Below are 72,089 nucleotides of genomic sequence, written 5' to 3' on the forward strand. Positions count from 1 at the left end.
CTAGGATTCTTGAACTGAGTTGTAGTAGGATTAAAGTGATATTTGAGGGTCCTGGCAGGATGATGCTTTTGAATTTAAGTGATAATAGATGCGATGAGGAGGAAAATTGGGAGCCTATTAAAATAATGCAGGCAGGAGCCAATGAGATCCTGAACTCAAGTTTCTCATATGAGTGACTGATAAATGAAAATGCTGTGATAGATCCCTTGATGCCAGGAGAGAAATAAGAAAGTCCAGACAATTGTATATGGTGGTAGAAGATATGAAGACTTAAGTTGATAACATGATAACATGATAGATTGGGGGTGACAGTGAGTCTGATAAGCAGTTGAAGTCACATTTATTGTGATATATGTGTTTCTTAAATTCTAGTCTATGGGAGCCATACAAACCTGTTTATTTCTCATTTAGGTCTTCCTTATACTGTTTTGGCCTTTTAGTGATTGTTAATGAAAATTAATTTTAGAAGGATCCACTTTATTCAGGGAATGTTTACTCAGTGAAGAGGTTACAAAGAAATAAGACTAGAAGGTATTTATTTGTAATGAATGATGTTGTTATTATGATTTTGGTACTGGGAATTAAACCCAGGGGTGATTAACCACTGAGCGTCATCCCCAGCCATTTTTAAGTTTTATTTTGAGACAGGGTCTTTTTAAGTTGCTTAGAGCCTCACTAAATGCTGAGTCTGACTTTGAACTTGGGATCCTCCTGCCATAACGCCCCATGCCCCCAGTCATTGGGATTACAGGGGAGAGCCACCATATCCAACTATAATTGTTATTAAAATGGTGAGGGTAAATGGTTAGATTGTACATAACCACAATTATTATAAAATTTGGAAAATACCTTGTACAATTATATTGGTCTATTTAGCTGAAGCCAAATTCTTGCATAATATTTTAAAATATCACTTAGACAAAATATTATATTTTTGAATATTTTTAGAGCTCTTCTTTTGTAAACGTTTAAATCACTTTTGAAGTTTTATTAAGACTGTCAGGATAAATTTAGTTCTGTTCTGTTTAAATAAAGGAAGAATTTTTTTCTACATATTTTAGGCCAATTTTCCCAATTTCTTCATCTGTATGGGTGGGTGGGTGCTAATAGCTAAAGTAATTTTTCAGATTTCACATGAGTTTGTGGCAAAAACACATGTGAATTCAGGGAGTGTCCAGGAAGCTATTGAACACATCTGTGTATTGGATCTTTTACTTTGTAAACAAGCTAAAAAGATTTCTCTCTTTTTTTTGTCAAAGACTATCTTTATGTTTTCAAGATTTTATTTGTTTTTTTTTAACTTGTATAAAATATTTATTATTTTAACTAAATTATTATTCTAATTTGGTACACATGATGGCACAATAGAATTTATTTCATATTACATTTATAGAGCACTATTTTTCAAGTCATTGATTGTACACAAAATATTTCACACTGTTCATGTCTATGTACATGTACTTAGGGTAATGATTTCTAACTCATTTCACCATCATTCCTACCCCCGTGCCCCCTCCCTGTTTTCAAGATTTTAATTCACTTCATTGTTTATTTCTTTTTAGTAATTTTCCATACTTCAAAGTAATATAGACTCATTTGGAAAACTTAGAAAAGCAAAAAGAAAAGAACAAAAATTGCACGTAAATGAACAATCCAGAAATAAACACTATTACTGATATTTTGGTGTATGACCTAGGAACCTGTATCAATCCCCACATATACATACATACATAGACATATATGCAAGCCCCCTCCACAATCATCAGCTTTTTAAAAAAGAGATCATAATGTAATTAATACATTTTTTGACTTCTATATCATTAAATATTCAACGTTAAAGTGCTTTAAAATTAGCATACTATAGTGATCCATGCATACCAAAGTATATATCAGTGCAGTGCAAAATAGCAGAGTAATGGAACCAGTCTAGGTGCCCATCAGCAGATGAAAGGATAAAGAAAATGTAATATATATAATGGAATTCTACTCAGCCATAAAGAGGAATGAAATCATGGCATTTGTGAAGTAAACGAGACTCAGAAAATCAAGGGCAAAGGTTTTCTCTCATATGCTGAAGCTAGAGCAAAATAAGGGGGAAAAGGCAGGGGCCCCATGCAAATAGAAGGGAGACCAATGTAGTAGAAGAGGAGGATTGAAGGGAAGGAGGAGGGGCTGTAAAAGGGAGGATGCACAATAAATTGACCAAATTTATGATTTGGACATATATGATTGTACCATGATCAATTCCATCTTTATGTGCACCTATAAAGCACCAATTTAAAAAAAAAAAAAAACAATAAATACATAGAAGGAAGATCAGCAGAGCAGAGGAAGGGAATAGAGCCAGGGAAGAGGGGAGGGAAAGAGAAATTATCTGTGACTGAAATGGAGCAAATTGCATTCCAGTCATGTATGATTGTATCAGAACTAACTCCACTATTATGTATAATTATAATGTGCTAATAAAAATGAAAATGTTTTAAATAGATGCATATCATTCTATTTTATTAATTTTCATAATTTATTGTACCAACCTTTTTGTAGCAGTCGGGTTCTTGTTATTTTGAGATGCTGGGTATTGGACCTCTACCTCTAGGCCATATCCCCAGCTCTTTTTTTCCTTTGTAATTAATAGTTTTATAAATAAACCATCATAAGCATCCATATAGCCCAATTCGGTGCATGATTATTTAGGATTAACACTTAGAAATGGAAATATCTAGTAATGCATGCATGTTTTTAAAACATTTGACATATACTGCCAGTTCACACTTTTGCATTAAATTGAGTTTTGATGATGAAAAAAAAACTAATAAATATCAAATATCAAAAGTAACCAATATTAGAAAATGCTGTTTGACCATATGACAGATAATTGTTTACACCCTGGCTCCAGCAATGGCCCTTCTGGGTATATATACAAAGGCAATTAAATCAGTATGCTGAAGAGAAGTCTGCACTCCCACATTCATTGCAACATTATTCACAATAGCCAAGACACTGAAACATCCTGTCTGTAACAGATGAATGGATTTTTAAAATGTGGTATATCCAATGGAATAATATCCAGTCTTTAAAAAGAAATAAATCCTGTCATTTGTGACAAGGTGGATGAACCTGGAGGATATTATGCTAAATGAGGTAAGCCAGGCATAGACAGTGCACATGTGTAACATGAAAAAGGCCAACTCATGGAAGCACAGAATAGAATGTTGGTCTCCAGAGCATAGGGGTGGAAGGTATGGTGAATTTCTAATTTCTGTTAGAATGAATAAGTCCCAGAGATATATTGTATATCATAATCATTAGAGTTAATGTACATTTAGAAACTGCTGAGAGTGGATGATAAATGTTCTGAGAACAAAAAACAAGTGAATTGGTGAAATTATTAACTTAATTGAACCATTTCACAATGTACACATATATCAAAACATCGTTATACACCATGTAATAACACATTATGAAATAAATATATAATTGAGTCCATAATTTTTGGTCAACTATATATTAATATAAATAAAGACATAAGAAGAACTCTTTATATCCTCACTGGAAATGGAATCATCAATTCACTTTATTATAATAGCTGTGATCTACTAGTAGCTAACACTTATTTTAGCACTTTCCTAATATATATATATATATATATATATATATATATATATATATATATATATTTTTTTTTTCAATTAAATTATATGTACATAATCATGTGTATGTATAAAAATACAAATTGCTCATTCATTAAACACCTTCTGAATATCTAGTAGGCATCAGACATTGGGAAGGGTGTTAGGAATCTCTAGTAATGATGACATCTATACCGGGAATTAAACAGCAGACATTTCTCTGGAGCCTTCTATGAGGTAGGCATGGAACAGGGATCCTCCACCTAATTTAGTTCCCATTTTATAACTGAAGAACAAAGAATTAGAGAAAATATCTAATGCAAATGATCAGCTCTACTTGAAAAGCGGTTAACTAACTTATTGTCTGTGAGGCTCAAAAACGTGTCCAGCTATGTCACACTGTCCTCATAGAGAAGACAGACGTACTTTCCCCAAAGACCAAAGGTCACAAAGGACAGTAGATGTGCGAGAGTGAGGAGACACCATGGTACATTCTGTCCTCCAGTATTGCTCTGACCCTTCACAGATCTCTAACAGAGAAGGGTCAGACCAATACTACAAGGTCCATGGATTTTCTCGTGCATATTTTCTCTGTCTCCAATGCTTCCTTTTTAAGTCCCTTCCTTCTGGGACTGTGAAGTTGACTCAGTCAGGCTGCTCTGGCCTGCAGGTCACAGGTGCAGAGGCCGCAGGACTCACTGGATGCATGTGGCGTTAGGCTGCCCAGGAGCCGGTGTAGGGCAGAAGAGCACAAACCTGCTCAGCACACCTCCTAGCTGGCCTGCCACCAAGCTAGAGTGGACTCCCTCACAGTGGGATACTAACAGAATGACCAGGGGTCAGAGAGGGCAGAGTGTTTGTTTAGCCAGCAGCACCCCAATGGAATCAGCCACTTGTCTCTGCTGATCTCATCTTTTCATCTCTTCCGAGGCCTGATCAGTTTAGTTTTCTTTAAGTTGTGTTTATGTTAGTCATAACAGTGGCTGTTGGTGACCAAAGAACTCAATTAACAGAGGGTATCTACATGCTGGAGCAACCGAGTGCTCCACAGGAGTCACTTTCTTTAATTGTCAGCAAAAGCAGATGTGGTAGAAAGGAAATTATGGACTCTACATGAGAAAGCTGGGGCACGGAGATGTCAGGTCAACTTCTCCATGCCACACAGCTAGGCAGTGATAGAGCTGTGACTCAAACTGGGGTCTGTCAGACCTCTGAGTTCATATCCGGAGCCTTCCTGCAGTCACCACCTCAGTGAAATGTCAGGTGCACACAGTGCTATGGGGCCATGGAGATGGATGTAGTCAACCCAGCTTTGGGTCAAGAGGGACCTTGCCCAGCTGAAATCCATCAGATGCATCCACAGAGAGGGGACAGGTGGGCCAAGCACACTATGTGACCAAGTTAGGAAGGACATTGCAAGCAGAGGGCCTGTCCACGAGACCTGGTCTCTTGCTGGTCTTCAAGAGACCAGGAAGAGGGATGTCCCAGCACTAGTTGATTTGTGGCTCATTCCCCTTGGAATTAGGTTCTGCATTCACCTGGCTTCTGATGTTTCACCCTGACTCTTAGGGTACAGGCAAGCAATCCCTATCTTATCCCCCACCTTTCGGTGACCCGTTCTTGTGCCTGCTTCTTCCTGGGCATCTGATTGCCTGCTGTCTGAATCCACCAGCCACCTCTGCCTCAGGGGTCAATGGAACCAGTGCATGTTTAGGGGGTGTTCATGGAAAGCTCACAGGGTCCTTGGGGAGATGGGCTCCAGGCACCCCTATCAGATGGACCATGAACCAACCATGCAGTGCCCAGGGCTCCTTCATGGAAGCCAATGGACCATCCCAGACTCACAGAATAAAGGCTTGTTTGAACCCTTTTTGAAAACACCCTGTTTGCTTTCTACACATGCACTGGCGGGGATTTCTCCAGGATTTTGTTCAGTTGATGCCCTGGGTTAAATTTTCAGCTTTGGAATGAACTCAGAGGTGTTGAACTGGCGTAAGTTTTGGAGTTGAACTTCAAACAGCTTCACAAAGGATGCTTTCTGGGGAAGAGCAGCTGCTCCCAGAGGCTTTGCTGCCAACTTTCCGGCTCCTCCCATGAGCATCTTCTCTCTTTCCTGATGTCTTACCTGACCACCGTTGAGTGGGACATGATGGTTACAGCATGCAGGCTATCAGCCAGAGGACTGGACATGGGGGTCAGAGAGCAAGCACTGGAGTTATTTTGGCGGGCTTTCCTTGAATAGGCACTTGGATTTAGGTGGCCAAAACGTTAATCTTGGTTCCTACTGGAGGTCAAAGTCACTACTATGGAGCTGGGAAGAGTCATGTGGATCCCAGGTGTGGTGCTGGGGTCAGCTGATCTGCTCTCTGTGTTCATCTTACTCTGGTCCATGCCCCAGAGCGGTGTGTCCATTGTGCGGAACCTGATGGCAAGGTGCAAGGCGGCTGGGCCCGGCTTCTTGGGCAGATCATGGTCCAGAACTCGTGGTCCAACTGCAGTCAGTTCTGCTGACCAGTGTCATCTATGAAAGTTATTCCAAAGTACTCCTTTTGTTTCAGGTTGAAGTGTGAAGCCACAAGGTCCGGCAGCTCTCTTGACAGAACTTTGGGCTGGACCAGCAGCTCCAGCCTTCTGTCATCCAGGAGGTGCACCTGTAGTGTCTGTCCTCTGTCATCTGGTACACATCCGCAGCCTGCACAAGTCCACAGGACCTGGTGGCAAGCCAGCAGCCGCTCCGTAGACCATCTCGACATTGCGGACACTGTCAGGTTCCACACGAAGGGGCTGCTGGTGAACAGCAGGTCCTCCACGCAGCACATGAACAACGAGGCCATCCTCTTGGCTCCGGCCAGGGTCCCCACCGCCGTCCCAACGCCACCTCCGCGGGCAGCAGTGTCAAGCCTGTTGCCTGCCTGGTCTACAGTGTGTGTTCCGGCCGGTTCCCGGCGGCATGCCCTGGGATTGGGCACCGGCCAGCCAAGGCGGCGGCTGGCACTGGTGGCCTTCCTGCGCACTGCCCGCCTGCAGTGCCCAGTAGGCTGCGCTAAGCTCCACCAACTCCTAATATATTTTTAAGTCTTTACGTTAATCCTCAAAATAATCCTATGAGGAAGTACTAATATTTTCTCATTACTATTGCTATTATTACCATTGTTGTTATTATTACTCTCATTTTATACCTGAAGAAATAGAAACACAAAGAATTGTTGAAAATTCAGCTAGTAAGTGCAGAGCCAGGAGGAAGGCAGGCTCCAGGGTCCATTTTTAATCACTAGACTTTAATGCTGCTTACGTTTGGGTTGTAGGCTTTCTCAGCTTTATGTTTTAGAAAACCAATACAAAAATCTATGTAGTATGATTTTTCCTGAATGTTAGTTATAGGAAATTGGTTCCAATATGTGATACCACTAAATGGGTTAGTAGACCTGGGCCATTTACATTTTCCTCAAGATAGTCATATATAAAAGATACAAAACATAATACTCATGCATATACTCTATTTTTCAAGCTGTGGCTTTCTACTTCTAAGTCTGCAATATTCAGTCTCATTACTAGGTATTCATGCCTTGTAAAACTTTTGCTAATGTCATTTTATGCCACTAAGTTAATATTCACCATTATATCATTAAACCATGCACACAAGGCAGGAGAATCTGAAATTCAAAAGAAGTTCGGGCAACTTGGAGAGGACTCAAAATTTTAAAAAGGACTAGAATGTGGCTCAGTGGTAATATACACTGAATTCAGTTCCTCAGTTCAAGAGAATGTGGGAGAGATGAAGGTCTTCAAATGCTGAGAATTGAAAAAAAAAAAAAATATATATATATATATATATATATATATATATATATATATATAGAGAGAGAGAGAGAGAGAGAGAGAGAGAGACATATATATTTGCTTATATAGTATATAAAATTAAACATACATGTATAGTCTAGCTCATATATATACTATATATGCATATATATGCATGTATATTTTACATTCCTAATTTTACCCAATTCTTACAAAACCCCTTTTTTACTTCTGTTAGAAGTAAAAAATCATTGCTACTCTTCTTGGATTAGCCGATATGTCATAACACATTTTTAAAATTTTTAATATTAAGGAAATTATCAGAATAAGGGTTTAGAAAAAGAAAAAAATATTCATAAAAGACCATTCATCCTATTACATGAGAAATAATTGAAGTGCTGCATAGTTTAGGAACTGTGTCATAGAAAATAAGTAGATCGGGGGCTGGGATTATGGCTCAGTGGTAGAGCTCTCACCTCCCACATGTAAGGCCCTAGGTTCGATCTTCAGCACCACATATAAATAAAATAAAATAATGTTTTTAAAAAAAGAAAAATAAAAGAAGTAGATCTGACTTTAGTGTCACAAGAGCACAAAATGAGGACCAATAGGTGGGAGCTCCAGGGGAGTAGATTTATAATCAACCTAAAGAGCATGTCCCAATGCTTTGTACTGACTGGACATCAAATGGGTTTCTTTGAGAGGATGGTGGAGTCCTAAGCACTGACTGAATAACTGTTTTGGGAAATGTTGAAGAGAGAATCTTTGGAAGTTTTTTTTAAAATACTTTTTTAGTTGTAATTGGACACAATATTTTTGTATGTATTTATTTTTATGTGGTGCCAAGGATTGAACCCAGTGCCTGACAAATGTGAGTCGAGTGTTCTATCACTGAGCTACCACCCCATCCCAGAATCTTTGCAAGTTTGCTAAGTATTCTGTTCCCCTCTCTCTGTAGTAGATTAAATACCTGTGCAACTCAGAAGTGATCATATGACTTTCTCTGACCAATGAGATGTGAGCAAAAGTGATATCTGCCATTTCCTGGCAGAAGGTTTAAGAGAAATGATGCAGTTTGCTGTGTCTCTTTTCCTTTACTACAAACAGCTGTCCATGTGTGGTCAACCTGGACACTAAATGAATATGGTATGGTTCAGAACCTCAGGTGACCTCCACTAGACATTAACATGAACAGAAACAAACCCTTGGATGTTTTTTGAACCATCAGAATTTGGTGGTTGCATATTAACTGAAGCATAATGGATCCTATCCTGACTGATACAGACTCTTCTTGATTTAGGTGACCCCTAAAACCAATCCTATACATGAAGTTTTCAGGATGTGATATCATCTGCAGTGTTTTTTAGTTGTTTACTGCCTGTATTTCTTCCTTATAGTTGAGTTGTAATTGTGAAAGGTTATAGAGTCAAGAAAAAAAATCATGAATTGTTGGGTTGTAACTCAGTAGTAGAATCCTTTTCTCGTAAGCATGAAGGCCTGGGTTTTATCCCCAGTACACCCCCCCACACATACACACCATACAAGAATCATGAATTGTCAAAGTTACCCTTGAAAATAATGAGAAACACCCACAAAACCAAAACAATAAATGCAGTAGTATATGCATATCTCTGTCAGTATTATACATAAATTTACAATGAAGTTGTTGGATTATTTTTTAAGGATAATGTTGCAGGACAATACATATCTTTAAATTCTAGAATAATACCTGTGTAGCAAGATGTTCATGTTTTAATATTTACCAGGAAACTAAGGACAAAGTAACTGAAGAAACTGAAATTTGTGTCTCCCATTTCATGCTGACTGGGGGCTTTTGCTCTCTGAGTGGAGTGGTGGTGGAGACCCTGTGATCTTTTTCCCCGCTATTACTCTAAGTGTTATGTTCCCTAAGTTACATATGCCATGCCATGGTGCAATTGTACAGTACTTCTTTTCTTCCTTATAGTTTGAGTATTAAGGGCTGGGGTTGTGGCTCAGCGGTAGAGCTCTCGCCTAGCACATGTGAGGCCCTGGGTTCAATCCTCAGGACCACATAAAATAAATAAAGATACTGTGTCCATCTACAACTAAAAAATAAATATTTCAAAAAAATAGTTTGAGTATTAAAAAGTGAGCTTAGGTCCTGAACCAAAATTTCAGGTGACCACAGATTAGAGGAGACCAACAAATTTGGACTATATGTTCTTGTGTCATAACACATTTATTTTTAAAAAGTAACAAGAAGCTTAAACTAAATAGAAGTTTATTTCTCTCTTATATAAAGTCCAAACTAGAATGGTAGTTCTGTCTTGTCAAGTTGTCAGGGGCCTGGTCTCTTTTTATCTTGTTTTCAGGGTATTGTGCTCATCCACAGGGATTAACTTGGCTCACCCTACATCCGAATTCTAGCCCCAACATTTGGGAAAAATAATTCCAGTCAGAATCGGACAGTGGGCAGTTGGATATTGAGAGGGTCTCCAGGGGGGTCTTCATTTGCCTAAGGAAAAACCAGACAGTTAGTTCTGAGAAGCAGTGTCAAGGAGGGAGAAGACAAACTGGCCAAAACCCAAAGTCACCCTGGTGATCTGAAAATGGTCCACACTTAGGATGCTGCCTTTTGCAGAATCTGGTCATTCACATCACCCCATGTCAGGGTGAGCCTTTCACCAAATCTCCTGTGAACAGATGAGTCCACATCTCTGTGTCCCCTCCTCACTGCCAAGCAGAAAGTCACAGGTCTGGCTACAGGAGGTGATAGGGAGTCATGTATGAAGTACAAATTTGGCAGGATGTAACAAAATGCACTTGGGTGAACCCTCTGAGAGGCTCACACCCTATATCCTCAGCAAGATTTCCACCCCTGCTCCTGACCCTTACACCCAGGATCACTACCTGGAGTTCAGAACAGCCTTCCCCAGGTGGGTATAGAGGCTCCAGCTGGGGAGCACAGAGCTTCCCTGTTGACAGGTGTCAGTGTGGGTGCTTCCCTCCTTCCCATAACTCTTCCCTACCCACTTTCCACCACCTTCACTGGACAGGACTCCCACGGAGAGAACATCAATCCAATCCCTACCTCCTGTCCCTCCCAACTGGATTCCCAGCATGGTGGCACTTCCCAGACTATGGACCCTCCTTTGGGAGTCTGCTAAAACACATGTTATGCAAACTAGCTTCAGGATCCAATAGGAACAAAAGGATGGGTTATTTACCTTCCAGTGTCTTATTAACCTTGAGAGTGTCAATGGCTGGTAGGTGCAAATTTCCTGTAACTGGTCTGCAGAGGGTGCTCACCCCCCCTTACTCACCTTAGCACCTGTTCCAGGTGGCCCTCGAGGAGGAAGACAGCATTGGCACAGAACTTCCTCAGGCAGTCCATCCTGAGGAACTGCAAGGTGAGCTGGGCAAGCAGCTGCTCCTGCTCCTCTTGGGAGGTGTAGGCAGGCACATAGACCTGGGAGATAAGCAGGTTCCTCATCTGGCCCAAGAAAGGAGCACAAGCAGCCAAGGTGGAGGGTGCCCAGGCGCAGTGCACTTCCACCTTCTGGACAGAGTCCAGCTGCAGCAGTCTCAGGACCTTCCTGGTGTGACGGGTGGGTTTCCCAAAGATCTTCAGCCTATTGCAACACAGGTGCAGCCTGTCCCTTCTCTGTGTGACCCACAGAAAAAAGTGGTCAGGAACTCATCCAGGGGTCTTTTTCTGAGGCTCAAGTCAATGAAAACCTTGAAGGGTGCCTTAGCTGCCATTGCTGGACCAAGTTTCAATGTTCGATTCTTTTTAATGTCCTCTGGTGAGCAGGCATCAACCATGGCTCCAGACCACATCCTCCAGAAGTTCTGGGGAACATCCCGCAAATCCAGCACCTGCAGTTTCCACCTCCTGCGGGGACAACAGCAGAGTCTCAGCCCTGAGGCACCTTCCTTCACCTCTCAGCTGCTGCCTCCTGCTCCACCTCTTCTTCTGTCTCACTTTTCTCCATCCACTTCCCTCCAATCCAGCCTGGTGCCCCCCTTGTACAGACTGAGGCAGGGGCAGGTACAGCCTTCTTCATGGGTCACCACAGCTGCCACAAGCACCTCCACATCTGGAAGACTTTCCAGATGGCCAAGGCCTCTCCACCCCTCCTTGCTGGCAGCACAGGAAGCCTGTGGTGCACAATTCAGCACCCACTCTCCCTGCCTATACCCATATCTTACCTGGCACCGAGGGTGCTCCCTTCCAGGCCACCTAGGTCCCCCTCACCTTGGGCAATACTGCTGGGCAAGCAGCATGTCCAGCCCATCCAGGGCCACTCAGATCATCTCAAGCTGTGGCTTCCTCATCAGGGCCCCCAAGGGCAGGTGGGTGAAGGGCCAGGCCTGTACCATTTTCTTCAGGACCTCAGTGTGTCCCCTGCTGAAGGCCTCCACAAATAGTGGTGAAAAGAGCTCTATGGGAAGGTCCTCCAGATCCAGGACAGTCCTGGAATTGTTGCTGAGCAGGCTGCGCCCTGCCAGATCCAGCAGCACGGTTGGGGACTGGATGCTCATCCTGGGGAGTCTGAATGAAGAACAATCCTGGAAAATGGTCCAGGAAAAAGTCACTATCCCATCCATTGCCAGCCTCTGGGAAGGTGGTACTGGGAAGTCTATAAGCACACCTCACCATTATGGGCTAAAATTTGGATTATTATTTTGTCCTTTTAAAAGGGTAATTGGAGTGTCATGTGACCTAAACAGTAGGCTCCTAGATTTAACAACTATATGGCTGGAAATGGACTTATTCTCATATGCGTGACATTAGTTTTAATTAAAAAAAATAATGAGCACTTATAAAGCATGTGCCCATATTATAAAACACTTGGAAATTACAAAAAAAGTCTCATGGATATCTGTTACACATGTGAGATTCTGCCATCTTAGAAGGATGTTGAAGAGAACTAACAGATCAGAACAGAGTCCGTGAACTGTTCCATGAGATCATTTGAAGTTTTTGGTTTAATTTGTTTAAACAAATTATAAAAGTACAAAACCACCTAGGCCATACAGTATACTCATTTAGGGGCCGATATTGGCAACTGAATTTAGCACACTCAACCACTGAGCCACTTCCCTAACCCTATTTTGTATTTGAGAAGGTGACAGGGTCTTACTGATTTGTGTAGCATTTCGTGTTCTGAGGCTGGCTTTGAACTCTAGTCCTCCTGCCTCCTCAACCTCTTGAGTTGGTGGGATTATAGGTGTGTACCACCACAAATGGCAAAAAGAGTATAATTTATAGGCACACAATATAAATATTTCCATCATCAGAAAATAGAATTGGAATCAATTAGAATAAAATAGGAATCCAATCTCCTTGGTGAAAAAGTGGCTGGGGCTCCAACTGGGCTTGATCCTCAGCAGCACATAAAAATTAATAAATGGTGACCTGGGGATATACCTATGTTATTAGAGTGCTTGCCTCACATGTACAAGGCCCTGGGTTCAATCACCATACCACCAAATAAATACATAGATAAATAAATAAATTATATTGTCCATATAAACCTTAAAAAACAAAAATTAAACAAATGAATAAAGTTGGGCTTGTGAGCCTACACCTATAATCCCAGGGGCTCTGGAGACTGATAAAGGAGGATCAAGGGATCAAAGCCAGCCTCAATAAGAGCAGGTGCTAAGCAACTCAGTGAGCCCTGTCTCTAAATAAAATACAAAACAGGGTTGGGGATGTGGCTCAGTGTTAGAGTGCTCCTGAGTTCAATATCGGGTACGGAAAGAAAAAAGAAAAGAAAAAGGAAAGAAAAGAAAGTTAAAAGTGGCATAAACCAAAATGGAAATCCTAATATTCAGCATAAAGACAAGACCATACTGAGAGGCAAAATCGAAGTCCTAAGTTGGTTTATGAGAAAAGACAGGAACAAAATTGTACCTGAATCCGTACAGGTGAGGAGGGAAGGCACTGGTCCTTAGGCCAGTAAGGGACTTAAGGGATCTGGCCAGGTGTGCAGGTGCTCTGAGCTTCAGCAGGCCACGGTGTGTCTCCTTAAGCTGCAAGACTCTTGTGCTTCTCTTCTGGCTCTGCAGAAGCTTTTATGGGCCTCTCTGGCCACGCCCCCACCCCCATCTGATTGATCAGCATCCAATCAGAAACCAGTATGTGATCAAATTCCCCAATCTCCACCCACTTAATCATGCTGGGTTTTTTTTTCCTTGGATTAGTTCATTGAGTCTGATGGTCATGCAAGAGCACAGAATCGGTGAGATGTGAGAGTCAGTGATGCCTTTGTCCATTCACTCCCCACCATGGACTCAATTTTGTCCATATGTGGCCCTCCTATTTCTACTGTGAGACATAAAAGTACATAATCCCTAATGTAAGAAAAACATTACTGGAAAATACCTTTCTACAGGGATCTTTGGCCATATCAAAATTATTTGAAAAAAATAATTTTCAAAAATATTTTGAAAATTCCAGAGAGAAAACAGCTTTTTGAAGACAGTAGCATCATCCACAATGATTACAAACTGGAAACAATGTTTCCAACAGTGACTCAAGTGTCAAGTTAACTTGCAGCAAATCTGAGCACACTAAAGGAGGTAGAGAAAACAGGAGGGTAGAATCAGTCTTCTAGACTTGGGGCAAGATTTCTTCTGTCTCTTTGTACTAGGGATAAAACACATTGGCACTCTACCACTGAGCCACATGCCCAGTCCTTTTTATTTTTTGCTTTTATTTGGAGACAGAGTCTGACTAAATTGTTTAGGTCCTCCCTCAGTTGCTGAGGCTGGCCTCAAACTTGCCATCCCCCTTCCTCAAGTCTCCTGAGTTGCTGTGATTACAGGCACGGGCCACCATGCCCCATCAGACTTGGAAAAGTCTGAAAGCCACTGAGGTGGAAGTGGTGGGCAACTTGGGATGTTGGAGAGAAAGACACAGCAGGTGTCCTTGACTTCAGGGAGGCCCCCAATTAGAGAGCCTTCCTTCAGAATCAGGGACCTCCCCAGGGCACATCTCCCAGAAAACCTTGGCCCCAGGCACTTTCCAAGGCCTTTAGCCAGGGAGAAGAACAGAAGCAAAGGAAACTTTCAAGAGTCTGAGTAAAATGAAATTCTAAAATTGAGGAAGGAGAGACAGAAAGAGATGGAATGCTTGGATGAGCCATATGAGGTGAGCACTTCCAGGGAACATGTAGAAGGAATGGTTTGATGGGTGGCTGTTAGACAATTGCATTTCTGTTTTTTCGGTCTGTCTTTGTTATAGTCAGCTTTATGGCACTGTGATTAAAAGACCCAATGACAACAACTACAGAGGAGGAAAATTTATTTGAGTGGCTTGGTTTCAGCAGCCTCAATCCAGAGACAGCACTTCCAAGATGAGACTGAACATCATGGCAGAAGTCTGTGGCAGAGGGATGAGGCTCACATTACCAAAAAGGAGAGAGAGAGAGAGAGAGAGAAAGAGAGAGAGAGAGAGAGAGAGAGAGAGAGAGAGAGATGGATGGGCACTTGCAGATACAAACTCTACACCCATATTCACACCTCAAAGATCAGCATCTTCCAGCCACAGCCTACCTGTCCCCATTATCCCCCAGTTCATCCCACCAGGGATTAATTCACTGGCTAGTTTAAGGATAAAAACCAATCATTTCTCCTCCAAAAACAGTGTCACATGTGAGCTCTTGGGAGACAGCATCTAAACCGTGATGGTCTTTTGGGGTATCTTGTTGGAAAATATCCCTGCTCACATCACATAATCATATGTTAGTTGGATACTTACAATTGGCTAAGGTTATATTTGGTTTCTGTTTCACGTAATAACTTACCACAAATGAAACACATTTAATTTCATGTGTGTGTGCAGCTATATAGGATTAAGGCTACATCCAACACTGTCTCTGGTTTTTATGCTCTACAATATATGAAATCTACTCTCTGATTTAATTTTAAGTTTCTCTGGAATTTGTGTGTCAACAGCTGAAAGGGTGACTTCGTGCCACAGCTCTGGCTTCTCTTATTATCCCTGACTTGGTGCACAAAACTGGTCAAAATTAAGTCACAACAGATAGTGGCTCTCCAAAGAACATGGGTAGTCAGACATAATAGGGCAGGAATGCAGGACACCTAAAAAAAGATAAGTCAGAGCCCCATCCAGGAGGCAAAGAGAGATAGGGTGTCGAAGGCAGCTTTGAATCAATTATCACTAGTTCCACAATAATGTGGGTGACCTTTGTTCATGGACAACAGGTGGCCACTGGTCAGGTGTCCTCCTAGTCATTAGGGGGTGCATGTTGGGGTGGACTTTATGAGCAGCTGAGGTTGGGGCTGACTGGTTTGTGACAATTCCTGCCATCAGGCAGGGCTGCCCAGGAACCTTCCCTTCGCAGCACCCTATTTCCCCTTCATCAGGATTTGACACAGTTACTGCCTGTTGATTTGAGCACCATTTATGTTTCCTCCTTGGGATGAAGGTCTTTTCTCTGGATGCATCACATAATGGTTAGGGTTTGATTCTATCTCAGTGCCAGGATGGACTTTTCCTGGTTGGTCCAGTTCCCCATTGGAGGGAATCAATACATGACTAGGAATCAATGTTGAAACTCATTGAGCCACATTTGAACAAATAGGTGGGTTTGGAGGGAGTGGCTCTCAGTGTCCCTCCACCAGGAAGTCACTGTGAAATTCAATTTTGCCTATTCGTTAGGCCTTGGGTATCTCATCTCCAAGCTTTGGCCTTTACTATTCTATGAAGAGTTAGACTTTTGCAGAAATATTATGAGTACAGGTGATCATTATTAAAAAATCTTTAGGCCTTGAATTTATGTATTTTTATTTTTTTATTTCTTGGCACTGGACATTGAACCCAGGAGAGCTTTACCACTGAGCTACATCATCAGCTTTTTTTTTTTTCATTTTTATTAATTAATTATTTACTTAATTAAATTATTCATGTATTCAGTTTGGGTACCAAGGTTTGGTACCACTGAGTTACATTCCCAGCTGATTTTTTTAAGATTTTTTTTTTTTTATTTTTGAGACAGGTTATAACTAAATTACTGAGACAGACCTTTAATTTGAGATCCTTCTGCCTTAGCCTGTTAAATAGATGGTGTTATTGGGAGTCCCTCCAGAAAGCACTCTAAGTCTGAATTTCAAATCAAAAGAGATCTTTACTTACCTGACTAGAGACTGTCACCCACCACAGAGTCTCAAGCTCTGTGAGAGGAGAGCAGCTTCCTGATCCATCCAAAGACATTATAAGCACAAAATCCACAAATCAGTGACTTGCTTATCCTCATGTAAGCTAGCCAATCATAGAAATTAAAGCATTAATAAGTGGGAACTCTGGGGTCTAGGCAAGATCAGAATTTTCCAGTCAGCAAGCCAGCACATTAGCTTAGCAGTTCAGTTGACCATGGTCCTGAGTTCAAGCAGGTGCTAGACAGTCACATCCTGAATTTGGGTGGGGGTCAGTGGGGTGAGAATCTACTTCAAAGTCATGTAGACCCACAATAGCATTCAAACCCAGAAAGTAACTCTCCACAACCACCACTGCATCCTGAGTAGGGTACAATTTGTGGGGTAAAAAGTATAGAGATGCATTTGTTTTTGAATAAGAAAACAGCTATCATTTCAGTTTCTCAGAAACAGCTCTTGTAAAAGTTTTTCATAAAAGGCAGCATAGGCCTGCCTATGACAGTTCTTGCTTTATAAATGTCTTATCTCACTTTTCAAATTTTATATCCACCATCTATATTTTTTTACTAATCTGGAACCTATAACTGACAGGCATATTGATTGTATTTATCACTTCACACCACAGCATATGACATTAAAAGTGTTCACCATCACACTCTGTTTTGAATTACAATTTTGAAAAGATAGAGCATTTGTCTAGCATGCATGAGGCCCTGAGTTTGATCCCTAGCAACAATAAAGAAATGAATAAATAAATACATAGATAGATAGATAGATGAGATACCTGTGTTCAAGTAAACTTGTTAGTGTTTTTTTTTTTCTTCTTTTTTTAAATTTTTTTAATTTTTTATTGTTGGTTGTTCAAAACATTACATAGTTCTTGATATATCATATTTCACACTTTGATTCAAGTGGGTTATGAACTCCCATTTTTACCCCATATACAGATTGCAGAATCACATCAGTTACACATCCATTGATTTACATATTGCCATACTAGTGTCTGTTGTGTTCTGCTGCCTTTCCTATCCTCTACTATCCCCCCTCCCCTCCCCTTCCCTCCCCTCTTCTCTCTCTACCCCCTCTACTGTCATTCATTTTCTCCCCCTTGTATTATTTTTCCCTTTCCCCTCACTTCCTCGTGTATGTACTTTTGTATAACCCTGAGGGACTCCTTCCATTTCCATGCAATTTCCCTTCTCTCTCCCTTTCCCTCCCACCTCTCATCCCTGTTTAATGTTAATCTTCTTCTCATGCTCTTCGTCCCTACTCTGTTCTTAGTTACTCTCCTTATATCAAAGAAGACATTTGGCATTTGTTTTTTTAAAATTCTACAAAGAAACTATTAGAGCTAATAAATGAATTTTTTCTTCTTAATCTATTTATCTGATTTTAATTATGTTCAGGGAAAATATCCAAATGATAACTCTTGATGATAAACACTTAGAATAGTCATGGTTAAAAATCTATTGGGAACTTACGATAACCAGTTATTAACGAGGTAATTTGATTGACACATATTTTAATATAGTGTCCAGAATTATGTCTGAAAACATATGAGATTTTTTATGAATTTTTGCCATTTTTAAGCAAATATTAATAAAATATCCAAATAAATATAACTTGAAAAACTTATGTCATATTTGACAGGACTTCCCTGTTGAATATAATATCAAGTAATCTTAACTCCTTAAATTCCATAAGGTAAAATATTTAAGCACTGTTCGTGTTTTCATATATTTGTAAATTTAAAAAATTTAAAATTACTTTGTTATCACAAAAACAAGGTTACTAAAAGTTAAAAGTCCCAGTGGGTATAATTCCATATACAAAAAGTCAAGAGGTTTCAACTGCATTTCAATTAGAGTACTGTAAATATATTTCCTCTTATTAAAATGGATTAATTTACCTAAATTCAGAAATTGATACGGGTTATTTTAAGGTATAAACAAAAAAGTGGGATCCATGGATTAAAAATTATTAAAAGTTTCTGAATATAAAAATATATGTTGTAAAAAACATGTTTCCAGGTAAGAAAGTCTTTATATGGTAAAATCTAATTATAATACATCTAAGTAAACAATAGGGTCTAAGTAAGTAATATAAACATCTTAAATAAAGGAGAAATATTAAAATTTTTCTTTATACCTAAGTTGTTTTTATATGTAACACAAGTAGTTAAAAGTATTCAAGGTTATTCCCTAAGAACAAATATTAATGTGCTGATATAAACCAAAGTTTGATTTACATATTAAAATGACAAACATTTCTTAAAATATTAATTACATTGTGTCTGTTAAGTTTTATTCTCTAGAGCAACTAACTGGACAAATGAAGTTTTGTACATCTCTGGTGAAACAGCAACTGTTATTTTAGAGTATTGTTCCCCATTACAGAGTCTAAAACATGGTTAATATAAAAACATCAATAAAATTGTACTACACTACTCTTCTTTACTTATTAAGTGTGCTTGCTTACATTGGCTAGACCCCCTAATCTCCCTTTTTGTGTGTGTTTTTTTTTTTTTGGCTTAAATATGAGGCAAAAATGAAGGGGGTTCACCACTCTGACCATCTCGCTTTTAGAGAATAGAGTGTCTGCTGCTGGGTGGCAAAAAAGGCTTAATTGGAATGGCAAAGTGTGGTCTGAGAGTTATTTAAGGGTCTTGGTATCAGTATAACATTCATCCAGAGGAATTTTGCAGTCTGAGGCTATTATTCTCCTTTCAGTTATGGTACTTGCTCCCAGGTGCAATGTAATCTCTTGAGGGTTTTAAATGCTCTTTGGCCAGGACCAATGTGCACACTTACAATCCCAGTAACTTGGGAGGCTGAGGCAAGAGGATCAGAGGTTCCAAGTCAGCCTGGCCAACCTAGTCAGACCCTGTCTCAAATAAAAATATAAAAAGTTTTGGGGGTGTATCTCAGTAGTAAAGTGCCCCAGGTACATAATCTTCAGGACTACACACACACACACACACACACACACACACACAGACACACACACAGTCCAACTGCAATATGCATGCCAAGTGATTGCCATCAGATTCAGACAAGTGACCATGTCAGCCAACACTGACCATGTGAAGGCTGAGGATATTCTATGGCCACATTTTCCCAGCTGATGATGTTATTGTGAAGGACTGCAGAATCAAAATGAATTTATTTGTATGAAAACCTCACAAAAGTGGAGGGTAGGGGACCATGCAGGAGAAGGTCCTTGAGCTTGGTCATTTGATAATAGACTTTCAAGAGGACTCTGCCAAAACCACAACATTATAACACACACACACACACACACACACACACACACACACACACACACACAAAAGAAATACTTCCAAACCCCTAACTTTCCAAAGAAGATTATAGGATTTTTATCATTGGCTCTCAAGAGATTAATAAAACCCAGAATGGGACCTGCAAATTCCAAAGAAACTCCAGGAGAGCCTTTCTTATGCACTATTATGGTTCATTCTCAAGCACTTTTTGAAATTGATGGGCAAATGATTTCAAAGACAATTAAAAGCAGTAATGACTTCCATGTGGAATGTTCCAGTTGAACATTTCTCAAACAGCTGCACTTTAAGAAGTTCATTAAAGCCTGGTGAGGTGGGCCATGCCTGTAACTCCAGATTCTCAGGAGCCTGAGGCAGGAGCATGGCAAGATTCAGCCAGACTTGGCCATTTGGCAAGCCTGTTTCAAAATAAAACAAAGAGAACTGGGCAGGTAGCTTGGTGGTAGAGTGCCCCTGGTTCAATGCTCAGTACTAGAGGAGAGGAGAGTAAGTTTATAGGGTTCCAATTGGTTTTATCAAGTTCTCTGATTACTTGGAAAAATGAAAACTGAGTCATCTCTGTTAAAAGTTGAAGTATCGGTTGGGAATGAGGCTCAAGTTGTAACATGCTCGCCTGGCATGCGCGGTGCCCTGGGTTCGATCCTCAGCACCACATAAAAATAAAATAAAGATGTTGTGTCTACCGAATACTAAAATAAATAAATATTACAAAATTCTCTCTCTTAAAAAAAAAGTTGAAGTATCATTTCATAGGACATAACTTTATGTCTTAGCTTTAAATATCTTTCATCACTCTGATTAAATGAATTATCTTTTATAATGATCTAGAACCCCAGGATTCATTAAGTGCTTTAAACCTTTTGAGATTATTGACTAACTTCTCTATGATCAAAGTCTACATTGTCATTTGACCTTGAGCTAACATTGGGATGTTCCAAGAACTCCATAGTTGCTTAAGGGATTTCTAGAAAAGAGACATTAAGGCAATTAGCCTAATTTGATATGATGGGAAGTCCTGTCAAATATAAGACTTTTTCAAATTATATTTATTTGTATATTTTATTAATATTTGCTTTAAAATGGCAAAAATTCATAAAAAATCTTATATGTTTTCAAACATAATTCTGGACACTATATTTAAATGTATGCCAATTGAATCACCTTGTTAATAGCTGGTTATAGTAATATCCTAATAGATTTTTAACCATGACTATTCTAAATGTTTATCATCAAGAGTTATCATTTGGATTTTTTTCCTGAACATAACTAAAATCAGATTAATTAGTTAAGAAGGAAAAAAAAAACCTCTAATACTTTTACTTGAACACAGGTCTCTCATCTATCTATCTATCTATGTATTTATTCATTTCTTTATTTATTGATGCTAGAGATCAAACCCAGGGCCTTGTGCATGCTAGGCAAATACTCTACCTTTTCAAAATTGTAACTCAAAACAGGGTGTGGTGGTGAACAATTGTAATCCCATCTGCTGTGCTGTGAACTGATAAATACAATCAATAAGTGTGTCAGTTATAGGTTATGGATTAGTTAAAAAATATAGATAATGGTTATAAATTTTTGAAAATTGAGATAAGACATTTATAAAGCAAGAACTGTCATAGGCAAGCCTGAGATTCCATTTTGCTTCCTCCTATGAAAAACTGTTACAAGAGCTGTTTCTGAGAAACTGAAATGAAAGCTGTTTTCTTATTTTAAAAAATTGCCTTTCTGTACTTTGTTCCCAAGAAATTGTACCCTACTCAAGATGCAGTGGTGGTCATGAAGAGCTACATCCTGTGTTTGAGTGCTACTGTGGGTCTACATGACTTTGAAGTAGATTCTCACCCTGCTGACCCCCACCCAAATTCAGGATGTGACTGTCTAGCACCTGCTTGAACCCAGGACTGTGGTCAACTGAACTTCAAAAGCTAATGTGTTGGCTTGCTGGCTGGAAAATTCTGGTCCTGCCTATAGCCCAGAGGTCCCACTTATTAATGTTTTAATTTCTATGGTTGGCTAGCTTACACGAGAATAAGCAAGTCACTGAGTTGTGGATTTTGTGCTTATAATATCTTTGGATGGATCAGGAAGCTGCTGTCCTCTCACAGAGCTTGAGTCTATGTGGTGGGTGACAGTCCCTAGTCAGGTAAGTAAAGATCTCTTTTGATTTGAAATTCAGACTTAGAGTGCTTTCTGGAGGGACTCCCCATAACACCATCTACTTAGCAGGCTAAGGCAGAAGGATCTCAAATTCAAGGCCTGTCTCAGTAATTTAGTGAGAACCTGTCTCAAAATAAAATTTAAAAAAAAATGGGCTGGGAATATAGGTCAGTGGTGTAGTTCCCCTGCATTCAAACCTTAGTACCCAAGCTGAATAAATGAATAATTTAATTAACTAAGTAATTAATTCATAAAAGTGAAAAAAATCTGAGGTTGTAGCTCAGTGGTAAAGCTCTCCTGAGTTAAATCCTCAGTGACAAAAAATTTAAAAAAAATTAAAAAAAATGAATTCAGGACCTAGATATTTTTTTTTTTAAATGAACATCTATACTCATAAAATTTCTGCAAAAGTCTAACTCTTCATAGAATAGTAAAGGCCAAAGCTTGGAGATGAGGTACCCAAGGCCTAATGAATAGGCAAAATTGCATTTCACAGTGACTTCCTGGTGGAGGGACACTGAGAGCCACTCCCTCCAAACCCATCTTGTTGTTCAAATGTGGCTCAATGAGTTTCAGCATTGATTCCTAGTCATCTATTAATTCCCTCCAATGGAGTCTGGACCAACCAGGAAAAGTTCATCCTGGCACTGAGATAGAATCAAACCCTAACCATTATGTGAAGCATCCAGAGAAAAAAATCTTCATCCCAAGGAGGAAACATAAATGGTGCTCAAATCAACAGGCAGTAACTGTGTCAAATCCTGATGAAGTGGAAGCAGGGTGCTGTGAAGGGAAGGTCCCTGGGCAGCCCTGACTGATTTCAGAATCTATCACAAACCAGTCAGCCCCAACCTCAGCTGTGCATAAAATCCACCCTAACCCTCACACTCCCCCCTCATTTTCAAAGAGGCCCCCTGGCCAGTCACCACCTATTGTCCTTGAACTGAGGCCACCCTTGGTACTGAATCTGTGGAGCCAGTGATAATTGATTCAAAGATGCCTTTGACACTCTGTCTCCCTTTGCCTCCTGGATGGGGCTCTGACTCATCTTTCTTTAGGTGTCCTGCATTCCTGCCCTATTATGTCTGACTACACTTGTTCTTTGGAGAGCTACTGTCTGTTGTGATTTAGGTTGACAGTAACATCTACCTGCCTCCTGCACCAAGTCAAGGGTGGTAAGAGAAGGCAGGGCTGTGGCATGAAGTCACCCTTTCTGGCTACACACACACAAATGGCAGAGAAATTTAGAATTCAATCAGAGACTAGACTTCAAATGTTGTGGAACCTAAAAAGCAATGAGGTCTCTGAAATAGCCTTAGCCCTACTTCACTGCACACATAGGAGATTAAATATGGGTCATTTGTGGTAATTTATTATGTGAAACAGAAACCAAAGATAACCTCAACTGTAAGTATCCAACTGTGATGTAACCAGGGATATTTTCCAACAAGATACCCAAGAAAACCATCACGGTTTAGATGCTATGTCATCCAACCGCTCACCTGTGAGACAATGGTTTTGGAGGAGACATGATTGGTTTATAGCCTTAACCTTGTCAGTCAGTTAATTCCCAATGGGATTAACTGAGTGATAACCAGGGCCAGGTGGTGTGTGGCTGGAGGAAGGTGATCATTGGGGGTGTGAATATGGTGTGTATATTTTGTATTTGACAAGGGGCCATCTCCCTCTCTGTTCTCTGATAATGTGAGCACCTTCCCTCTGCCACAATCTCCTGACATGATGTTCAGCCTCACCTTGGAGGTGAGGGCCCAATGAATGGAATCTGCTGTGGGTGCTTTGAGACCTCTGAAACCATGAGCCCCCAGATAAACTTTTCCTCCTCTGTAGGTGTTGGGGTTGGGTCTTTTAGTGAAAAAGCTGACTAACACAAAGACAGAACAACAAAGCAGAAATGCAATTCTGTAACTGCCAACAATCAAACCATTCATTCTATATCTTCCCTGTAAGTCCTCCCCTCACATGGCTCATCATCCAAGCACTCCATCTCTTTCTGTCTAGGCTTCCTCAATTCCTGAGTTACTTTTTACTTAGGCTCTTCAAATCTTCATTTGCCTGTGAAATTCTCAAAGCTCAAAGGGCCCTGGACACTGCCTGGATCAAAGGTTGCCTGGGAGATGTGCCCTGGATGGTCCCTGATTCTTAAGGAAGACTCTTCAGTTGGTGGCCTCCCTGGTATTAGGAGCACCTGCTGTCCAACACTGTGTCTTTCTCTCCAATTCCCAAATTGCCCACAGTTTCCACCCTCAGTGGATTTCAGACTTTTCCAAGTCTGATGGGGCTCAGTGACCCATGCCTGTAATCACAGCAACTCAGGGGACTGAGGCAGGAGGATGGCAAATTTGAGGCCAGCCTCAGAAACTTAGTGAGGACCTAAGCAATTTAATGAAATCCTATCTCCAAATAAAAGCAAAAAATAAAAAGGTCAGGTGATGTGATTCAGTGGTAGAGAACCAATGGGTTCAATCCCCAGTACAGAGAGCCAAATAGGAGAAGTCTTGCCCTAAGTCTACAAGACTGATTCCACCCTACTTGTGTGCTCTTCCTCTCTGAGTGTGCCAAGATTTGCTGCAAGGTAACTTGACACTTGTGTGACTGTTGTAAACATGGTTTCCATTCTGTGGTCTTTGTGGATGACACCATGTCTTCAAAAAGCTATTTTTAGTATGGAATTTTCAGAAAAAAAATTTTTCAAATAATTTTGATATGGCCAAAGATCCCTTTGAAAGGTATTTTCAGGTGTTGTTTTTTCTTAGGAGTTCAGTGTTTTTCTGTGTCATGGGAGGAACAGGAGAGTCACATATGGACAAAATTGAGTCCATGGTGTGTAGTGCACGGAGGGAGGCATCCCTGACTCTCACACTCTCCTTGATTCTGCGCACCTGCCTGAACATCGGATTCAATTAATTAATCTGGAGGAAGAAAATCCAATCAGGATTAAATGGGTAGAGATTGGAGAACATGATCAGATACTGCCTTCTGATTGGATGCCAGTCAATCAGATGGAAGTGGGGGCGTGGTCAGAGAGGTCCATAAAAGGTTCTGCGGAGCCAGAAGAGAAACACAAGAGTCCTGAAGCCCAAGGAGAACCAGCCTGGCCTGCTGAGGCTCCGAGAACCCTGGACAGATTCGGTAAGTCTCTCACCGCTCTGAACACCACCCCGTTCCCGCCTCACCTGTGCAGATTCAGGAACAATTTTATTCCTGTCTTTTCTCATGAAGCAATTTACAACTTTGATTTTTGCCTCTCACTGTAGTTTTACCTTTATCCTGAACACTAGGATTTCCACTTTGGTTTATGTCACTTTCAATTTTCTTTCTTTTTTTCTTTGGTACGGGCTATTGAACCCAGGACCACTCAACCACTGAGCCACAACCCAGCCCTATTTTGTGCTTTATTTAGAGACAGGGTCTCACTGAGTTGCTTAGCGCCTGCTTTTGCTGAGCCTGACTTTGATCCCATGATCCTCCTGTCTCAGTCTCCAGAGCGCTGGGATTACAGGCTTGTGCACGTACGCCCCTCACTTTTTCTCTTTATAAATTGTTGTATTTTTTAAAGTTTATATGGACAATGTAATTTATTTATTTATCCATTTATTTATATGAAGGTATGGTGATTGAGCCAGGGCCTTGTGCATGTGAGGCAAGCACTCTGTCAACGGAGTTATGTTCCCAGCCCATCACTTAATAATGATGCTGCTGAGGATCAAGCCCAGTGCCTCACATGTGGTGGGAAAGTGCTCTTCCACTGAGCTCCAGATGAAGCCAATTTAAAATTACTTTACCAAGGAAGTGGATTGCAATCCTTTTTCATTCTAATTGATTGAAATTCTATTTTATGATAATAAATATATTTATTTTGTGTGCCTTTAAAATTATACTGGTTTGCTGGGTGTGGTGGCAAAACCCTGTAATCCCAACATCTCCAGAGTTTGAGGAGACCAGGGAATTAGAGTTCAAAGCCATCCACAGCAGCACAAGGTGCTAAACAAATCAGTTAGACCCTGTCTCCAACAAAAATGCAAAATATGGCTGGGGTAGTGACTTACTGGTTGAGTATCCTGAATTCAATCCCCAATATCGCCTCATCCCCCTAATTATACTTTAGGGCTTATGTAGTTTTGTAATTTTATAATCTGTTTAAACAAATTAAACAAAAAACTTCAAACTATCTCATGCAACAGTTCACAAACTCTGTTCTGATCTGTTTGTTCACTTCAACTCCCCCCTAAGGTGGCAGAATCTCACCTGTGTAATAGATATCCATGAGACACCCTTGTAATTTCCAAGTGTTTTATAATATGGGCACATGCTTTATAATTGCTCATTTAATTTTTTGAAATTAAAAATAACACCACCCATGTGAGGGCAACTCCTTTCTGAGCCACTGTAGTTATTGAAACTGAGGAGCCTGCTGCATTAAGTCACATGACACACTAATTCCCATTTTATAAGGACAAAATAATAATCAAAGGCTTTCCCCCATTAAGGTTGGAGTGAGTTTTTGGACTCCCCAGTACCCCCTTCCCAGTGGCTGGCAATGGATGGGATAGTGGCCTTTTCCCTGGACCATTTTCCAGGATCCTTCTTCTTGCAGACTCCCCAGGATGAGCATCCAGTCCCCACCCACACTGCTGGAGCTGGCAGGGCGCAGCCTGCTGAGTGACAAGTCTAGGGCTGTTCTGGATCTGGAGGACCTGCCCATAGAGCTCTTCCCACCACTCTTTGTGGAAGCCTTCAGCAGGGGACACACTGAGGTCCTGAAGAAAATGGTGCAGGCCTGGCCCTTCACCCACCTGCCCTTGGGGGCCCTGATGAGGAAGCCACAGGTGGAGATGATCCGAGTGGCCATGGATGGGCTGGACATGCTGCTTGCCCAGCAGGATCACCCCAGGTGAGTGGGACCCAGGTGGCCTGGAAGGGAGCACCCTCAGTACCAGGGAAGGGATGGGTATAGGCAGGGAGAGTGGGTGCTGAAGTGTGCTCCATAGGCTTCCTGTGCTGCCAGCAAGGAGGGGTGGAGAGGCCTTGGCCATGCTGAGCCCCATCTGGGAAAGGCTTCCAGATGTGGAGGTGCTTGTGGCAGCTGTGGTGACCCATGAAGGAGGCAGTAACTGCCCCTGCCTCAGTCTGTACAAGTGGGGGCACCAGGCTGGATTGGAGGGAAGTGGATGGAGAAAAGTGAGACAGAAGGAAGAGGTGGAGCAGGAGGCAGCAGCTGAGAGGTGAAGGAAGGTGCCTCGGGGCTGAGACTCTGCTGTTGTCCCCGCAGGAGGTGGAAACTGCAGGTGCTGGATTTGCGGGATGTTCCCCAGAACTTCTGGAGGATGTGGTCTGGAGCCGTGGTTGATGCCTGCTCACCAGAGGACATTAAGAAGAATCGAACATTAAAACTTGGTCCAGCAATGGCAGCTAAACTGCCATTGAAGATATTCATAGACTTGTGTCTCACAGAAAGGCCTCAGGATGAATTCCTGACCCACTTTTTCCTGTGGGTCACACAGAGAAGGGACAGGCTGCACCTGTGTTGCAATAGGCTGAAGATCTTTGGGAAACCCACCAGCTACACCAGGAAGGTCCTGAGACTGCTGCAGCTGGACTCTGTCCAGAGGGTGGAAGTGCACTGCACCTGGGCACCCTCCACCTTGGCTGCTTGTGCTCCTTTCATGGGCCAGATGAGGAACCTGAGGAAGCTGCTTATCTCCCAGGTCCTCGTACCTGCCCACACCTCCCCAGAGGAGCAGGAGTGGCTGCTTGCCCAGTTCACCTCGAAGTTCCTCAGGATGAACTGCCTGCAGACGTTCTGTGTAGATGCTGTCCTTCTCCTCGAGGGCCACCTGGAGCAGGTGCTGAGGTTAGTAAGGAGGGTGAGCTTCCTCTGCAGATGAGTATCAGTAAATATGAAAGGGCACTTACTGTGTGCCAGCCACTGACACTCTCATGGTGAACAAGTCACTGGAAGGTGAATAACCCATCATCTGTTCTATTGTATCCTGAAGCTCGATCTCCTAACCTGTGTTAGAGCAAAGGGGTAAACCAGGTCCATGGTTTGGGAAGTGCCACCATACTGGGAAGCCAGCTGATGGGGACAGAAGCTAGTGAGGTGGGTGTGAGGCTCCTTCCCTGGGAGGCCTGTCTAGTGACAGGGGTACAATGCAGGGTAGAGGTGAGGACTTTGAAGGATGGGAAGCCCCCACACCTGTACCTGTTCAACAAGAAGCTCTGTGTCCTCCATCTGGGAGCAGAGGAGCCCACTTCTAATGACCACCTGGGAAGGCTGCATGTTTCTCTACAACCATCTCCAGGTGACGACTTGCTGAGGGGACAGGGAGTGAGCCCTGCAGGGGTTAACCCCAGTGTGTTTTGCCACATCTTTCCTGGATTTGTCTTTCGTACATGACTCTTCCTGACTTCCTGTGGCTAGATATATGGCTTTCTGCTTTTCATTGAGGATGACATTCATAGAGATGGAGGACCCACCTGGTCACACAAGTAGTGGTGAAAGTTCAGGATGAAATGGAGTGACCTGAATGAGCAAATTCTACAAAATGTCAACCATGTTCAGATGTTCACAGTGACCTTGGGTTTGGGCCAATTCATCATTTCCCTCAGAACTAACTGCCTGGTTCTTCCTTAGGCACCTGAAGATGCCCCTGAAGGCCCTCGCAATAACCAACTGCCGGCTGTCGGATTCAGACTGGAATTATCTTTCCCAATGCCCAAACACCAGCCAGCTCAGACACCTGGATCTAAAGGGCATCAAACTGACCAATTTTAGTCTGGAGCCTCTCAAAATTCTTCTGGAGACTGTTGCAGCCACCCTGAAGAGCCTGGACTTGGAAGCCTGTGAGATCATGGACTCCCAGCTCCAAGCCATCCTGCCTGCCCTGAGCTGCTGCTCCCAGCTCAGGGCCTTGTGCTTTTTCCAGAATCACATCTCCATGTTGGTCTTCAGGGACCTGCTGTGCCACACTGCCAGACTAAACCAGTTGAGCCTAGAGCTATACCCTGCCCCTCTGGAGAGCTATGATGCCCAGGGTGCCATCCACCCCAGAAGATGTTCCCAACTCTGTGCTGAGCTCACAGCAATACTAAAGGACTTTAGGCAGCCAAAGGTCCTTATTTTCCGTACTGTCTCATGTCCTCAATGTGGCTGCATGTTTCTCTACAACCAGGGCCTCATTCACTGTTCCTGTCCAACAGCTGCCTAGTTGGGTGTGTATAAAAAGCTGCCCTCTATGCAATTGGATGTATAACCAGGATGTAGAGGGATCATGAAGGAAACTCAGAGCCCAGCATTTCAGACACTGCCTGAAGTGTGGATGGGGAAAGGAATCAGATGCTGGGGGCTACATTGGAAGGAAGCCCCTGAAGATTGGACCTTCTGTATAGAGCCATATGTGTCTGTATAGAGTCATAACTAGGGACCTGGATTTTTACAATGGGTTATGTGCTTCATGCACATGAAGAAACTATTTTGTTTCATGGATGGTCCATAAATAAATAGTCTGAAATGAACAGAATCCCAAGATTAGTCCTCTGACATCTTCCATGATGGTTTTACCTAGTTTTCTGATTTTGACACTGGAATAGTCCAGGGGCTGATGGAGAAATACCACCAAGTACTTGGTAATCAATGAAGTTCATTTCCAGGAACTCAAAGAATCAAATTGAAATAAGGTCATTATCTGTGGCTACACTGTCATAATCCATGTAGGGGAACACAGGAGTCCTGGAACATTCTAAGTAGACAGTAAAATTTCAAAAAGCCCTTTTTAGGCAATCTTAGTGCCACCCAGACCCTTAAGGCTTACCCATCCTTGTGGGTCTCCACATAGACCTACAAACCTGGCGTCTTGGCCTTTGGATGCAATGAGAATAAAACAGGGTCTCTGGGCCTTACAAAACCTTGCCTGTCATCCTGCTACCGAGTCTTTCCTGAAAAAAATGTAGTCATGGCCAGTGAAACCATCCAAATTAGATTTCATCAAAATAGTAGAATTATATAGGTAGATAACACTTGCAAATATTTATCAACTAAACTTAATAAATGACCACCTTCTGGTGGGGGAGAAGGCTGCTCATAACTGACAGATCTTCCCCTAACACTTCCCATCTCTCCCTACTCAGGGACACAAGATTTTCAATCAGCAGATGATCAGAGGATGAGTAAGGATGAGGTGGCTCTGGGAAAATGGGTGACCCTGCCTGTGCTGCCTGGTCCTAGACCAAGATCCTCTAAATGATGATTCCTGCTGAGGGCTCAGGCTAGTGGGGTTATGCAGTAACCTTAGCCTTATCTTCCCATCCAAGGAGGTCCACCGGATCTTCTTTTGAGTTATCCTAAAGTTGCCTGTGTATGTGTTCTAGTTTGAGCCTGAAGGCTTCTTCATACACAGTGAACTAGAACCCAGTTGGATGTGTAAGCAAACTGTAGCTCACTCTTGAACAGGTAGCAGAGTCCAGGTCCTACACAGCCAGCCCATCTGTCACCCACACAGTGATCTGTGTGCCTCACCCCTCTTTATGACACTTTCTTTCCTCTGGCTCTATGTCTAACTTGCGTGTGTGGTGGGGGGCAAGTTCTGAACAGCATTCATTCTGCTCTGCTGCTGGATTCTAAGATCAAATAAAGGCAAGGGAGATCTGCAATATAAGAAGTGTCATCACTGGTTTTTTTTAAGGGTTTTCATGACCAAAAAGGGATTTGAAAACATTCTGGTGTGTCCAGACTCATTGAATTGTATAAGGACTGTGAGCTGCATGTGTCCCCACACAGCCCTGGGGATAAAGCACCCAGATTGCTCTTTGAATTCCTCATCGTTTGACTCTAGGTTCATTTGTGCTGTGAGACATCCCATAACTGTAGAATGTCATGATAAACAGGACTGGGTGTGTAAGGGTGGCCGGGTCAGAAGGGGACTGGGTTCCACTCCCTGGAGTGCTACTGAAAGGTGCATATTCCTTTGTTCATCTGCATCAAAAGAGTCTAGATCCCCTTCTGGAACACTGGCCAATTTCACCTGTACAATCTAGGAACTCAGAACCTATGCTTTTCTATAGAAATGAGTGAACTTATAAAAATTAACTGAGGGCCTGGGGATATAACTCAGTGGCAGAGCAATTGCCTAGCATGTAGAAGGACCTGGGTTCCATCCCCAGAACCACAAAAGTACATAAATAAGTGAATAAATAAATCCAATATTGATGTGACTCCAGGGGGAAGTTTTAATTTGAAGAAAATTGTCTATCTGTGAGGAGAACCAGAGCCCATATGAACACAATGAAATGCATTATTTAATTTCTATTTATACTTTATACATTTAATTGGATACACTGGCATGTAAAATTAATGTCTTTTAAAATTCTTTTTCAAAAAAACTGAAAACCTGGGATGAGTGTGAAAGGAAAGCAAGGAATGAAAGACAGATAAGCAAGAAATGAAAGACAGAGACCAGGCAGAGATACACATGAGTTTAGTTTTCAGACTTGACAAGTGAAGGCCATCCCTGTGTGAGAGAGAGAGGCAGAACAGGCTTGAGTTCTGGGGCTTATGGGGGAAGCTCAGGAATCAGAGCTCAGAGGGCCCTAATGCAGGTGGTTAAGTGTTTGGTTGGTATGAGGAAGTGGTGAGCCTTTCTCAGAAACTCCCTTGGGCAGGAAAGTGAAATGTTTTCCTTAAAATGGCAGCTGCCATTTAAGATGGCCATCCAGGTGCTAAGCAAGAACCTTATAAGTACTAAAAAGAAAAGACAAAAATTGGAAGAGAGTTGTTAGAGACACAGCAGAGACTCCTAAAACCTACCCATGAGAACAGGGAGGGAGAAGCATTCTTTGGTTCCCCTACAAGGTAAAATGTATTTTGGGGGGACTGGCTCAGCAAGCAGGCTTGAGAAGAATAAGCATGCAGAGGAAATGTTTGTCATTAGCCTGTCATGATTAAGTGTGTTTGCAGTGCTAAAAATTAATCTAGAATTGTTTGCTGTGAATTGATTATGTCTATTGCAGTGCCTAGCATTAAGGATTGTCATTTTCTTGATTAAGAACCTATAGAGGTCTGGGATTGTGGCTCAGTGGTAGAGCACTCGCCTAGCATGGGCGGGACATGGGTTTAATCCTCAGCACCACATAAAAATGAAGGCATGATGTTGTGTCCATCTACACCTAAAAAAAAAATTTTAAAAAAGAACCTATAGAGTGAAATTGTATTGAATAATTTGAGTGAATACAGCACTGAAAGGGGCAGAAGAATGTGGACATTATTTATTTCTCTCCCTGGATTGCATACATTGCAATTTTGTCTCCTTGTGACACATGCTTTGAGAAGGGGCTTCTAAATCCCAAAGATGAGGTTCTGGAAGTGACCTTTAAGGTGTATAATGAGAGAGATGATAAGGACTGAAAGCTGAGATATCAGATGCTCGCTTAAGCCATCTGTCCCTGGTGTCACTGGCCCATGGGATGGTCGCTCAGGACCAATCAGATTATGTTTTAAATGTGGTCAGATGGGTCACTGGGCTTGTATATGTCTCAAGCCTCATAATTTCTGGATTTTTGTCCTAAATGTCATCAAGAGGGACACTGGGCTGTTCACATTCCCCGAGCACATGGGTGCTCCCCAGACATCTGTCCCTTCAGTTCCCCTTTTCAACTCTTAGGACTGGCTACAGAGGACTGAAAAGATCCAGGTCCCCATCACTCAACCACTACCATCACTCCATGGAAAAACAGGGTAACACTGCACATGTCAGGTAGGCCCATCTCCTACCTCCTAGACACCGGGCTACATATTCAGTCCTCAAGGTGTTCTGGGGGCCGACTATCAACCCTTACAGTCACCTAGCCTTGTTTGTGCTTGTGGTTCTCTAATTTTTACTCATTCCTTTTTGGTCATTCCACAGTGTCCTGTTCCCCTTATGGGAAGGGACATCCTCACAAAGTTGGGGGCTATGCTCTCCTTCTCCCCTCATAGACGCTTCCATGCAGACTCACCTGCTGCTCCTCTGACCCTCACCCTTACCTTAGGACCATCCCCTATTCTGTTGGCCAGTGCCTTCCAATGACCCACTGCTGAGGTGAACATTCCCAGTCCTTCTATCACCTCACACCATGAGCCCGTTCACATCTGTCTCAAAACCTCCTCCATTTTCTGCCCAATCACAACACCTGCTCTCCCTCCTTGCTGATGCTGTCCCTCTCTTTGAAGAGCAGACTTGTTCCCAAAAACTTTTCTCACCAGGACAATGACCACACACCTTCTTCCATTCACCTAGGGATCTTCTTCTTTATCCACACACCAGTTCCCTTGGGGAAGTGATTCTACCCTTCTCCTCCCCTCCTCCTCACAACTCTACCCCCTAGAGATGGCAGTGACAAGTCTCCTCTTGAGACACAAAAGTTAACTTAGATCTTGGCCCAGCACCAAGATTCTCGATCTCCCCATCCCTTCCCCTTGGCAACTTCACTCTGAGTTTTGGTTTAAAGATGGCTCCCCCTTCCTTCAGGAGGGAATTCATGGAACAGGGCAGGCAATAGTCTCTCTAGCCTCAGTTGTGTAAGAGCCTCCACTCCCAATATCAGCAGGCTGAACTTGTTGCCCTCATCAGAGCCTTAACTTTGGTAAAGGGAGCCTCCCTCATTGTCTACTGTCCCTTGAATTACATTTACATTGGGCTAAACTCCTTCCTTGGCTCTTTCTTTGTCACAGGCCCTCCCAAAGAAGCCACTCAACATCTCCCCTTTGAGCTTTTATATGGACAGCCTACCTCCCTGCTCCGCTAAAAACCCTTGATTCTCCACTACCCCTTGTTCCTCATCTTTTCTGGCCCCTTCTTGCATACATTAGGAACCTTCTTTGTCAACACAGGGATGTTGTTCTGGCAAAGCCAATTCTGCCTCTTCTCTTTCTCCCACTCTGTCTCCTGGTGACCTGGTACTTTTACCACCCTCAAAAAGCCTGCCTCCTCCTCTCAATTCTCTGCAAAATGGACTGGACCCTATCGGGTCATTATTACCACTTGTTTGGTGGCCCACCTTGAGGGCATTCCATATCGAGTTTCTAACCCCCATTTAAGACAGTCCTCTCTGCCCTCTCTGTGTCTCTCCAAGGCCAGAATCCCCAATCTTCCTTTGGTCTCTGAGGACCACAAGAATACTGCAGAACCATGAGTGCTATCCTTCCCTTTTTCATTTTTGCCCTCCTCCCTCACTCTGCACTTACCTCCCAGGGGTGTCACCACCAGGGATTACCATTCCAATTTCCAGGAGACTTACAGCAACTTGCTCAAACCATACTAGCCATACAATGGCAGCTTGATTCTTTAGCTGCTGTGGCTCTGCAGAATCCAAGGGGCCTTGACCTTTTTATGGCCAAGAAAGGTAGATTTATCTGAACCTACAGGAGTAATGCTACTAACATGTCAATCAATCTGGTATAGTAAAGGACAAGATAAAACAACTCCATCAAGACCTTGAACATAGGAAAACACAGCTCTCCTCTGCTGAAGGAATACTAATCCCTCACCAAAACTGGGCCACCTGGGAGAGCATTCCACTACCACTGAACCTCCCTCATTGTCCCAATGATTCAAACACTGCCCTTTCCCAGCAGGAAGTAGTTAGAGAAGATTGACCTACATTCCTGTTCCCTATGGGGCCCAACAAAAAACAAAAAAGAGGGAATATAAGGTCCTTGCAGAGTACCTGGATGGCCATCTTAACTGACAGCTGCCATCTTAGGAAAAAGCTTTACTTTCCCACCAAAGGGTGCTTCTGAGAAAGGCTCACCACCCCTTCATACCAATCTGACCCTTAGCCACCAGCATTGGGACCCGCTCAGCTCTGATTCCTGAGCCTCCCCCATAAAAGACTCAGAACCCAAGCCTGTTTTTCCCTCTCTCCATAGAGAGATGGCCTTTCTTGTCAAGTCTGAAAAATAAACTCCCTTATGTATTTCTGCCTGGTCCCCATCTTTCACTTCTAACTTACACTTCAATCTCTTCCATTAGGTTGTATTTACTGAATTGAAAAAGACTAGAAATATGGTTCAGAGGTTAACTGTCCCTGGGTTCACCCCTGGTGCCAAAAGAAGAAAAAGAAAAAAGTGACTTGTGGCTGGGGATGTGGCTCAAGCGGTAGCACGCTCACCTGGCATTTGTGGGGTGCTGGGTTCAATACTCAGCACCACATAAAAATAAAATAAAGATTTTGTGTCCACCAAAAACTAAAAAATAAATATTAAAAAATTCTCTCTTTACAGAATACATGTATGATGTTGTGATGAGAGAAGTCTGTTTCTGTTCTATCCTTTAAATAAAACTTGTTCTCTTAAAAAATCTCTCTCTCTCTCTCTTAAAAAAAGTGACTTGTGTTATCTTCTTTAATGAATAAAATTTGGGGGTGGGTGTTTAAAAAAAAGAGGTTGTAGTTGACACCTTGGCACACACCTGTAATTTCAACAACTTAGGAGTTGAGGCAGGAGTATTGCAAGCTTAAGGACAATTTGGGCAAGTTAGTGAGACTTTGTCTCATAATAAAAACATAAAGGACTGGGGATGTGCTCAGTGATCAAACAATCCTGCATTCAATCCCCAGTTCCTCCAAAGAAGAGGGGGTTGGGAATGTGTAACAGGGCTTCACTTGATGCTCTTTTATTATTGTTATGCTCCAGTTCAGGACCCCCAAAAGACCACCAGAGAGTGAGATCGATGTAAGCAGCAAAGAGGCGTTTATTGCGAGCTAGCTGGGTCCTCTGCTCACACAGCAATTGGTGACTCTGAGAGGCCCTGAGCCCAGGGTTTGAGCACTTTTTTATACACTCTTGGGGGAAGGCAGGGACTTCACATACATCATAGCATCTCTTAGCAAAGCATCACATGCCAAGAGAAAATCATAAAACAACTCTAAAACAGGATTAGCACATTCACTGGTGGGAACAATTTGGGTAGGGGTGATTGGTGAGTACAAGAGGGGGATTCCTTTGAACTGATTGCTTCAAGCCATGAGGGGAGTATGTGCTGGACTACATGGTTTCCCAACATATTATCAATCACCATAAAGTACTGGGAGGGTCATCTGGCATCCCAGGTATTTTCCCTGTCTCATGCTGATTGGTGGTTGCTGGGGGTTGCTATGGGTCCTCACCTAGCCTAACTGAGTCAGTGACACCTGGCACCACAGATCTCTCCTGTTATTTGTAGATAAACAACTCAGCAGGGTGGGTATTGCCTAGGAGTGCTCTGTGGGGTTTTTCCAAGGACAAGGGTCATGCCCCCTTCCTTGGACAGGCTTTGCTCTGAGGTAGAGGCTGGTTTCTCAAAAATGGAGTCATATCAGTTTCTCACTATATCCCTTGTGGCTTTGAAACTTAATTTTTTTCCCCTTAACCTTCTCCTCCCTGAACTTCCTTTCCCTGATCTTCTCCTCCCTGGTTTCTCCTTTCTAATCTCATTTTCTCTGAAACACCTCTTTAAAAACAACCTGTTCCTGCTGATGGGCAGATCACAGCCTTTGGGACAGCAGTCCCCTATGTTCCTCCTTTGCTAGCAAAGTAACAAACATTCTTTTTCCTTTTTCTGAAAACTGTGTCCTGGTTATTGGATTGACACTGGGGAGACCAACCTTTTACTACACTTGTATAATGCCCCTGGGTTCAATCTTCAATATTAAAAATAAATAAATAATCAGGCAACAAGCTGGATCAGCATACCTATCTCTCAGCCATTGGCGATAATTCCTTTTATAGTCCCCATGCTTACCTTCCTGGTTTTAAAGGGTTTTAAACACCTACAACCACACACACTCCAAACTGTTGCCATCAGTTTCAGACAACTCAAGGAAACCAACATTGGTTGTGTCCTTGCTGAGGATGTCTATCAGCCGTGAACTCCTGTGTACTTACAGGTGGAGCTAATGGTGAAAGTTTCCATCAAAATGACACCACTCTATGTTAAACTCTGACAAAACAGGGCTGGGGGGAGGTGCTAGGAAGAGGGCATCTTAAACTACCCAAGTAGCTTGGATTACAGGGGCATGTCACCAAACCTGGTACTACACAATATTTTTAATAGGCTGGACTCTTCTGATCTATTTCTTTCCCTGGATTTCAATCCAGGGTGGCACACTGTCACGTGTACAAGATACACATGACAATCGAGCCTCATCTCACAATTAACATTTTCCATTTCTTATTTCCAAATGCTCTCAAATACTATATGTGGCTTTTAGCATGGCTTACATTTAAACTGAGCATGGTGGTACCTGCCTATAATCCAGCTATTCAAGAGGCTGAAACCAGAGGATCATGAGGTTGAGGCTAGTCTGGAAAACTTAGTGAGATCCTGTCTCAAAAGAAAACATGGCTGGGAGCCAAATGTTGTGGCAAGTGTCTGTAATCCCAGTGGCTTCAGAGGCTGTGGCAGAAGGATAATGAGTTCAAAGCCAGGCTCAGCAACTTACCATGGCCCTAAGTAGCTTAGTGAGAACCTGCCTCAATAAAAAATAAAAAGAGCTGGGGATGTGGCTCAGTACTTAATCACCCCTGAGTTCAATGCCCAGTATGAAGAAAGAAGGAGATGAAGAAGGGGGAGGAGAAAGAGGGGCAAAAAGACAATAAGGAGGAGGAGGAGGAGAAGAAGGGACAGAAAAATAAATCAGCTAAGGGAAAATGGACAACCCCGACCTGAGGCAGAGTCCACCCAGGAGCTGACCATTCCCTCTACTGGGCACAATGAAATCTGACTCTAGAACCCAGCAGTAGAAAATTGCTTGGGGGAGAGGGGATGTACTGGGACAAGCCTGCCCCCTAGTGGCTGATTTACAGGTGGCTCTAGCTTCAGATTTCATTTTTCTGTGTTTGGTGCTGACTCTGGAGAGTAGACTTGAAAATTAATTCAAAACTAGATCTCCCCCATCCCATAAAGTGATTTTCTATTTGTATCTTTTTGTTATTGGACACAGTGGGTGGGGGAAGAAGCACTGTTGGTGCCCCTGGGTAGTGTCCTGATGCTTGGAGAGCTTGAACTTGAATGCAAACCGATGTTGGCCTTCGAGTCTTTTAGGGCTCACCTTGAGGTCTCTGTCAGCTAGATATGAAAGTGCTGGCCCCAAGGCCTTGGTTTCTGCACCTGAGATAGGGGCATCTTGGAGGTTACTGGGTAGATGAAACTGGAAAACTGGATCCTAGTTGCTGGTGAATCTAGCTTTCCTGCTGGGTTTTGCTTTTCCTGGACTAGAGATCCTGTGACTCCTGCTGCAGGCAGAGCCTGGCCTCCTGTCATCTCTGGGAACCCAGGGCCTCAACTCCCCATCTGCCTTAATGGCCAGTCTTGCTACCCTTGTCACTACAGAAATAAATATCCCTGAACCAAGAGAAGTTTTACTCCTCTGTGTAGTGCAAATCATCAGCCTCCAGTCAAGTTGCCCAGGGTGCCATGTCACTCAAGCGCAAGCCAGTCTTTCCCACCTGGTGCCACTGAATCCTCTGATAGTGTCCCTATTTCTTGTTAATTCACTCTGGGGAACTTGGTCCTCTCAACAGCCTTTTGGAAATGAAAATGACCTCAGGCCATGTTGAAACATGATGCAAGCCTGCCAACTGCCTCTTGGCAAGCTTTGCCCTGGGGGCACCTCTCCAGCCCCACCTCCCTGCTCTCCCTAGTTCAAGGTGATGAGTTGCCATTACCCCAGCTAAAACCAGTCTTGTCAGAGGACTTTAGCAGGCAGAGTCCAGTCTCTATAAGCTCTTTGAGAAGTTGGGGAGAAGTGTACATGGGTCAAAGGCATGTGTCCCAGTCATGGTTTGGGTATGAGGTGTCCTTTAAATGCTGCTGTATTAAGAAGGGTTACTCACCCTTTACATGGGAAGGACGGTGTCACTGAGAAAGCCAAAGGCACTGAGAAAGCCCAGAGGCCCCTTTAAGTCTCCAACCCCCCTCAGCAACTTCAGTGTTTAGTAGCAGAGGATTCCCAGCCTCTCCCCACCTGGGCCGAGGATTTAGGAGCTTCTAGGTGCTTTCTGTGTCCCACTCCTCGGGGAGATGCCTTGGTCCCCTAAATTTTAGCATGCCTGAAAAGCCACCAAGGAAATTGTTCATCAAAGATTCCTGGGTCTCACTCTCACAGACTCAGGGTCTGTGACCGAGAATTCGCTTGTTCATCAGCCCCCAGGTCTTGGTGCTGTCAACATTGATGGCTCCCCTGATGGCACTGCCCTGTCTGCTCCTGGGGTCCCACTTCCTTCGAGGTGGGCAGTGCAGGAGCCACCTCATCACAAGCTCGTTTTGTGCATTGTTATTTCTGGAACAAGACCTTAGAAGGGTCCTGGATCCCTTGGACTTGGGCAGCATGGAAAAGTTTGAGAAGCTGGCTGGTTGGGGGAGTGGTCGAAACAAACTGGGTGGAAAGTGGGGAAGTGCCCTTCTGTCCAGATGGGGAAGCTGTGTGTCCTTGCAGGAGGCACAGACTTCCTCAGCTGCCCCAAAAAGCCAGCCTTTGACTTCAGAATGCCCAGGTCTGCAGGGAGAGCTGGTGGGGAACCCAAGGGCCACACCACAGATAGCGCACCTGGGAGGAAAGCTACCTGCAAGGACTCGCATCTGTTCCCACTGGGCTTTGGGTGTTCCCCTCAAGTCCTTGCTCACTTTGCTTGATTAGAAAAAAATTACATAAGATTTACTTACAATTTTAGGGGCCATTAGCAAAAAGCAAACGTTTTGGAGTCAGAAGTCCTGGTTGCCTTCCCCTTGATCCACGAGGTTGGGAGTAACTGTTATGGAAACGGTGGAAAGGCTGGGGGCCTTCTCCGAGTCTGTTTCTTCATGGTTGATGCGTCAGTACTGCACAGGGCTGTTGATGCGGATCGAGTGATAGAATATGTGCGCACAGTTGCCCCAGCACACCATGCCGCTGTTAAGTAGCCTCCAGCCGAAAGAAAATGCTTCACATAATTTAGGCTTTTTTTCCCCCACCATGGAATTCTCTTCCTTCCTGCATTTTCTTTTTCTTTTTTATTTATTTATTTTTTTTATTTTATGGAGCCAAACCTGGCCTTCCTCAACCGTATTCCTGCACAGTGTCCCTGGTACAATATTGGCACATCCACATAAATTCTTTAAGTAAATGGATAGAAACTTGAGAATTCAAGGGATGAACTCTTTGGTTTCCTGTTGTCAACAATTTCTGAGGTGGCATATCCCAGTAAAGCAGTCCCTCTCCTGTATCCTCAAGGGACACTTTAAGACCCCAGTGGATGCTTGAAACCACAGATAGTAGCAACCCCGAGTTCTTTCCTGCACATACATACCCATGAGGAAGTGTGATTCATACATTAGTCACCATAAGAAAACAACCATAACCAAAATAGAACAATTTATTACAGTATATAAGTATGTAAAACTACACTGTAATAAATGTTTTTTAAACTTGAAAAACAGGTGCTGTATTAATGCAAGAGGAGAAATGATCAAATCAAGAGAGCTGTAATCTGATCAGTGGATTAATCCATCCAATGGATTAAATTTTCCAAGCACACTCAAGTATTTTCCAAGTATATTCTGATAATTAGCATTTCTCCCTCATATTTAACAATACAAATAAAATCAAAACAGAACCATGATATTGTCAACCACACATAAGAAAACTAACAACTAGACATTGGTTCAAAGGAAATTCTAGAGGCAAATAGAATTTCTCTTTATAAGATAAATTATGTTTTCTGTATGGGATGGATAGTGATGAACCCAGCCTGATTTCATCTTAAGATTGAGAACCATCTCGTCACAAAGCCATGAAAAGTTCATTTCTGTTTTACTATAAATTACTGTAATTTTCTAAACTTGTTTGCAATTCCTGCCTGTGCCTTGATATCACCCATGCCTGGCTTTCCCTGACCAAATAACAACCTTCTCTGAAACCTCAGTGGTGTCTCATAAATTCTAATATTGGGATTTAAATTTACTCCCTACTCTGAAATATCATGCCATGTAGATCATTAACCTAATATCTGCCTTTGTATTATACTTGTCAAAATCCTGTTAGCTGTAAGTTCTCAAGACATCCCCTTTGCAACTTTTTGTGCTGTAAAACCTTGTTCCTGGAGTGCTGAGGGGTTGGTCTTTAGCCTGTATTGGGAGAGACAGCCACTGATCAGTCTCATCATGTGCACAAACACAAGCTTGCTTTAATTAAATTTAAAATTGGAGTTGGTGGTCTTTTCTTTGCATCAGGGTTCAAAAATAGATGCTTATGGTATATTTGTAGAGGAACTCAATCATGCTTAATTGGAGATGGTATATGGGATTTACTTTATCAAATTCATAGAAATTTTTTTGTTTGTATCTAACTTAAACTATACATTCCTCCTGTCAATATGCAGAGGCAGATGTGGTTTAAGATTGTGACATCATACCACCACCAAGGGTTGGATAATGGGATTCACTTTGACCCTTTCTCTCATGAATGCTGTATGATTCACCTTGTGTGATAACAACACATAAAAAATAAAAATAAAATAAAATTTTCCACCTAAGTGGATAGAGCCCAGTAGCTTATCCTGTCTCCTACCTGAAAAGGACAGAGGTGCCTCTTAAAAAGCTGGTGACATCCCTAACTTAAGGTCCTACATGAATTGACCTCTGATTAGTCTGTCATGTGTTCCCAAGCCCAACTGTTTTGTGCTTCAGAGAAATGTGGCCCTGTATTACACTCCAGGACACTTGTGGCCCTTGATAATTGTCTCAAAGCAACTTATGTAATCTTTGCAAGGAAGGTGGGTCTGTGAGACCAATGCTAGGGACAGATAGACCCAAGATTGCATCCAGTGCTATTTATTGGAGACTAAAGGACAGAAGCATGTCTCAGGCATCAGCAAGATGCTGGACTTCCACTGGGATGATACCTGGACATTCTCAGAAACAATAATGTGTCTGACATGTCAGTGGATATTAAGAAACAGGTCAGGCCAGGCTGGGTGGGGGCATGCTTGTAATCCCAGCAGCCGGGGAGGCTGAGGCAGGAGGATGGCAAGTTCAAGGCCATCTGGATAATTCAGAAAGACCTTCAGCAACTTAGTGAGATCCTGTCTTAAAATAAAAAATAAAAAGTGATGGTGGGTAAAACACCCTCGGGTTACATCCCCAATACAAAAGAAATGGTGAAAGGAAAGTAAAGGTCTGGGAATCAGAGACTGGGACAACATGTTTCTGTGATTGTTAACAACTTTGTTGGCCTCCAGGGCTTGGGATGTATGTCAGGATTAACTGGTGGGTAAAATGGCATTATGACTGAGATGGCTCAGATCACATCAAGCTGTATCCCTATGCTATGGTTTGGTGCAGTTTCATGTATTAGAAAGCTTCATGTATTAGAAAGATCAACCTCATTGTGGTGATTTTAGGAGGCAGAATCTCCTGGGAGGTCATTGGATGTGTGTTCTTAGAAAGGAATGGCTCTCCTGAGATGCTGAGTCAGTCCTCCTGAGAGCTGTTTAGAAGCCTGAGCCTGAGCCTCGGGTTTTGTCCTGGCTTCCTCCCACAGGCCAAACCAAGAGGGCTGCCTGATTTTGGCCTTGCATCTTTCAGAACTGTGGGATAAATAAATCTGTTTTAAAAAATAAACTGAGCCTGTCTCAGGTATTTTATAACAGTAACAGAAAATGGATTAATGTACCTATGACCAAAAAGGGCTCAGGATTTCATTCTTTTGTAAGTGAAATTGTACCTCAGGTAGGAATCTCTAAATTGGAAAGAAAATCACTTATTAATATTTTAGCAACTGTTATAAAAAGTTTGAACACTTTGAATTGTCTACTAGCAGTGCAATCTGAGAGAGATTTGGCCTAGGGGGACTCCAGAGGATAAGTGATCTCTTTGTCCTGCTGTTCATTAGGAAGTCACTTGTGCCATAACTAGTAAAAAGTGATATTTCTGATAAAAATCTAAATGTTTTTAAAGAAGAAATGAGAGCCTTTTATCAATGAGCACACCCTACATCATTGACATATACAGCAGGATAAATCTGGGTTCCCTGAAAGCTTCATCCAGAGGAATTTTGCAGTCCAAGTCTATTATTCATCTTATAGGTATGGCACTTGCCCACTGGTGCAATGTAGTCTCTCAAGGGTTTTAAATGATCTATGGCCATGTACCAAGATGCACACCTCTAATCCCAGCAACTTGGGAGGCTGAGTCAGGAGGATTGAAGGTTCCAATACTGAGATCCTCTCCCAAATTAAAAAAGAAAAAGTGTTCAGGATGCAGCTCAGTAGTAAAATGCCTCAAGTTCAATCCCCAGTACCAACATACACACACACACACACACACACACACACACACAAACACACACAGTCCAGCAGCCATGTGTGTACCAAATGATTGCCATCAGATTTACACAACTCAAGGAAGCCAACACTGACCACGGCTTAGAATATTCCATGAGCACAGTGTCCCTGCTGATGCTGCTACTGTGAAAGTCTGCAAATCAAAAGAATTTATTTGTACCAAAAACCTGACAAAAGTGGAGGCCAAGGGATCATGCAGGAGAAGGTCCTTAAGCTTGATAGTTTGATCAAAGAAACTTTCAGGAGGACTCTGCCCAAACCACCACGTTATCCAAAAGAAATTCTTCCAAACCCCTGACTTTCCAAATAAGATCATAAGATTTTATCTTTGGTTCTCAAGAGATTAATAAAACACAGAATGGGACCCACAAATTCCAAGGAACTCCAGGAGAGCCTTTCTTCTGCACTCCAGCTGAGACTATTATGGTCCATTTTCAAGCACATTTTGAAATTGGTGGGCAAATGTTACCAAAGATAATTAAAAATTGTGATGGCTTTCATGTGAATGTTCCAGATGAACAGCTGTCAAAGAGCTTCACTCTAAGAAGTGCATTTCAAGACAGGTGAAGTGGGCCATGCATGTAATTCCAGCTTCCCAGAAGACTGAGGCAGGAGGATGTCAAGATTCAGATGAGACTTGGCAATTTGTCAAGCCTATTTAAAAATAAAACCAAAATAACTCAGCATGTGGCTTAGTGGTAGAGTACCCCTGGTTCAATGCTCAGTACTGGGGGGAGGTAACTTTTTATGCTTCAGATTAGGTTTATTTTTTTGGGGGGGGGGGGTGAGGCACAAACTGGGATTGAACTCAGGGGGTACTCGACAACTGAGCCCCATCCCCAGTCCTATTTTGTATTTTTCTTTAGAGACAGGGTCTCACTGAATTGCTTAGTAGTGCCTTGCTCTTGCTGAGGCTGGCTTTGGACCTTCAGCCTCTGGAGTTTTAGGTTGGTTTTAACAAGGTCTCTGATTACTTGAAAAAAAGGAAAACTTAGTCATCTATGATAAAAGTTGAAGTACTATTTCCTATGACACAACTTTCTGTATTAGCTTTCAAAATCTTTCATCACTCTGGCTAAATGACTTATCTTTTATAATGATCTAAGACCTTACTTTCACTAAGTGCTTTAAACCTTTTGAGATTGTTGACTAACTTCTCTAGGATCAAATTCTACATTGTCACTTGACCTTGAGCTAACATTGGGATATTACAGAGGGCTCCAGAAATTCTTAAGGGATTTCTAGAAGAGAGATATTAACCCAATTAGCCTAATTTTATATGATGGGAAACCCTGTCAAATAAGACATAACTTTTTCAAGTTATATTTATTTGGCTGTTTATTAATATTTGCTTCAAAATTGCACTAAATTCATTAAAAAACTAACATATTGTCAGACATAGTTCTGGACACTATATTAAAACAACCAAATCACCTTGTTAATAGCTGGTTACAGCATATTACCAACAGATTTTTAACAATGGCTCTTCTAAGGGTTTATCATATGAATTACCATTTGGATTTTTTTCCTACAAGTAACTACAATGAGATTCATGGAAACAAACAACCTCTAACAACTATACTTGAACACAGGTTTTGGATTTACAGGTTTGTTTCTTTTTGGTGCTATGGATCAAACCCAGGGCCTTTTACATGCTAGGCAAATGCTGTACCTTTTAATTTTTTTTAATTTGAAATGGGGTGTGATGGTGAACACTTGTTATCCCATCTACTTAGGAGGCTAAGGCCAGAAGATCTCAAATTCAAGGACAGTCTCAGCAATTTAGCAAGAACCTGTCTAAAAATGAAAAAAAAAATAATAAAATAAAAATAAAATAGGCTGGCAGTGTAGCTCAGTGGTACAGTGCCCCTGGGTTCAATCCTCGGTACCAAAACTACAAAAATGAATAATTTAATTAGTTAATTGAAATGAAATGAAAAGGGCTGGGGATGCAGCTCAGTGGTACAGCTCCCCTGGGTTCCATCCCCAGTGCCAAAGGAAAAGAAAATAATATCAGTACCTACATTGTTTTAAAAAATTAAAAGGAGACTGTGGCAGGAGGATGGCAAGTTTGAGGCCAGCCTCAGCAACTTAGTGAGAAACTAAGCAATTCAGTGAGAACCTGTCTTTAAATTAAAAAAAAAAAAAATAGAAAGGGCTGGGGATCTGGCTCAGTGATAGAACACCAATGGGTTTAATCCCCAGTACAAAGAGACAAACTGAAGAATTCTTTTTCTAAGCCTTGAAGACTGATTCCACCCTCCTTGTCCATGCCTCCTCTCTGAGTAGGCCTAGATATGCTGCAAGGTAACTGGATACCTATGTGACTGTTGGCAGTTGGATATCTGGTGTCCATTCTGTTTTCTTCACAGGTTATGCTTCTGTCTTCAAAAACCTGTTTTCTCTCTGGAATTTTTTAAAATTATTTTTTAAATAATTTTGATATGGCCAAGGTTTCCTTTACAATGATAATTTGGACTTTTAGTTTTTATTAGTTTATGGATTAAGGGTTTTTCTGTCTCACAGGAAGGAACAGGAGGGTCACATATGGGCAAAATTCAGTCCATGGTGTGAAGTGCATGGACAGAGGCATCCCTGACCCTCACTATCCCTGATTCTGTGCTCATGCATGAAAATCTGACTATATCAGTTAATCTGGAGAAAGAAAATCCAATCAGGGTTACATGGGTGGAGATTGGGAATGTGATCAGATACTGCTTTCTGATGGCATGCTAGTCAACAGGTGGAGTTGGGGGCGTGGTCAGGGAGGTCAATAAAAGCTTCTTCAGAGCCATAGGAGAAACACAAGTGTCCTGGAGCCCAAGAGTCCAACCCTGGCATGCTGAAGATCCCAGCCTGGCCCATCTGCTCAGATCCTATAAGTCAATCACCGCCCTTAGCACTACCCCATTCCCATCTCATCTGTGTGGAGGCAGGAACAATTTTGTGTTATTTGATTTTTTCTTATGCACCAATTTAAGACTTAGATTTTGCCTCTCAGTGTGATTTTAACTTTATGCTGAACATTAGGATTTCCACTTTAGTTTATGTTGCTTTCAATTTTCTTTCTTTCTCAACTATTGTTCCAGAGATTGAACTCAGGGCACTCAACCACTCAGCCACATTCCCAGGCCTATTTTGTATTTTATTTAGAGACAGGGTCACACTGAGTTGCTTAGCACCTACTCTTCTGAGGCTGGCCTTGAATCTACTGTGATCCTCCTATCCGTTTTCCCAGCTGCTAGAATTACAGGCATTTGCAAAAGGCCCAAATCTTCTTCTTTTTTTTTTTTTTAGTTGAGAGGGACACAATACATTTATGAATCTATCAATGTATTAGGTGGTACTAGGAAATAAAGCCAGGGCCTTGTGTGTGGAAGGTAAGCACCCTACCAACTGAGCTATATCCTCTGCCCATTATTTATTTATTTTTATGTGCTGCTGAGAATCAAACCCAGGGCCTCACACTTGCTAGGTGACCACTTCACCACTGAGCTTCAGCCAAAGCCGCTTTAATATTTCTTAACCAAGGAGATTGATTGAAATTCTATATCGTTCTAATTGATTGGAATTCTATTTTTTGATGTTTAAGATATTTACTTTGTGTGCCTTTAAAATGATACTTTATTGCCAGGTGTGATGGTATGTGTCTGTAATCCAATCTGCTTGGTAGGCTGAGGAGGCAGGAGGATTGGTGTTCAAAGCCAGCTTCAGAAACAGTGAGGCCCTAAGCAACTCAGGGAGGCCCTGTCTCTAACTAAAATACAAAATATGGCTGGAGATGTGGCTCAGTGCTTGAGTGCCCTGAGTTCAATACCCAGTCCAAAGTCCCCAAAATTATACCTTATAGCCTACATGGTTTTGTAATTTTATTTTTTGTTTAAACAAATTAAACAAAAGCTTAAAACTATCTCATGCAACACTTCACAGACTCTGTTCTGATCTATTTGTTCTCTTCAACTCCCCCTAAGGTGGCAGAATCTCACAAGGGTAACAGATATCCATGAGACTCTGTTGTAATTTCCAAGTATTTTATAATATGGGCACGTGCTTTTACAATTGCTCATTTAATTTTTTAAAATTAAAAATAATGTCACCCATGTGAAGACTTGTCCTCTCCCAGCCATGATAGTTGCTGAAACTGAGGGGCCTCCTGCCTTAGATCACATGACACTCCAATTCCACTTTACAAGGACAAAATAATAATAGAAGGCTTTCCCCCATAAGGGTGAGGTGTGCTTTTAGACTCCCCAGTACCCCCTTCCCAGTGGCAGGCAAGGGATGGGATAGTGGCATTTTCACTGAACCATTTTACAGGATGCTTCTTCTTTCAGACTCCCCAGGATGAGCATCAGTCCCAACCCACGCTGCTGGAGCTGACAGGGAGCAGCCTGCTGAGCAACAAGTCTAGAGCTATCCTGGATCTGGAGGACCTGCCCATAGAGCTCTTCCTACCACTCTTTGAGGAGGCTTTCATCAGGGGACACACTGAGGTCCTGAAGAAAATGATGCAGGCCTGGCCCTTCACCCACCTGCCCCTGGGGGCCCTGATGAGGAAGCCACAGCTTGACATAATCCAAGTGGCACTGGATGGGCTGGATATATTGCTTGCCCAGCAGGATAGCCCCAGGTGAGGGGGACCCAGGTGGCCTGGAAGGGGACACACTGGGGGTCCAAGAAACTGACCATGACTGATGGATCCAGGGAAAGTGGATGTTGAAGGGTGGACAAAGGGTTTCCTACTCTGCCAGCAAGGAGGAGTGGAGAGGCCTTGGCCTTGCTGAGACCCATCTGGGAGTGGCTTCTGGATGTGGAGGTGCTTGTGGCAGCTATGGTGACCCATGATGGAGGCTATACCTGCCTCTTCCTCAGCCTATAGAAGTGGGGTGACACTAGGCTGGATTGTAGGGGAAAGGTGTAGAGAAGAGTGAGACAGAAGGAAGAAGTAGAGCAGGGAGCAGTAGCTGAGAGGTGAAGGAAGGGGCCTCAGGGCTGAGACTCTGATTTCATCCCCGCAGGAGGTGGAAACTGCAGATGCTGGATTTGCAGAATGTTCCCCAGAACTTCTGGAGGACGTGTTCTGGAGCCATAGTTGATGCCTGCTCATCAGAGGCCATGAAGAAGAATCAAACATTAAACATGGTCCAGCAATGGCAGCTAAGCCACCCTTGAAGGTAGTCATAGACTTCTGCCTCACAGAGAGGCACCTGGATGAATTACAGGCCCAGTTGTTCCTGTGGGTCACACAGAGAAGGGACTTGGTACACCTGTGTTGCAAGAGGCTGAAGATCTTTGAGAAACCCACCGGCCACACCAGCAAGGTCCTGAGATTACTGCAGCTGGATTCTGTCCAGAAGGTGGAAGTGCACTGCACCAGGGCACCCTCCACCTTGGCTGCTTGTGGTCCTTTCTTGGGCCAGATGAGGAACCTGAGGAAGCTGCTTGTCTCCCAGGTCTGCGTGCTGGCCCACACCTCCCCAGAAGACCAGGAGCGGCTGGTCACTCAGCTCACTTTGAAGAACCTCAGGATGGACTGCCTGGACCACCCTGAGGGCAGAGACTCAAGCTTGGAATAGACAACTCCACCTACTGAAAGAGAAGAGAAGAAAACGGAACTCTGAGAGTAATTTGTTGTTTGTTTGTTTTGTTTTTTGTCTTCTTCTCTTCCATTTTATCCTCTTTCTTTCTCCTCTACCCCTCCTCCTCTGGTCCTCACAACTCCAACATATGTGCAACCAAGAACTTTGTATGAAATAGAACTTTAAGAACTGAGTCACCAGAATAATATCATATAGAGGAATTGCATAAGACCCCCTTTTATATTTCTCTCTCTCTCTGTTCTCTTTTTTCTTTTTCTTTTTCTTCCTCTCTCTTCCTCTTTCAACCTCCTAATTTTTACTTCTTGTAATTTTCTAAATACATATATGTGTTTGTTTTTATGCATTCTACTGTCCTGCCACGTACTTGTCTCCCCTAAATTACCTGCTGTCTATTCTCCTGCTACTAACACTCTTGATTATAGTTCTCCTCCAAATTTCCTAAGTTTTATTAACCCCATTGCCCTCACATCTTTCCCCGTTAACATATCATCAGACACCTGACCCTCAGTTCTCTGTTTCCCGCCAGAAAATGTACACCTTCTATGAAATTACTGATTATATTTTAAATTATAATTGAATCCTACATTACTAGACATTGAGACTAAGTATAAATGTCTTAATAGCAGTAATTTACACATAGGTGATGTATTGTTGATATTGGGAACTGTCAACATTGTCCTTCCCCACAAAGGAGGGTTCTTGGAATATAAAAGAGCACTACAAATCTATAGGATAAAAGCAATAACACCAGTCCCACAGAGCAGGAAAGAAATGCCAGCAACATGAAAAGACAAGGGAAGAATATACCAGAAACAATTGAAGACACACATCATTAGAAGAATTATCAGAAACAGCAGAAAAAAAATGACAGAGAAACATTTCAAGATTAACATTATTCTGATGTTTTGGAATCTCAAAGAAGACATTAGACAACAAATACAGACATTGAAAGATCACTTTGACAATGAGCTACATAAACAAATGCAAGAAGCAAAAGATTACCTCTACAGGGACATTGAGGCATAAAAAAAAGAAAGAAAGAAATCCTTGAAATGAAATAAATAATAAACCAAATTAAAAACACAAATGAGAGCATCACCAGCAGAGTAGACAACATAGAAGATAGGACATCAGGCCAGGAAGACAAAGTCTATCATCATGAAAAGAATGTAGCAGCAGAGCAAAAATAATAAGAAATCAGAAACAGAACACCCAAGAAATATGGGATAGCATAAAAACACCAAATTTAAGAGTTATTGGGATAGAGGAAGGCACACAGGTTCAAACCAAAGGAATGAACAATCTGTTCAATGAAATAATATCAGAAATCTTTTCAGAAATGAAGAATGAAATGGAAATCCACATCCAAGAAGCCTACAGGGCGCCAAAAATGCAAAATCACAAAAAACCCATACCAAGACACATTATAATGAAAACGCCCAACAATCAGAAATAGGAGAGAATTTTAAAAGCCACAAGAAAAAGGAATCAGATTACATATAAGGGAAAACCAATTAGGATAATGGCAGATTTTTTAATACAGTCCCTGAAAGCTAGAAGATCCTGGAATAATATATTTCAAACTCTGGAAGATAATGGGTTCCAACTAAAATATTGTATCCAGCAAAACTAAGCTTCAGATTTGAAGAAGAAAGAAAAACTTCCATGATAAACAAAAGTTAAAATAATTTACACCTAGAAAGTCAGCACTACAAAACATCCTTGGCAAAATATTTCATGAAGAGTAATTGAAAAACAACCATGAAAAACAGCAGAGGGAGGTAGTACACTAAATGAAAAACTAATCAAAGAGGAAACCAAGTCAAGTTAGGTAACAAAAATAAACAAATATGGCTGAAAATGCAAACCATATCTCAATTGTAGCCCTAAATGTTAATGGCTGAAACTCACCAATCAAAAGACCTAGGCTAGCAGATTGATTTTTTTTTTTTTTTAAAAAAGATCCAAGAATATGCTGCCTACAGGATTCTCATTTGATAGGAAAAGACATACACAGACTGAAGGTGAAAGGTTGGGAAAATCATACCACTCACATAGATTGAGGAAGCAAGCAGGGGTCTCTATACTCATATCAAATAAAGTAGAATTCAATCTAAAGCTAATCAAAAGGGATAAAGATGGACATTACATACTGTTCAAGGGAACCATACACCAACAAGACTTAACAATCATAAATATATATGCCACAAACAATGGTGCAAAAATGTTCATCAAACAACTATTCTCAAGTTCAAGAGTCAAATTGACCTCCGAGCACAATAATTTTGGGTGTCTTTAACCCACTTCTCTCACCGCTAGACAGATCTTTCAAACAAAAGTTAAGTAAAGAAACTATAGAGTTCAATATTACAATAACTTAAACTTAACTGACATATATAAAATATATCAACCAGCATCAAGCAGATATTCTTTCTGCTCAGCAGCCCATGGATTTTTCTCAAAAATAGACAATATACTATTTCACAGGGTAACTTTTAGCAAATACAAAGGAGTAGAGGTACCTCCATGCATTTTATCAGATCATAATGGAATGAAATTGGAAATCAACAACAAACTAAACATTAAATATTCTGCATCACATGGAGACTGAACACTATGTTGCTGAATGAACAATGGGTTACAGAAGGCATCAAGGCAGACAATAAAAAATTCTTAGAGGTAAATGAGAACACAGACACAACATATCAAAATCTCTGGGACACTAAGAAAGCAGTACTAAGAGAAAAATTCATTGCATGGAGTTCATTCCTTAAAAGAAGAAAAAGTCAACAAATAAATGACCTCACACTACACCCCAAAGCCCTAGAAAAAGAAGAACAAATCAGCAGCAAAAGCAGTAGAAGGCAACAAATAATTAAAATGAGAGCTGAAATCAATGAAATCAAAACAAAAGAAACAATTGAAACAATTGACAAAACTAAAAGTTGGTTCTTTGAAAAAATAAATAAAATTGACAGACTCTTAGCCATGCTAACGAAGAGAAGAAGAGAGAGAACTCAAATTACCAGCATACGTGATGAAAAGGCAATATCAATACAGACCCTACAGAAATACAGAAGATAATTAGAAATTATTTGGAAAACTTATCCTCTAATAAAATAGAAGACAGTGAAGGCATTGATAAATTCCTTTAGTCATATGATCTGCCCAGATTGTGTCAGGAAGATATACACAACTTAAACAGACCAATATCCTGTGAAAAAATGGAAGAAGCCATCAAAAGAATACCAACCCAAGAAAAGCCAAGGAACAGATGTATACACAGCTGAGTTCTACAAGAACTTTAAAGAAGAACTAATACCAACATTCTTCAATGTATCTCAGGAAATAGAAAAAAAAGAGAGAGTACTTCCAAACTCATTCTATGAGGACAATATCATCTGGATTCCAAAACTGGACACAGACACTTCAAAGAAAGAAACCTTCAGACCAATATCTCTAATGAACATAGATGCAAAAATCCTTGATAAATTTCTGGCAAATCCAATATAAAAACATATCCAAAAGATTGTGCACCATGATCAAGTGGGATTGATCCCAGGGATGTAAGGTTGTTTCATCATACAGAAATCAAATAAATGTAATTAATCATATGAATGGACTTACAGATCAGAATCATATATAATCATCTTGATAGATGCAAAAAAAAAAGCATTTGACAAAAGACAGCACCCCTTTATGTTCAAAACACTAGAAAAACTAGGGATAACCAGAACATATCTCAACATTATAAAGGCTATCTATGCTAAGCCTCAGGCCAATATCATTCTAAAGGGAGAACAACTGAAAGCATTCCCTCTAAAATTTGGAAAAAGTCAGGGATGCCCTCTCTGACCACTTCTATTCAACATAGTTCTTAAAACACTGGCCCAGATCAATTAGACAGAAGAAAGAAATTACAGGAATAAATATAGGAAAAGAAGAATTTAAACTAGCACTATTTGCTGATTATATAATTCTATACATAGAAGACCCCCAAAAACTCCACCATAAAACTTCAAGAAACAGTAAATGAATTCAACAAAGTAGCAGGATATAAAATCAAAACCCATAAATCAAAAGCATTTCTTTGTATCAGTGACAAATCCTCTTAGCAGGAAATGAGGAAAACTATTCCATTCACAATATCCTCAAAAAAATAAGATACTTGAGAATCAACTTAACAAAAGATGTGAAAGAACTATACAATGAAAACTACAGAACCCTAAAGAGAAAAATAAAAAGAAGACCTTAGAAGATTGCTTGTTTATGAATAGGCAGAATTAAAATTATCAAAATGATTATATTACCAAAAGCATGACACAGGTTCAACACAATTCCCATTCAAATCCCAATGGTATTCCTCATATAAATAGAAAAATGCAATCATGAAATTCATGAAAAATAAGGAACACAGAATAGCTAAAGCAATTCTAAGCAGGAAGAATGAAGCAGGTGGTATCCATATACCAGACCTTAAACTATGCTACGGAGCAATAGTAACAAAAACAGCATGGTATGGGGACCAAAACAGGCTGGTAGACAAATGGTACACAATAGAGGACACAGAGACTTACCCACAAAATTTCAATTATATTATACAAAGATGCCAAAAACATGCACTGGAGACAAGAGAGCATCTTCAACAAATGGTGCTGGGAAAACTGGTAATCCATATGCAACAAAATTAAATTGAACCCCTATCTCTCACCATGCACAAAACTTAACTCAAATGGATCAAGGACCTAGGAATTAAACCAGAGACTCTGTGTCTAATAGAAGAAAAAGAAGGCCCTAATCCTCATCATGTGGGATTAGGCCCCAAATTCCTTAATAAGACTCCTATAGCACAATAATTAAAAGGAAGAATCAATAAATGGGATGGATTCAAACTAAAATTTTTATTCTCAGCAAAAGAAACAATCTGTGAGGTGAACAGAGAGCCTACATCCTGGGAGCAAATTTTTACCCCTCACACATCAGATAGAGCACAAATCTCTGGGTATATAAACACCTCAAGAAGCTAAGCACCAAAAAAACAAATAATCAATAAATGGGCCAAGAATCTGAACTGACACTTCTCAGAAGAGGATATAAAATCAATCAATAAATATATGAAAACATGCTCATCACCTCTAGAAAGCAGAGAAATGCAAATCAAAACTACTCTAAGATATCATCTCACTCCAGTCAGAATGGAAGCTCTTATGAAGAAAAACAACAACAAGAGTTGGTGAGGATATGGGGGAAAAACGGAAACTCATACATTGCTGGTAGGACTGCAAATTGGTGGAGCCAGATGAGAAAACAGTATAGAGATTCCTTGGAAATCTGGGAATGGAACCACAATTTGACCCAGCTATTCCTCCTCTCGCACTTTACCCAAAGGACTTAAAAAGAGCATATTACAGGGACACAGCCACATCAATGTTTATAGCAGCACAATTCACAATAGCTAAATTGTGGAGCCAACCTAGATGTCCTTGGATCAATGAATGGATAAAAAAGTGGCATTTATACACAATGGAATATTACTCAGCATTTAAAAAGAACAAAATCATGGTATTTGCAGGTAAATGGATTGCTTTGGAGAAGATAATGCTAAGTGAAGTCAGCCAATCCCCAAAATACAAATGATGAATGTTTTTTTCTTATATAAGAGGAGTGACTCATAGTTGGGTAGAAAGGGAGAGCATGGGAGGATGAGATTAATTCTAGATAGGGAAGAGGGGTGGAAGGGAAAGGGAGGGGGAAGGGGAATAGCAAGGATGGTGGAATGTGATGGACATCATTATACAAAGTACATATATGAAGACTTGAAATGGGTGTCAACATAGCTTATTTACAAACAGAGATATGAAAAAATATTGTTTATATGTTTATTAAGAATTGTAATGCAAAAAAATATTGTACATGTGTAATGGCATAAACTGACATGAACATACTTTATGTCCAGAGATACCAAAAAAATGTGCTCTGTATGCATAATAAGAATTGAAATGAATTCCAGTTGTCATGTATATTAAAAAAAATAAAATAAATTTTAAAAAAAGAAATAGCTTCACTAAATACATGAGAGTCTATTTTTGGATTCTATTTTATTCTGTTGATTTGCATGTCTCTTTCTAGGCCAATATCTCAAATCTTGAATCCTGTAGGTCTAAAGTGAATCTTAAGCAGTCTAAATTCTCTAAAATTTCTTTGACTCTTCCATATCTTTAACATTTTCATATGAATTTTAGAATCAACTTGTTAATTTCTGCATAAAAACATGCAGGGTTCTTCCAAAATCCTATATACTCATCAATAAAAGAGAATAAAATCATGGCATTTGCAGATAAATGGATGGTGCTGGAGAAGATAATGCTCAGTGAAGTTAAGCAATCCCACAGAAACAAATGCCAAATGTTCTCTCTGATATAAGGAGGCTGATTCATCTTGGGGTAGGGAGGGGAGAACAAGGGAGGCATAGACCAACTCTAGAGCAGAGGGGTGGCAGGGGAAGGGAGAGAAAATGGAGTTAGAAATCATGGTGGAATGAGATGGTCATCATTGTGCCAAATATATGTATGGAGACAAAAATTGGTATGAATATACTTTGTATATGAGCAGAGATGTGAACTATTATGCTCTATATGTGTAATATGAATTGTAATACATTTCACTGTCATAAGTAAATAAAAAAGAAAAAATGTGCGTTTTATAAGAGATCAATAAATGAGATTTTTCATGTTAGAAATGCAAAATAATAGCTTTTTGTAATATATAAAAAATCTCAAAGTCTAAAAATTATTCCAATATAATATCATGTGGTATATGCTTTTTGTCATTTTACCCTTCTTACATACTAACATTTCTGTTGTAAGGACCCAGTTCCCTTGGAACATTTCAGCAACCATTAATGGCAAAAGCAGCTGCCACCCATTAGTTCAGAAAATGGAGATCTCCCGCATGATGTAGATACTGTGAAAGCATTGTCATATTCCGAGGTGTTAAATGCAAAGTGGTAAGATCTTTTTGGAATCACAATTTTTAATTTGCTGTATACTTTTTTTGTTATGATCTTACTTATTTGGGGACGTGTGTGTGTGCATACACACACACACAAACACATATACATATATATATATATATATATATATATATATATATATATATATATATATATATATTTATTTATTGTTTGTACTCCTGAGAACTAAATTCAGGGTCTTGCACATGCCCCACAAGCACTGTACCCATTCTTAAAATTGTGTTTTGAAATGGGGTCTTGCTAGATTGGGCTGGCCTTCAACTTGTGATCTTACTGTTTCAACCCCTCAAGTAGCTGGAATCATAGGCATATGCCATCACACCTGGCTCTGCCAGTACATTTTTAATAAAGTCCCACAGTTTATTTCTAGTTTTCTACTTTGTTTTGCTGTTAAAAGTAATTCAAAACCACAAGTAGTACTTTTTAACTTATTTTTGTCATTATTAGTCTGCCTGTACTTTGCTTAGTTGTGAATAATTTTAAGGTGTGTCAATCATCTTTCAAAAAAATTTTTCTTTTAGTGTCTTCTTGTCTGCTATAAAAAATGCATGGTAAACTTAGCCATTGTTTGCGGACATCAGAAACTTCAGGGGAAAACTCACTTATTTAGAGCAGAATTCTCACGCATTGCCAAAAGGGAGCCAGATGGCATTCTTTTCATAATAAAAATCTGTTCTACAGAGATTGAAAAGACAGCCTTGTGTTTAGAAGTATGTTGTTAACTCTTAACACTCTATAAACATAAATGCCTTTTTGATTTATTTTAATGAAAAAGAGAATTTAAGAAAATCAGCACTCTCCCTTTGAAATAACTGAATTTATTCATATTTATTTGGAAAATGTTTATTTATTTGATTCAACTTTTATTTTTTTAAAAACCAATAAAAATTAAAGTAGATCCATCAACTCTGTTTAGATGTCTGTATTTAGCCCTTTGTACTAAAGTAAAATATTGCATACTGTTTTTCTTTTCTCTTCAAGTGAATTTATCGTGTCAGTGGCAACAAGGCAAAAATGGCAAGACTGTGTCAAGCTCTGGAAAACAGTAGGCATTTAGTAGATCTGTCCCAATTTACTGCACATAACATCTGTGAAGTGTTAAAATTACACCTTTAACAGGTTAAATTTTTATTCTAAACCTATCATCAAATAAAAAGAGAAAACATATTTTATATTTCATATAAATATTGCTCCCCCAATTATTCTAAGATTTTATAATGATGTACTTTGATGTGGATACATTTCCATCCAGTATTCTGGCCACTCCATGAGCTCTGTCAGTTATGAGCACTTTAGTTCTTGGAAATTTTCTTGATTTTTATTGCCCATTTTCCCACCCACCATCTGTCTTTGTAATTTGTACTTGAAGCTCTTGTTTGGAGATGTGTGTGTGTGTGTGTGTGTGTGTGCACATTCGCAACACACATATAAATATTTATAAATTTGTTTTTTTTTTGTAATCCTGGGAATTAAAAATTCAGAGTCTTGCACTTGCTTGGCAAGCATACATGTTCTCTACTTCCCTTACCTTTCCTGTATTGTTCTTTTTTTCTTCAAAACCTTTCTAAGACATTTTCTTGTCTTTTTCTTCTTGACTAATGTAAATTACTCCATTTGTGAGATCATGTTTTAATTTTCAAGAAGTCTGATTTTCTATTCCTTTGATAACATTTTTTAAAAGATTATATTATGCTTTTTATTGTGGATATTCATCAATTTTTCTCGTTAATGGTTCTTTTCTCTATTTAGCCTCTAACCTCTGTAGAAATACAATGTCACCCTCATATATAACATTAAGATTTTTATAGCAACATAAAATTTAAAAATTAGGTGAAGTAAATTTTAATATATCATTTAACATTTTGAATATCTAGCGTTTTAAATTATGAGGTATTTTATTTATTTATTTATTTGTATTGCAGCTCTTCTTCTTTTAAATCTGATATCTATTTTTCATTTAGAGCACATCTCAATTTAGATCAGTTGCATTTCCAGTACTCTTTCACCATATCTGACTGGTTGCCAGAATATTGACAGCATTGTTTTAGACCTCCAATTTGTTCTTTTTCTAATAGTTTTGATTTTTGTCTTTCATGGTGTCTAGTTGTGTTAAAGTTTGGACTTGAAATCACTTTGGAAGCACTTGAACACATCAAGGCTTTTTAAAAACTTTGAACTTTACTATAAAGTGGTCTAGGTGGACTGTTTGGTATATGCCTAACTACATGTCTCTAGTTCCCTGTTCTGGCACTGGAGTGATCTTTCCAGAAAGGCATTTTTTTATTGTAGATGGACACAATACCTTTAGTTTATTTATTTATTTTTATGTGGTGTTGAGGATCAAACCTAGTGCCTCACACATGCCAGATGAGTGCACTACCACTGAGCCACAACCCCAGTCCCCACAAAAGGGTTTTTTTCCTTGCCTAGAGATATAGTACCAATACTGTGGGAGCCGGGGTGCCTAAGATGACTGACTGTAGGATCTGTGCTTTCAGTGTGCATATACCCAACAAATCCCCATTGGAAGACAGTTACCTCTCTGTGCCTTATGTTTGGCATTGCCTCAATTCAGAGAGCCTCTGTATCACATTGCTCAGAGAAAAAATTTTCCAGAGTTTTAGGAAGGAGATTGCTCTAGTAAATGGAGTAGAGACAGGATTCTATAGAGAGCTAAGCTTTCTCAGCTAGCCTACCTGCAACCTAACCCAAGATCAACCTAACCTAAACCTGGTAGTGATTGTCCATGTCCCTCTAGGATTCTGAAAATCATGTTGAGTGACAAAGGGTCAACTCTCTTGTAAATGCTGCATCAGGACTTGTTCATCTGCTCTTCTACTTCTGAATTTTGTTGCTTTTTGTTTTCTCTATTTTCCTAGTCCTTATGAGCATACAGTATCTTAGTGGGGTTGCAGGAGGGAAAGAAATTAAGTATAAATTGCTGGATCTACAATGTTAGCCCAGGAAAACATTGATAACTCTTTAATCACATTTTACAGACACCTCAACTGAGAAATGGAGATTGATACCTTTGAATGACTGTAAGTCTCATAATGTGTCATCCTTAATCTTGTTTAGTCAGTCAGGGAGAGGGGATGAATAGGGTCCAATATAATAAACTTGCATTCTGTTGAGAAATTTTGTATGTCTAAGACTTTCATTTGGGAAAGTGTGCTCAGTTCTTGCAATAGTGTCAGAGAGTAGCCTTTATTTGACTCATTGACCTAAAGCTCCAAGAGTTAAAGTGACTTGCTTCAGATATAAGAGTGGTGAAGATAGAAACTGGTCACAGGGCAACACCCTAAATTGCCACAGATATTATAGGACATCAGGTAGCTAAAGGTTCACTGAATTTTCTATTGTAGATCAGTAGAAACATTGAAATTCTTATGGCAGTGGATATTTGTTGTAAGAACTTTTTCTTTTGATCTATTCATGGCAAATCAGCCTGTTTTAAAGATTCATGAGATGTTGACAGTATGTTTTTGTAGGTCATATTATCTTGTGCTGATCTTCATTCATGCCCAAGTAAAATCAGGGCCCTGTAGCACTTTGATATTTTTACCCCGTACTCATAAAATCCATGCCTTTTCTGATTCATTTTATTGATTTTGTGCACTATCCTATGTTTGTTCCAGTAAAACAGCTGAAGATCATGCTATTTGGGGGGCAGATGTGAGTAAAATGTGTTTAGGATAAAGATGAAGACTTCTAAAATCCTATCATGAAGCTTAAAGTTTAAAATTCATTTAAAGTTTAGAATTTCACTCATTATCTATTAATTTGTTACTACCATAAATAAAATTTATAGTCAAGATTTTGATTTGCTTTCTAAGTCAATTCCCTACCAAACACATATATTTTATGGGAAGGGATGAAGCTCAGTACTAGAGTGCTTGCCTATCATGCTTGAAGTCCTACGTTCAATCCCAGTACTGAAAAAGAAATAAATAAATACAGATTGTCTTTAGATTTTGTTAACCTAAAGGGACATGCTAAATTATTTGAGTAACTCTCACAGTTGACTATAAGAAAAAAACAGTTAGATTTTTTCAAAATATTTATTTTTTGGTTGTAGCAGGATGAAATACCTTTATTTTATTTATTAATTTTGATGTGCTGCTGAGGATGAAACCCAGGTCCACGCATGTGCTAGGCAAGTGCTCTACCTCTGAGCCACAACTGCAGCCCAAAGGTATTTTTAATATAATTTTATTTCTTTAGCTACCAGAACCATTGGTTTTATTCCAATGGTACCAGGAATTTATGGAGCTTGCAAATGTCACTCAACAGATTAACCAAGAACAGGACACAAAAAGCGACAACTATGAAGACAACACATACTGAAATATGTGTATGGAAATCAACCAAATTCTTCTCAAAACCAAGGACCTTCTAAGACAATTGCCACCATCCAATTTTAACACTCTACAATACCTTGTCGTCCATCTTAAGTGGTAAGAATTTTTATACCATCTTAACCATTTTTAATTGTACAGGGCAATAGTATTCTGTACATTTATATTGTTGTGGTATAATGTTCAAAATGATTTTTAGGATGTTTTTATTATGTGTTGGGAAAGGGAGACATTGAATATATGTTCATTCAGCAAACATGGTTCTCTCAGATGCCTCCTATGTGCCAGGCTCTGGCTGGGGAAACTAGGATGAAAACACAGGGTTTCTACTATTTGTGGGCTCATCATCTTGGGGAACAGACCTCTATATAACCACAGTATATCATCATCCTTTTACTTTTAGCTGTGCACAGCTTGCAGGCATGCATAGAAAGTTTTGGGTGTAGGGATAGAGAAGAAGAGGCAAAAGTGCTTGAGTTCAACTTTAAGAACTGTGTGATGATTTGGTAGAGAATGTGCAGAACAGCATACTAGGCAGAGGGTAACAGACATGGAGACACAAGAAATCATTTTGCATTTGGAAAATTTGTTTTTATTAGGATACAATATAGCAAGCAGTAGCAGGAACTGTGCTACCCTTCCTAGAAGCCTGATAAGAAAATCTTACCTACCTGGCAGATGAGTTGAACATATTGTTTCTGTACTCACTAAAGAACTTGGCATCAGAAATTTTACATATTCAGATTTGCCTGCTAGACCTTTCTGACAGCAATTCAGATCTCCTTTTTAACATTTTGTTTAAATTTATTTTGGGAGGGCTGGAGTTTTGGCTAAGAGGAAGAGCATGTGGAAAGCCCTGGGTTCGAAGCTCAGCACCACATAAAAATAAATAAATAAAATAAAAATTTAAAATATATATATTTTTTTAGTTTGAATCAATTATACATGACAGTAGAATGTTTTTAATCCATTGTACACAAATGGAGCAGAAAATTTCATTTCTCTGTTCATGATGTAGAGTCACATCTCATGTACCATCTTACATGTACCTAGGGTAATGATGTTTGTCTCATTTCACCATCTTTCCTACCACATACCCCTCCTCTTCCTTCCCTCCCCTGTGGCCAATCAATGTTCCTCCAGCACCAAACACCCAATTATGGATCAGCATTTATTTATCAGAGAGAATATTTGGCTTTTGGTTTGGGGGGATTGGCTGATTTCATGGTATTCACCAACTCCATCCATTTACCTGTAAATGCTATTATTTTATTCTCTTGTAATGCTGAGTAAGAGTCCATTGTGTATATATACCAAAGATTTTTATCTATTCATCTGTTGAAAGCCTCAAATTATTCCATAAAATAGAAAAGGAGGAAACCTTCCAAACTCATTCTGTGAAGCTAGAATCACCCTGATACCCAAATTAGCCAGACACACATCAAGGAAAGAAAATTTCAGATCCATATCCCCGATGAACATAGATGCAAAAATTCTCAAAAAAATTCTGGCAAATCACATACAAAAATATATGAAACAAACAATTCACCATGATCAAGTTGTGTATTCCAGGGTTGCAAGGTTGGTTCCATGTACAGAAATCAATAAATTTAATTCATCACATCAATAAACTTAAAAAGAAGAATCCTATGGTAATATCAATTGATGCAGAGAAAGAGTTTGACAAAAAACAGAATCGTTTCATGTTCAAAACATTAGAAAAAGAATGGGTAGTAGGCACATACCTCAACTTGGTAAAAGCTCTCTATGCTAAACCTAAGGCTAACATCATTCTAAATGAAGAAAAATTGGAAGCATTCCATCTAAAAATTGTTGAACATAATCCTTGCCTCTCTAGCCAGAGCAATTAGATGAAAGAAATTCAAAGGAATACGAATAGGAAAAGAAGAATTCCAACTATCATTCTTTGCCAATGATATAATTTTATAGCTGGAGGATCAAAAAAACTCCACAAGAAAGCTTCTAGTATAATAAATGAATTTGGCAAAGTAGCAGGATATAAAATCAATACCCATAAATCGAATGCATTTCTATACATCACTGATGAATTCTCTGAAAGACAAATAGCAAAACTACCACATTCACTATATATATGGCAAGACGAAGCTCTCTCTGGTAGCTGGGGTCCTGCACAGCAGCCCTGGCTGAGGATGAGGACAAGAAGAAGGATGTGGGTACCGTGGTTGGCATCGACCTGGGGACCACTAATTGCTGTATCGGGGTGTTCAAGAATGGCCATGTGGAGATCATCTCCAATGATCAGGGCAACCTCATCATGCCATCTTATGTGACCTTCACGCCTTTAGGGGAATGTCTGATTAGTGATGCATACAAGAATCAGCTCATCTTTAATCCTGAGAACACAGTCTTTGAATGACCCATCTGTGCAGAAAGACATCAACTTCTTGCCTTTCAAGGTGGTTGAAAAAAAAAAAAAAAAAAAAAAACTAAACCAAACATTCAGGTTGATATTGGAGGTGGGAAAACTAAGACATTTGCTCCATAAGAAATTTCTGCTATGGTTCTCACTAAAATGAAAGAGATTGCTGAGGCTTTTTTGGGAAAGAATTTTACCCATGCAGTTGTTACTGTACCAGCCTATTTTAATGATGCCCAGCAGCAAGCAACCAAAGATGCTAGAACTATTGTTGTCCTGAATGTTATGAGGATCATCAATGAGCCTACAGCAGCTGCTATTACTTATGGCTTGGATAAGAGGGAGGGAGAGAAGAACATCCTGGTGTTTGATCTGGGTAGTGAAACCTTTGATGTGCTTCTTCTCACCATTGACAATTGTGTCTTCGAAGTCATGGTCACTAATACTGATACTCATGGGGTGGAGAAGACTTCAACCAGCATGTTAAGGATCAAGCTGTACGAAAAGAAGACTGGCAAAGATGTTAGGAAAGACAACAGAGCTATGCAGAAACTCTGACATGAAGTAGAAAAGTCCCAGCGGGCCCTGTCTTCTCAACATCAAGCAAGTATTCAAATTGAGTACATCTATGAAGGAGAAGACTTTTCTGAAACACTGACTTGGGCAAAATTTGAAGAGGTAAACATGGACCTGTTTTGGTCTACCATGAAGCCTGTTCAGAAAGTACTGGAGGATTCTGACTTGAAGAAGTCTGATGTTGATGAGATTGTTCTTGTGTGTGGCTCTACTCAAATTCCAAAGATTCTGCAACTTGTTAAAGAGTTCTTCAAAGGCAAGGAGCCATCCTGTGGCATAAACCCAGATAAGGCTGATGTATATGGTGCCACTCTCCAGGCTGGTGTACTCTCCAGTGATCAAGATACAGGTGACCTAGTACTGTTTGAAGTATGTCCCCTGACACTTGGTATTGGAACTATGGGAGTTGTCATGACCAAGCTGATACCAAGGAACAATGTGGTACCCACCAAGAAGTCTCAGATCTTTTCTACACCTTCTGATAATCAACCTACTGTTCCAATCAAGGTCTATGAAGGTAAATAACCCCTGACAAAAGACACCCATCTTCTGAGTACATTTTATCTCACTGGAATTCCTCCTGCTCCCCAGGGGGTCCCTCAGATTGAAGTCACTTTTGAGATAGATGTGAATGGTATTCTTTGGGTGACAGCTGAAGACAAGTGTACAGGGAACAAAATTAAGATTACAATTACCAATGACCAAAATCCACTGACAACTGAAGAAATTGGTGAGAAGTTTTCTGAGGAAGACAAAAGACTCAAGGAGTGCATTGATACTAGGAATGAGTTTGAAAGCTACGCTACTCTCTAAAGTATCAGATTGAAGATAAAGAAAAGTTGGGAGGCAAAGTTTCCTCTGAAGATAATGAGACCATTGAAAATGCTGTAGAGGAAAAGATTGATTGGCTGGAAAGCCACCAAGATGTTGACATTGAAGACTTCAAAGCTAAACAGAAGGAACTAGAAGAAATTGTTCAGCCAATTATCAGCAAACTCTATGGAAGTGCAGACCCTCCCCGGACTGGTGAAGAGGATACAGCAGAAAGAGAAGAGTTGTAGACAATGGTCTGCTAGTGCTGTAATATTGTAAATACAGGACTCAAGAACTTTCATTAAGAGACAATTGAGAGAACTTAAGTCTCAAATGTACTTGGAATCTTCACCTCAGAGTGGAGTTGAAACTGCTATATCCCAAGTGGCTGTTTACTGCTTTCCATTAGCAGTTGCTCACATGTTTTGGGGTGGAGAGAGAGGAGGGATTGGCTATCTTAAAAACTGGATATAAAAACATGGGTGATGATGTGTGTTCACCTCAGAAATGTTCTATTTAATGATTTGGTCATGCACATCTCGTGTAGGAACGTTTTTCTACCATAAGTCACACCAATAAATGTTTGTTATTTAAAAAAAATACTAAAATGTTTGGAACTGTCATAAAATAAAAATTTATACAGATAAAGCTAAGGGAAAAAACACTGTCAGAAGCATTAAATCCATCTAAAGCCAAATAACTAAACTATATAATTTAAATTATATTTATATATAATATATTATGTATTATGTATTATATATATTATATATTACATATTATAGAATTACATATATATATGATATAAGTCATTTATATATAATTATAATATAATCCATATATTTTATATATTATATTAATATAAATTAAACTATAATATAATAATCATATCATTATCTTATTAATAATAGAAATTATATTATCATATAATTATATTACAATAAGTAATATAACACAAATTAATATAAATTTAGATATATTATATGATAATAATATGTTATATATAATAAAATAATATATATTTATATTTAGTTTATATATTATTATATGTGTATATAAAAATATGTACTTCATATATTATAAATAATTTTTATTAAATATGTATAAATCATATATATTTTATATATAAATACATAAAATTTATATAATATATGATTTATATCATATATATACTTTACATATATATTTACATATTTATATATAATTTATATATGAGTATATAAATATACTATATATATAATTTATATAAATATATAATATATGAATATATAACATAAAATATAATTGATATTATATATTATATATAATTTATATTATATAAATTATGTAATATATAATCATATATTAGTATTTATAATTTATATATATTTAATGTATATATATATAATTTATATATATTATATGTATATATAATAAAATAATAATATATGTAATATAAATTAATATAAATGAGAATGTTATATGAATATTTCTATGCATTTTCTCTTGAGATCATCTGGGTTTTGTTAAAACCATTCCTTTTGGCCAGGAACAGGGATGTATGCCTGTAATCCCAGTAGCTCTGGAGGCTGAGACAGGTGGATCTCAAGTACAAAGCTAGCCTTAGAAATGGCGAGGTGCTTAGCAACACTGTCTATAAATAAAATTCAGAATAGGGCTGCGGATGCAGCTCAATGTTTCAGTGTTCCTGAGTTCAATTCCCAGTACCAAAAAAAAATCCTTTTGAATGAAATGTTTTTACTTATAAATCACTTTACATACTCTTTCTACCTGGACTATCAACCAGTGAAAATGTTTATGTCATTAGAATGGAGCAATAATTTATTTAAGTTCATTTTGAGAGTATAGTAAGTCTCACTGTTTGCAATTTGAGAAATGTAGATGACTGAATGTATTTCACTTATAAAATACCCAGTTTTTATAAACTAACTCATTCCTGTTATTTTCTGCGTTTCATCATCTTGCCTAAAATAGGATGTAAAAGGGACAAAAATAAAATAGCCTTCTTTTGTATGTTTGAACTATATTGTGAGTCAATGTTTTTGTATGATCATATTATACTTGATAAAAAATTATATGTGCAGGTTTATACACACATTATTATATGTAAATTATTTCAAGTATATCAAGTAATTGTGGCTTCTCTGAAATTGTTGCCTCTTGGAGTATGATACCTTAAGATTGTTAACTATTGACTCAGTTGTCAACACCTGGGCTCATCACTTGACTATAATATGAAATGGGTTTTAGGGCATGCTGTCTTATAGTTCTCCATAATATTAAGGAGTAAGGAGAAATGAACAAATGGCGTTTTTTATACTAAAGCCATTTTTTTAGCCTTCCTTACAAAGTACAAGAATCATATTGGGGGCTGGGGATGTGGCTCAAGTGGTAGCATGGTCACCTGGCATTCGTGCAGCCTGGGTTCAATCCTCAGCACCACATACAAACAAAGATGTTGTGTCTGCCGAAAAATAAACAAATATTAAAATTTAAAAAAAATCATATTGGTTTGAACTTAAAAATAAAATCGGAGCTAGCATTTATTGAGCTTCTTTTGTGTATTTAGACTTTACCAAGTTGAAATTTCACAGCAACCTATAATGGGTAAGTAAGCATTTTATAATTCCTGTGTTACAGGTGAGGAAACTGAGGCTTAGCTAACTGACATGTCTTTAGTTTCCAGAGATGCAGCAAGCAGATCCAAATCTCAAATACAAGACTGTCAAATTTTGATTAGTGCTTCTTTTTTTTAGGGGGGAGGTGCATACCAGAGGTTGAACACTTAAGCACTTGGCCACTGAACCACATCCACAACTTTATTTTGTAATTTATTTAGAGATAGGGTCTCACTGAATTGCTTAGCACCTTGCTTCTGCTGAGGCTGGCCTTGAACTTTCAATCCTCCTGCCTCAGCCTCCCAATGGGATTACAGGTGTGCACCAGTATGCCCGGGTGGTTAGTGCTCTTAATGAATGTGATTACTAAATAATAGCAGGAAACACTGAAAGATAAAAAATGCATCTTTCGATGATTTTATTGTAAAATACACATAAAATTAGCCATTTGAACTATTTTGAAGTTCAGGAACACTAAATATATTCACATAATTCTGCAACTATACTCAAGGGTCCATTTCCAGAACTTATTCATCATCCTGTGAGAAAACTTACTTACATTTAAACTCCTTCAGTTTTAAGACATGGATACAACCCAGTCAAACCTCACAAATAGAGTTGCACTTTCATGTCCTTCCTGGGATTTTGTTCAGCTTGGAGCCTTCAGCCTGAATGTTCCAGCTTCCTGGAGGCACTGAAGCAAAGTGTCTCTGGAGAAGGGGTTGCCGTTTCTAGAGTACCCAGAGCATACACAGTGCCCTGCTACCAATAATATGGCAGAAATTGTTCATTGGAAAGTTGTTTTAGGACACTTGGGAACAGATGTGAGCAAGGGGAAAGGGCATCATGGAGATTCCTTTTAGAGCTGCCAGGCCACCAGAAAGCTTTGTGCAAAGCATATTCTTCATGATTATGAGAAGTATTTCCTTTCATGGGCCTATTTTACATGCCGAGAATTTCAGGAGAATTTATGAGTATTTTAAACTACTTTTAATGTACAGTGTTGGTATGAATATATATGTAGACAATTCAGTGAATATCTGTAGTTTGGCAAAGTTTCATTCACCATCAGTCTGGAGTAGTCTGTCCTATTCCTGGATATGGGCCACTAACAGAAATTAAGATCTCTTTGATAATGAAATGAAAAGTGGAAGGGCTTAAGAATAAAACTGTATAAAAGATCTTCATGGATAAAATTTTAGACCACATCATAAATTAGAAGCCTCAATATTGTAAAGACATTCATTTAACTTACATTTATGGATTTAATATAATCCCATCCAAAATATTTTTGGATCATTTGAAAATTAAAGACATAATGCTCTATTACCTCTAACCACTTGAGTGTGTACTTAAACAGTGATGCTCCTTTTTAACCATAGTATACACATCAAACTCTGGACATTAACATGATGACATCTAACCCATAGATTGAATTCACATTTTGGTAATTGCCCCAATAATGCTGCTGTCTTCAAGCATCCCAATCTAGGATCACATGGTGCATTTTGTTGTCTTATCTCTTTGATCTCCTTCCTTCTGGAATACTTTTTTGGTCTTTTTATTCATGACCTTGACACTTGAGGAGCATAAGCCAATTTGTATGGTGTTGCTTGCTTAGTTTGGGTTTCTGTAATATTTCTCATGATTAGAGTTGGGATATACATTTGTGTCATAAATATCCGAAATGATGATTGATTCTTTTCATTGTATTATACTAGAAGATTTACCATGTTTATTTGTACCCTTACTGGTGATGTGGTCTTTTGCCACTAGGTTAGGATAGCATCTACAAAGTTTTTCCATAGTAAAGTTAGTAATTGAGGAGATTCCTGGAGACCATGAAATGTTCTAATTCCTACTGAATTGCTGACAGCTAGTTTGAGTCTGTTGACAATTCTTTCCTGAATCAGTTACAATTTTGATTGCCAAGTGGTGAGTCCACCACTTCTGCTTTGATATCCTATAGTAAAGAAGAACCTTCACTTCTCTATGTGTTTATTCATTTATATCAGTTTAGGCTTCTGGGTTCTCATTTTACTTAAGTAGCTGATAATATATCATTTATTTTCATGCTGAAAATTTCCTAGATTTTGTCTGTGGGAATCTTTTTACACTATCTTCTAAGTCCCTTCGACATGTCTACATGTCTTTTTGGATTCTTCCTTATTTTTGGTACATCAAAATGTTACAAGGTAATCTTGTACTTTTCCCTACCCCAGATCTAGATTAGACAGTTTCAAAGGAACACTGTTTTCTTTAAATGGGGAATGGCATATGGAATCCAAGACTGGAGAAGGATTCATAGCTAATTGGGAAGTTACTGGCTTTAACCTATTGGGAGACAAACTTGTACATATACACATGTAGACACAAACACATTGTTGTGCATTCTCATGTAAGCAAACATTGTAAACCTTGAAAACCTTGAGTTCACACTGATATTTAATTGTTCTTCTTTGATGCTTTGGGATTTCAACTATTTCCTTTTCCATATTTGTAAATCCCTTTTCTCCTGGATTGGGATGCATGAAGACATCCCAATCTGGCTTCTATAATCCTAAGTATTTTATTTGTTCCCTTAACCTCCTGACAAGGTCAACTGCTCCTTCATTCTGCTTGGTCTCAAATATGCCAAATCCAGTTCTCAGTCATTGCTGTACTGGTTATGTCCACATGGATCCCTGAAATGCCACTTGAAACATAACCTCTACTACACCAGCCCAGACCACACTTACTGAATTCTTAGCCGCAGGGAATTTCTTGCTGAGCCCACCATTGGAATCTTAGGTCCCTATCATTTGCTAGAGAGAGGCAAAAAACAAATCAACTATCTTTTGAAAATGAGCATTTTTTGAATTTTGAGTTTACTAAGGAAAGTTTAAAAAACAATGGTTATATATATTTACCAGAAATAATTAAACAAGCATGTATTCATGACATTTTTAGAAATAATTTGTAAAAAATAAAGTATGATTTTACTTTTGACTGTAACAAATTTCAAATAATAGTGATAAATTAATTAGTAAACCATATATGTTATGCTGTTCTAAAATGTCTTTACAATCAGCCAGTTTAAACCTAGCACCTAAAAAGAAGAAAAAGAAAAATAATAAAATAAAATCTTATCTAACCATATATCACTAACAGATTGTTAATCAGCAACTTACATCCCTCCTTAATCATAGGCCTGTTTCTTCCCCCACCAGGGTAAACATTTGTGAATGATTGAGCTAGGGGGTGCTAGAATTAACCCAGCATTTTGCACATACCAGGCAAGCATTTTACCACTGAGCTAAAAGCCCAGCCCTTTTTCTATTGGATGTTGAGGCAGGTTCTAACTTGCTCAAACTGGTCTAGAAATTGAGATCCTCCTGCCTCAGCTCCCAAGTAGCTGGGACTGCAGGTGTGCACCACATCACTGAGACATTATCTTGAGTATTATTATACTTTGTTTGTTTATTTTGATTTGCCATGAACATAGTATTCAATTTTGCCTGTTTTATTGACCTTTTTGCAAGTGGAATCACCAAATCTTTTGTTATGTTGTACAAGGCTGGAAAAAGAAATTTGGAGCTCTCAATGTAAAAGCTCACCTAACTACACTGTCATCTGATAAAACAGATTTTAAGTGAAGAAGCACTATCAAAGACAAAGAGGGATATTTCAGGCCTAGTGTCATCATCACAGTGCCTCAGGGAACAGAATGTCCAGGATGCACATATGAGCTGGTTTTCCACAGCATCAAGCTCAGAACTCAATATTCCTTGAGCTTCTCTTGGGGATACTACCTCCTACTAGCACTTCCCATCAATGGATAGAATCAGCTCTTCAGGATTAACCAGTTCACTCTCAAATCCCCCAGCATAGTCCCTGCCCCCTCTGTATTCTGAATGATTCTGTGCTTCCTTGAGTAGTATTGTAAAAACTGCTCCAGCATTGCCAGCCTCAAGATTTTTCCCTTTGTGTGCATCTCTGGCTTGAGCCACACATAGCAAAGTTCTCAGAGCCGGGTCACTGCCTCATGGGGCCCAGGTGATATCCACACTGCTCAAATTGCTATCAAAAACCTTTGTGTCAGGGAGACAGTTCCAGGTAATACTTGATCTCTCTTCACAATCGAGGATTCTACTCAAGTAAGCTTCACTATCAGAAATTTTCCGCTCTTCATCTAGAGTTGGGATAAGTGCTGAGTCTTCTTCCACTAAATATGCAGACATCCTGACTTATAGTACTTCCAGAAAATACAGTCAAGGCAGTATGAAAACTTGAGGTAAATGCCACATTTTCTTCATGAGTACTCCCCTGGCTCAGGAACCACAACATCTTGGCTGTCCATGGCAGATGCAGAAACTCTGCTTCAAATGGTTTCCCAGAAACTTCTGGGGTAGGCACCTCAGAAAGTGAGTTAGTTACTTATAAGATGAAATGATACAGCTTCCGTATGTGATGTAAAATAAGCAAAGAATTCAGAAGATAAAGTTTCTATGGCCATTGTTTATATTTCAAAACTGTCAAAATAAAATCTAGAAAGATGTTAAAAATAAAAGTAATTTAAAATAGAATAAAAATTATGAACCAAACTTTTGTGAGTATTTATTCTACCAGCAAACTACATTATTATTCTCAGAACAATATGCAAAAGTACACTCTTGGAACACATTTCAAATTATATCATGTCTTGGTAATTCAAAGTATTCTAAACTTTTTAAAAGAGTGATTAAAATAAAAAGACCATTGGGGGCTGGGGTTGTGGCTTAGCAGTAGAGTGCTCTCTTAGCACATGCAAGGCCCTGGGTTCAATCCTCAGCACCACATAAAAATATATATAAAATAATGGTATTATGTCCAACTTCAAAAAATATTTTTTGAAAAAAACTGCTATGAGGAATGCAGATATTTGCCAGGTAGCATTGTGCAAAGCTTAAAATGTCATACCCAGAGCCAGGTTCAGATCCTGCCTCTGCTATCTGCCCCTTGTCACTCACACTGGAAACATTCTCTAACCTCCCCATATTTCAATTTTTCTCCTGTAAGAAACAGAGAAGGTATCTGGAGAAATGAAATGAAATTACACAGTATTCATAACAGTCTCTGGCTTATAGTGTGTCTCAAAAATAAATCTTAGAAGCTGCTGTTATCAAGAATATGTGTAGTAGTTCTAAGTCCACTTAAATTTGTCCACTAAAGTAAAACAATGGACAAATTTGTAAGAAGAGAATTTTCTTCCTCAACATTAATGAAGACCTCTGTGTTAAAAGAGGTGTAGCTTCTTGGGACACAGAGAG

General features: G+C 40.0%; 1 protein-coding gene and 1 pseudogene across 1 annotated transcript; both read left to right on the forward strand.

Moving 5' to 3' along the window:
* The first annotated feature begins 26,681 nt into the window (after positions 1 to 26,681).
* LOC114082952 (PRAME family member 20-like) lies at positions 26,682 to 48,042 on the forward strand. Its single transcript, XM_071618625.1, has 4 exons — positions 26,682 to 26,968; positions 27,347 to 27,928; positions 28,712 to 29,189; positions 47,743 to 48,042. Exons 1-4 carry the CDS (start codon positions 26,682 to 26,684, stop codon positions 48,040 to 48,042), a joined length of 1,647 nt encoding a protein of 548 aa, XP_071474726.1.
* A 14,006-nt stretch (positions 48,043 to 62,048) lies between these two features.
* Positions 62,049 to 64,434, forward strand: LOC114083628 (endoplasmic reticulum chaperone BiP pseudogene; annotated as a pseudogene).
* Positions 64,435 to 72,089: the final 7,655 nt, after the last annotated feature.

The sequence above is a fragment of the Marmota flaviventris genome, chromosome 10 (assembly GCF_047511675.1).
Source record: "Marmota flaviventris isolate mMarFla1 chromosome 10, mMarFla1.hap1, whole genome shotgun sequence".
Classification (NCBI taxonomy): Eukaryota; Metazoa; Chordata; class Mammalia; order Rodentia; family Sciuridae; genus Marmota; species Marmota flaviventris.

Excerpts from the sequence above, each read along its gene's own strand:
- LOC114082952 (XM_071618625.1), top strand. The coding sequence starts at position 26,682 with ATGAGCATCCAGTCCCCACCCACACTGCTGGAGCTGGCAGGGCGCAGC. Across the intron at positions 26,969-27,346 it reads GCCCAGCAGGATCACCCCAG|GAGGTGGAAACTGCAGGTGC; the intron begins GTGAGTGGGACC and ends TTGTCCCCGCAG. Across the intron at positions 27,929-28,711 it reads CACCTGGAGCAGGTGCTGAG|GCACCTGAAGATGCCCCTGA; the intron begins GTTAGTAAGGAG and ends GTTCTTCCTTAG.